Source organism: Ischnura elegans, chromosome 3, assembly GCF_921293095.1.
Source record: "Ischnura elegans chromosome 3, ioIscEleg1.1, whole genome shotgun sequence".
Classification (NCBI taxonomy): domain Eukaryota; kingdom Metazoa; phylum Arthropoda; class Insecta; order Odonata; family Coenagrionidae; genus Ischnura; species Ischnura elegans.
This window is the reverse complement of record NC_060248.1, coordinates 31,363,266-31,435,354: the sequence shown is the minus strand read 5'-3', so window position 1 is coordinate 31,435,354 and position 72,089 is coordinate 31,363,266. Positions and strand designations below refer to the sequence as shown.

Sequence of the window (72,089 nt, the reverse complement as noted above, 5' to 3'; positions counted from 1 at the left end):
TAAAATACCACAAAATATAGGAAATCGACTTTTTTTCAACACTAATGCAAAATTTCGGTAATTTCAGGAAAAATTTTGACCAAATGCTGATTATCCCATTGTAAAGTTGTAAGAATGTTTCAACAGTCTTCTCTGATATTGGGGTTATCGCTAAAAGTCTATTAAGCGTTTTTTTATCAAGATAGAAGGAGCAGAACGTCTCAATTCAACTATCTTTAAAGAGAAACCTGCCCCGCGCTTCTTGCCGGTGTGAGACCTCGCCTGATACACCATAGGTCTTGGCTTCCAGTCCCGTTGGGCTAGACTACCCCCATTAAGAGAATGCGCGTTTGAACGACGATTGTTGTTTTCTGAAAATATTTCAAAAATATTCATCGTGTGGTTTAGGGTAATGCAGTTAAGTAATTGAAAATAAAAAGTACTTAATTGTCCAGGATAAATTTGTCGCATGAGTATATGCCGCGTGATGTACCAGGACGCCGACGTTTTGTGACCCACATTGGGCTAATTTTCATTGGAATTTGAATCGTTTAATAAATTAAATGTCTCATATAATTTATTTCTAGCGGGAGAGGTTGAAGGAGTTACAACTGAAAGGGGAAGTTGGAAAAAAATTGCAGATGATTGGGTTCCTTATATTGCATATTTAAATCTAAGCTTACCATCTATATTGGACTTTTGATTATTTTTTTACTCAAATCGCTTCACGAATGCGTTGTGGTCTGATATTTCCCTCCTTAGCGATGACTGTGGTATAACAAAGTCAATAGCTAATCCTTAGGCACCGTGTTTCGCTAGAGACAACTTCGTCGTGCAACTAAAATTGAATCAAGAGTATGCGCTCTTCAAATAAGTGACCAGCAGTGGGTCATGTAATGTTGCGCTAAAAACATAATATTAGAACGTAATTTAAGACTTATGGCAAGATGGCATGGAAGTCGTGGTTACCGTACATAAAAAATATAGGCAACTTCCACCTGAAAAATGTTAAAAGCGACTAGTTTTTCTTTTCATTGCATTTCCAGACATAATTTCCTTTGAACACCAGTTTCTCCATAATTCCCAAATAAACTTGTGAGCAAATGGCATAATTCATAAAGATGCTGCAAAAGGCAAAACTGGTCTCATCGGATATTTTAAAATGGCATTTGCCGATATTTTTTAAGCGCGACAAAAAAATCCTGGTTCATCACGCTGCATACCAACCATTTCATAATTTATCATCATGAGTCGCAACAGTTTCAATCAAGAAATTCGCTATTCGTGTCCAATACGCCGTCTTGCCGTCGTAAAAGTGCCAGTCTTTAGCTTCATTGACCAATGACCAGCCTTTCACCTCATTCTAGAGACTTCTCTAGTGGTCGGTCCACGCACACTTCTCTGCTTCACGCCATTCACCCTAACACCGCCACCCACTCAGCCTCGCCCTCTCCATCCTTTCTCCACGTCTCCTGTCTCATGTACAAGGGCCCAAATGTCCCGCTTATTGAATTTCCGCGCCGAAAGGATGGTCGCCCTGAGAGCGGCGGTTACTCTGTCCCCGCACCGGGGGGAGGAAGTGGGGGTGAAATGCACGGGGGCGCGTCATACTCCCTCCACAAAGTGACTTAAGGCCGGTATATAGAAAAATCAGCAATAAATTCTCCCTAAGGGGCACTTAGCGTGATATTCTAGAACCCATGCGCCAATGGAGACGTTCACAGACAAAATAAGCGCGAAAACTGGTGAAGTTAGCGTGAAAATTAGTAAGGGGTTCGGCTGATTTTGATTTAATCTATATATATAAAAGAAAGTCGAAAATCGTGTTAGTTAGAACACTTATAACTCGAGAACGGCTGCACCGATTTCAATGAGATTTGGTTCTTTGGATTCGTCTCAGGCGGGGTTAACATATAGGCCATTAAAAAAAGGATAATTTCACAAAAAAATTCATCTCTTTCCTATGGACATGCTTTTAGGAGTTATAGTAACACAACAATTGATAAGTCGGTCAAAACTACAAATTAAATAATTTGTTTTGTTTTTACCACTTTAATAACTGAATTTAGTAACAATATAACATTTTAATTACTAAATATATTCAAAATATTAATTAAATTTAAATTACATTTTTTAAATTTAATTCGAGCTGATTATAAGCCCAGCCGTGGCCCAGCTCGAGTTGAGACTTCACTACCGTGTTTGTAAACAAATCTCCAAGCAATTGTTGACAAACGGTAATGTCCGTGTTCCTGTCGAGGAATCGAGTAGTTTTAACTCATTTCCTTGGAATGATTGCAAATTAGTTTCAGTGAGCTCATCAACAAAGAGTTCCAGAATATGATTGATCACCAAAAGAATCAAAGACGGTTGATTTAGCGAGCAAGAACAAAGATGTGGATGACTAAAACGAGGTAAATTCAAATAGTTCGTACTCTGCATGGATTCGAATCTTTTAAATGTGTAACAAACGAGGACGAAATCACCAACTATCTATCTGAATATTTTAAGTCCTTGGACGTACCTGGCTTACCAAGGCACGATTTACAGAAAAATGTAGTTTCTGTGCTCATGATCTTTCGAAGCCTAAACCAACCATAACTATCCAACGGAACGTGTTTGATCATTAAAAAAATTGGTGATGAATGTGATTCACGCAACTTTACTCAAAGGAAAATTCAAAGGTTAGGAAGTCCTCATTCCGTAGATTCCATGATCTCAACTCATATGCCCTTTTGAGCTTAAGCATATTCAATTTACAATTCGTGTTGCATTCGTGATAACGATTAAAAAATCGCATGGTCATTCTTTCAGTTTTTGTTTTGTTTGTGCTCATGTGCTAATGAAAACCCATGATTTTCTCATGGTCAATTTAGCGTGCTATGTTCACGAGTCGATAAACCATCCTCTGTATTTCTTCCTTCGCTTCAAGTGCGTAGCTAGGATAGGGGGTTTTGGGCGCAGCTAATACCACGGGTCTGTAGGGTATAGAAAACTCGCTAAGGTAAGCGGGAAGTGTGGGGGCACTTCCCCCAGACATTTTTTAAGATAAATGGTTCAAAATAGTGGGTTTTGTGGCTGTGTGAATAGTTAAATATGTTTTGTTTGTTAGTCATCCGTCCCCCTAATATTAATAACAAAATATTTCATAAAAAAATTCTCTAAGCTCTTGGGGGGGGGTTTATCCCCCAAAACCTCCCCTCGCTGCGTCACTGCTTTGCTTCGCTATATTTATTTAGCTTCATCCGCTTCATCTTGCGCCTGATAACAAAACAAAAACTGTTGTTTCTCAGAAGGTGCTTGACGCAAGACATTAAACCCGAATGTGTAGGGCTCACCGTGGTGCGTTTACGCATGCAGTACGTTTACGCAGTGCATTTTTTCCAAACAGGGATACTAAAACTGGCGCGCCTTAAGTCATTTAATGCGAATGCTGCTTCATAGGGTCTTTTCTTGCATGATTTGAGCATCAGTCAAGCGTCGGTCTGGGGTCGTGTCAACCTGCCCCCTGAATGGGCCAAGTGTATGCAACAGACTTGGACCTAAAAACATTTTTTTACAGCTAATAACGCAAATAGCCAACAACTGAATGCGTATAATTTTTATTCCATGAACTGCTTTATTAAACCACAATGCCCAAAATTTCTTAAGCTAAAACGTAAGAAAATTTGTTGAAAAAAATCCGCGTAAACGTGCTCCGATTCACACTATGAAGATTCAATAAAGAAAATGTCTTTCTGACAAGCAATTTTGGTACTCATTTACGTATTTTTATATAATTTGTATCCTTATTTTATTATAATAAATTAAACATGATTAAAAACGATACAGCCGCTCTTGATTTATAAATGGTGTAAGTAAACTGTAAGTTCATTGATTGTTAGGCGGTACGAAGTTCGCCGGGTCAGCTAGTAATAATAATAAAAATAATAATAATAATAAACGTCTTTATTGGGAAGATGGGACTAGAGAGTCCCATCTTCCATCTAACCCGTCGTAAAACATGAAATATATGCAGTTAAATACATTGTCAAGTTGCTCATGAAATTGCACGCAGAGAAATTACATAAAAATAAGGGAAAATTAGAGGGAAACAATCAAACGTGCTGCGTCGTACTAATTTTTTTGCTCTTTTCAACCGTGTTTTGTCAGTATCGCCGTGAACTCAGGGGACTAAATAGAGAGGGGGCTAATTTCATACCATAGAAGTCTGATATCTATTGCCACTTCGGTCGTATTTTAATCGGTTTTCAAAAATGTCCGCTGCGTTGTGACGAGTGCAATTCGATCCACTTTTTTTCAATATTTTTCAGTATAACGTGTTTGATTGCGAAGAATAGCATTGAAATGTAATGAATTCGATAGATCACTACATCATGCATATAAATTTCGGTTAGGACTCCTAATTATACCTTATTTCCGCGTTAAACTCGGATCAATTTGTCCGTCAGCGACACGAGTGGCGACTTTTGTAAACCCATTTAAATGTGCGGAGGGCGACAACACATTTAGAGGCCAAATTGAGGATCCTCTTTTGTAATATTCGTGGAGTGAAACATTCAAATACGAATATGTATTATATTGGAGGATTCTCAAGTCCACCTCTCAAATTGTTGTCGCTTCGCGTGCTGTGAAAACTGATTTCAAAATCACCACTCGCGGCGCTACGAGTCATGTTTTTATTAAGAAATATACGGCAGTAATATTAAACTGAGGCAATAAATTATATTAAACAAACATTTACCGCGTGCGAGATGATTATCAACTAAAAAAGACCGCTCCCGCTACAGTTAATGGTGAAAGTCGCAACGAAAGAGATACAGCTGCTTAGGCGCCGCCGAATAAAATGCGCGCGAAACAGCAACATTTAAAAAGGCTTAACCGCCATGTTCTTGGCCCTCCTTTGGTGGAGTCCCCTTGCATTCAAACGTGCAGTATCGTACTCATTTTTTTGCGCATAGCAACGGTGTTTTGTTGGTTCTCACCGTGAACCAAGGGGACTGCATAGAGGAGGCCCAATTTCATTCCACAGAGGGCTGATATCAATATTAAAGTAATTTGATTAGGAATTAAATAGTTTTTTTTTAAGGATTAGATGCTTACCCGGTGAACTGATGCAGCAAAATGCTCTCTGACATCCGGCCTGGTGAGGCTCTCGATGTCTGCCGACGTTTGGATCGAATACTTCTCTTTATCACTCAGGGATAGAACCACCAACCCTCAGAAGAGATTTGCAAAATGGGTTTCATTCTCAATCACAATCATTCGGCTGCTAGCGAGTCCACAGGACTTATTCCACGTTATTAACGGAGAAATGGGCAAGAGCTTAATCACGGGGGAAGTAATCGGAAACCAGCACTTGAGTGCGGCTACGATCGACGACGAATAGTGGAGTATAGCAATACTCGCCTGGCCGAACGATCAATCATGCTCCATTTTCTGAAGGTCCTCAGAACGCTCCATAGTTACAGATTTGAACAATGCAAAACATGCAAAATCACAACCAGCTGCCGAGTCTCCCGAAACCGTTCATTCTCGGCGGTTGACCGTGGACTGAGGGCGAATGAGTGGTCGAGCAACATCACACTCGGTCAACTCGAGGATCAACTTTTAAATTCGATTCCATAGCCAGCCGAGCTAACGTTGGAGATTTTTTTAGTCGCTTTCCAAGGCTCTAACCGTGAACATTACGGAAGAGGATCCTCAACACTGCCCCTAAATGTGTTGTTAATCACCGCGCATTTAAATGGGTTTACTAAAGTCGCCACTCGCGTCGCTGACGGACAAATTGATCTGATTTTAATGGGGAATAAGGTATAATCAGCGCTTTTAACCAAAATTTTTATACATGATGATGTGATTTATCAAATTCCATAAAGCTCAATGCCATTTCTTGCAGTCACAAACATTGTACTGCAAAATATTGGAAAAAAGTGGATCTCATTGCACTCATCACAGTGCCGCGGGCATTTTAGAAAACCATTTAAAATGCAACTGAAGTGGCAACAGAAATCATACTTCCATGGAATAGATTTTGGCCCCCTCTTTGCAGTCTCCTTAGCTCAAACTATGAGTACGATGGAGAAATATTATATCGATTAGTGGTTTTGGCAGCCACTAAAAGTGTAACCCTGTCGTAAGCTCGAAAAAATTTCACGGTACAAAATTATAGATTTTCATTGGCACATTCAATCAGTGATTCATCCCATACGTTGGTTTCGATAGGTGAAGGTAGAGATAACTCCCAGATCAAATTATTAATATTTACGCGGAAATCATAATTTATAATTATGCACCGACCAAGGTAAAGCTTGTTGAGAGTTTTCCTCTGAGTAATTTACGACCAATAGCGAACCCGAGGACAGCTTTTTAAGAATATGGTGCTGGTAAATCGGCGTTTTTTTTTAAATTCCTAAGAAAACAACCACGGTAACCGCTGTCTAAAAGAACTGACTTCAGAATGTTGCTCTGGAAAAAAAAGAATGCGACAATAAACGTTCATTAATTCAGGAAATGCAGAAAGTAATTAATCAGTTTTCTCCCAGTCCTTAACATCCAGATAGGAGTGGTCCAGTAAGGAACGGAGATGGGGAAACAGGGAGAGGAAAATTGATGGTGGAAGTGGAGTGGAGGAGAGATAGGTTAACTTCTCCACATTTCGCTCAAGCGAAAGTTTGTGGCATCCCGCGGGTGACGGCGGTAGGGAGAGGGGGAGACCGGCGCTAATGGCATATTAAAGTCGACGTGGGTACCCGTGTCCTTCGCAAATTCTTGGAGAGATAATTGAGGTGGTTTCACGTTTCCTTGCCAAAAAACGCATTCAACCCGACTCTCTCTCTCTCCCTCTCACTATCTCCAGGGTCAAATTCTTATGCCTAAAAAAAGGAGTAGAATAACTGTCTCCGATTACTGCAATGGATAAAGCACTGGCATCTTTCAGTAAAAAACTGACTTTAAATCGAGACTCACTGTCCCTCTTTGTTAGAACAGAACCATAATCGCCGGAGAGATATATATATATAGTATTCTACCGATCAAGGTAGGTTTCCATGGAGTACTAAAGAGGTGATCTGGGAGCCTCCCTTTCCTTCCAGCACTGCCTTCTTTAATTCACTGTAAGGCCTACTCTCTTTCAATCTATCTAAAAATCCTATTCTTTTCCTTCCCCTCCCTCGTTTCCCCAACATTCTACCCTTCAACACCATTTTCAACATCCCCTCACCGCTAAGCACTAACTCCATCCAAACCTTCTGTCTCCTGCGTATCTCATCTAAAAGCTTTCTCTCCTCGCCAACCATATCCAGCACTTCGTCGTTCCTTTTCCTCTCCGTCCATTTCACCCTCTCCATTCTTCTCCATACCCACATCTCGAACGCCTCCAATCTTCTCTCGTCTTCTTTCCTCAGAGTCCACGTTTCCGCACCGTAGAGAGCTACACTCCAGATCAAACTCTTCACTAACCTTTTCTTTAAACTCTTACACAACGATCCTCTAAGAAGCTCCTTCCTGTTCATGAATGCCTCCTTCGCTAATGCGATTCTCTTCCTTATGTCCTTACTACTGTATCCGTTTTCCTCTAACGTACTGCCTAAATAGTTGAATTGCTCAACCTGCTCAAGTTTTTCACCACCCACCTTTATCTTGAGTCTCACATTCCTCGCTCGTGATGCTTTACAAAACCGCATTACCTTAGTTTTCTTGTGATTAATCCTCATCCCAAACTCCTCGCAACGTTCGTATAACGCATCCACTAGGGCCTGAAGCCCCCTTGCTGACTGACTGATCAACGCCTGGTCATCCGCGAATCTCACTGATTTGAACATCATTCCTCCCACTTTTATCCCAGCTTCTAACTCATCCCACGCTTCCCTTACCATCTCTTCAGCATACACGTTAAAGAGCAGTGGCGATAGAGGACAGCCTTGCCTCACACCTCGGCCAATGTTTGCCCACCCAGATTCTCCGTCCGCTATCCTCACTTGCGCAGTCTGGGCCATATACAGATTACAAATCAGTCGTCTATACCTCCAGTCAACACCTATTCTCTTGAGAATATCCATTAACTTTACCCAGTTCACCCTATCAAACGCTTTTTCAAAATCCACGAAACACACATATACGTCCTGCTCATATTCTAGGTTCCTCTCCACGAGGGACCTCATTATTGCTATTGCATCACGAGTTGACTTCCCTTTTCTGAAACCAAACTGATCTTCGCCCAAATACTCGTTTGCCCTCGCCTCCATTCGTCTGTTCAATATCCTCAGCACTACTTTAGCCGCATGGGATATTAGGCTGATAGTCCTATAATCTCCGCATTCCACAGCTTTCTTCTTTTTCGGAAGCGGAATTAAAACCGTCTTCACGAAATCCTCCGGCCAACATCCTTCCTCATAGATCTTGCGCACTAGTTCGAAAAACCTTTTCTTACCTTCCTTCCCTAGATTCTTCAGAAGCTCACACGGGATGTTGTCCACGCCTACTGCTTTCCTAGCCTTCATATCACGGAGTGCTCTCTCTATTTCTGAATCTAATATCTCCGGCCCAAGATTATCCTCCTCCACTGCACTTTCCTCCTCTAGAGTCAATCTCTCTGGTCTGTTCGTTCCGTCATACAGGTCCTCCACGTATTCCTTCCACCTACCCTGTACCTCTTCCCGCTCGGTTAGCATCCTCCCATCTTTAGCCTTAATTTTAGACATGGCTTGTCCTCTTTTGCCGCCCGATAGCGACTTAACTTTGGCGTACAACGCGCCTATTTCTCCATCCTTCTGGAACTTTTCCATTTCCTCGCACTGTCTTTTCCACCAAGCCTCCCTTGCCCTCTTAGTTTTACGTCGCAATCGATTATTCAATTCCCTATACATTCTTTTGCCCTGTTCTGTGTCCACGTTCTTCCACTTCCTCCTCTCCTCCATTTCATTAACCATTGCCTCCGTTATCCACGGCTTCTTTATCCTTCTACTGTCAACGTAACCAATTGACTTCTCCGCCGCTTTGACTATTCCCGTTTTTATATTATCCCATCTTTCCTCTACCGTCTTGGTACTTTCAATCTCCCGTATACTAATGTCCACTAGCTCCTGCTATTCTCTCCTCATACTCCCCTTCAGGGCTTCTACGTTCCATTTCTTCGCCTTCCTAACTTTCATAAGTCTTTTGAATCTTACGTTGCATTTCATGAGCACTAGATTGTGGTCCGAATCCGCATCCGCTGCAGGGAAGCTGCGCGAGTTTTTCACACTGTTCCTAAACCTCTGTCTTACCATAATGTAGTCTATTTGATATCTCCCCGCATCCCCTGGACTTTTCCACGTGTACCTTCGCCCTTTATGATGATTGAACCACGTGTTTGTGATGAATAATTTGTTTCTCCTACAAAATTCTGCTGCTTTCTCTCCCCTGTCGTTCCGTATTCCTAGACCAAAATCTCCTATTTCGTTTCCATTCCTCCCTTCCCCGACTGAGGCGTTCCAGTCCCCCATCACTACCAGATTTTTCTTACCCGGTGTGTCTCTAATTATTTCCTCGAGCTGTTCATACACCTCGTCTACTTCTTCCTCCCTATGATTGCTAGTGGGCATGTAAACCTGGACCACCACAAGGTTGGTGGGCCGCGCCTCAATTTCTACCACCAGAATCCTATCGCTTACCTGGTCTATACCTACCACACGCTTACCCATCTTCCCGTTTAATACTAAAGCTACCCCTCGCTGGCTTTCTTCCCCTCCACTATATATAACCCTATACCCATCACTCCAATAATCCCCCCCATCCCTCCACCTCACCTCGCATAATCCTAAGATATCTATCCTCCCTTTATCCATTTCCCTTTTGATATTTTCTAACTTTCCCGCCCTCATCATAGTCCTCACATTCCACGTCCCCACATTTATAGCAGACTTCTTCTTCTCCATCTTCTTGGTCTTCTTTTCTTCTTTCTTCATTGCTGCTGCCACTGATGTTGATGATGATGAGTCTCTGCAAGGATTTCGCATGTTGGCGACCCCGAGGACCTTGCCGACCTCGTTGCCGTGCCCGACACCCGCCCTTTGCGGACGGGTCCCGGGCGATGAGATTCCGAGGCTCATTTGGTTGTACTCCATGTGTTCAGGGAAGAGATAGTTGGTAGGGTTTCCCACTTCCATTCCAACAGTGTTTTTTACGTGACACCATCACGCGGACTACCTTTCGTCTGGCTCCTACCCTTCGACCTATCTGGCATGGGTGGCCCTACCGGGAATAATTTAGAATTAATCCCGCCAGTGCAGCTCTAGGGGTCATAGGAGCGCGCAAGCCTTTCCACCGCGACAAGGTTGTAGCCCAAGGGAAAGGGCCGGAGAGATAAGCATCTTAATTATCAAGTACACATCTATCTAATTTGCGGAGAGAATTAACCAAGATATTATCCCGTTGTAATGCACAAACCACAGCGCATCGCGAATTCATTATTGCTCGTGAAAGTGCCCTCCGAGTCACAAATTAACAGACTCATATACAGGTGAGGGTAGTGAAATGCTAAACCTGGAAAATAGTCGAAAAAGAGTTTTGGGTTTAAAAAGTAAATTTTGTGAATGTATTGCTAAAATTTAACAAACGATGAGTAGTTTCTTACAATAGTTACGGCACCGTAAAATCAAAATTATGGTTTGCCTAAGGCCAGAGACAGACCTTAATTAGATGAGAGTAATTTGATTAATCAAAAATCAAAACTTTATCACAAAACAAAACTTTATCATAAAAAATGTTTATGAAAACATTCGGTCTGATATAAGTCCTTTCATTTTTATAATTTCTCTACGCTTACTCAAATAAGTAACATTTGGACTCACTCTTCGATTCCATTATAATCAATTTCTCCATCATCACCATATTATATCCACAAAAATAATATTTGTGGATAAGAAGTAAAATATTGTCTAAGGAAAATTGTTTGGGAAACAAAATACTCATTTGAATGTCTTCAAGGACCTATTAAGTAGGGTAATGGTGACCTTATAAATAAAATATCACATTTCCTTCAAAATTATGTCTCAATCGCTAAGCAGCACAAAAATTGTTTACTAGCTTAAATGAGATCTGAAAAAGTCTGGATTTTTGGATACTCGACGCTCAACAATGAAATAATATTTACAAAGTTCACCCAATGGGGGCGAAAATGTTTAGGTAAAATGCAACTGATGCAAAAACTATTTATATGCAGATTTCCACTTGAGTGGTTGCGACTTGAATGCTATTTTTCACATCACCAGTTACTATTTGAAACTGTCTAGTGATGTATCTTCCTTTGCCTCGTAATGCGGTTGTTTCAATTACCGCATAAAAATAAAATTTCCTATTTAATCGGAAAGGTCCAACTTTTCCCCTCTGATGATCACAAGTAAAGTTTAGCGGCAATGCTTAAAAAAATTAGTAGAAGAATCGCAAGTTACACGCAAATATATTATTTCCCGATTCCAAATTAAATCCAGTCATCTCATGGACGAGGTGTGGGAGCCGAAACGCATTGCTCTTTGTTATGCAAACTTTACTCGACAAGAAATGTAACGAGGAAGCTACGAAAAAGTTTTACACAAATTGGATGCTATTGGGAATGGAGGAAGCGCTGCAAAATATCTAAGAGCCTAAAGTTAGGCGAGAAATACTTCCACCAATTAAATGCATGAATATCGACATCCGGCGTGGAGTTTGAGAACTAGGCATCAATTATAGAGAACTCTGGGAACTTCAGACCAAGAAATGAAAACTCAAACCAGTTAAGTCGCAATGAACTAAGATAGACTCAATTTTAAAGAAGTTAATATTAAAGCTTCCCGGAATTTAAGGGAATCAGATTGAATACCGGCTGTGGTTCATGAATCTGAAATTTATTTCGAAAACTGTGGCGAATAAATTCATGCACAACTTTCCATTGATGCCTCTGTCTTGAGATTGAAAATATTTATAATGCAAAATATCTAATCCACACCGCTAAAATTTTGTAGATCAGTGTATTGAGGTTGCAGAAAAACAAATAAATCACTATTTTCTTCCTTTCGGATAAATGGTGATTTAAATGAATAACTATATAGTATTTTAATTAACAGCCTTTGAGTCAAAACCGTAAATAAATAGTGTATACAACTGGAGCATGAACGAAATTTATTTCTGAAAATACCTCGTCCCTTCGACTGATATGGAAATTTTTTATATAGATCCTTTATATAGGGTAAAATTATTCATATCATAGCATAACTTCTAACTAATTAGTGCTCATATTTTGGTGCGCAATAAAGAGCTCTTCCTATGCTGTTTATTTCGCGAATAAAATTTCCTCTGCTAAAATATCCTAGGAGCGTTTTAAGGTTGACATTTCCTGAAATTCAGGATATTCGAAAAAGCAATTTCCTCATTCAGACTCGATGTTTTTATGAGGGCTCATTTACGTGAATAAATAAATAAAGCTCCTATGATAAAGCCATTTTGTCGGAGGAATTGTCGCTGCTTTAAATCGGTATCGTTGTGAATATAAAAAATGGGCGATGAAGAAGCAGAGAAAAAAAATCGAACAGCATTTTAAAAAGGTCAGAAGTATTTTCCCACACTTAATATGCACATTATAATAACAAACAAAAACTAGTCACATAGATGAGTGATTCAAGGCGTTCCTTTTTCCTGAAAAGAAAGGTCTCCCTTTTTTAACCGAATACTGCAGTTTCGTGGAGAGGATGTCAAATGTCTCAGCTTCCGAGCTTTGATGCCATAAAAGTGGAAAATTGAGATAAAGAGGAAAAAAAGACTCATTGGTTATAGGATTAAGTTTGAGTCCGTAAAGGATGCATAACAGGAAATGGAAGTCCTAAAAATGTGCAAGTCGACAACAGGATAGTAAAATTGTATGTTCTTTTTCAGAATACTGAAAAGAAAATCATATCTCTCTCAAGAAAAAGGAGGATTTACCCTGCAAATTCCTCGCAGAAAGTAAACCTTCAACTCCTTACCGTCAAGATTAAAGATTTTTAAGACTTTTCTGGGAGCAGAAATGAGTTCAGCAACAAGAGGAAATGCTCCTCGAGGACGGAAATGCATTTCTTGAATTATTAGATTTCACCGGCGCAGAGCGGACTAGTAAAAATTAATTATGCCATCAGCGGAGTCAAGTGCCATCGCCGAAAAAATGCAAAATGTACTGCCCTTGTCGTCAAAACAAAGAATGGGACATCATACAACCGTTACATAATTTGAATTTACCGTCAAAAAGTTTCTAAGAAGTCCATACATCCTTCGACTTAATTTAGATACTACTCGCTCAGTGTGATTTTGTATATTTCCCATTTTTTCATGTGATGTATAATTTTTAAATCAGTAATTGGGAATAAATCCCTCACGACTAACTTTCATTACATTGATAACAGTAGAAAATGCATTAATGTAGCCTCCTTTAGTTTAAAAGGTAATATTTTCTCTCTAGTATATCAAATAAATTAGAAAAAATCTTCGTTGACTTTTATTGACGTTTAATTGATGAGTTAGACGGTGTATGGTCAAGTAGACCTTATATTAGTATTGTTATGTTCAAATATTACCTAACAAAACCAGGTTTTTACTGGGCTTGATAAGATTATTGAAAACTAATTGCAGTAAAAACATGGTTGTGAAAATCAATCTCATTACTATGAATACTTTTCACAAAAAAAATACCAGCGCATAGTAATAGGGTGGTTTTCTATTATTTTTTATTGCCTAAATCGAAAGATCCTGGAGTACGTATTTCACGCATTTAGATTTTTTAATGACGATGTCTATTTTTCGCGATTAAATGAAACGTGAAAATTTTCAAGCGCGCGAAAACGCGACGGTTAAGTATGAATGCCGGGAAATCTCTCCGTGTGACGTATTTCTCGTTCCTGCTGCCGCCCTGTGAGGTGACCTTGAGGGAGGCTTGAGCACTGATACGACGCAGGCTGCTAGCGGGTAGCTGAGTACCCTGCTAGCTGGTAGCGCTTGGCTTAAATAATGATTATTAATACATTATCAAACGAAGAAAACTTTCTGACCTTAGCCAGTTTTAATAAGTGATTATTAAGACATGTTTCCATGAGCTCTACGCCTCATGCATGCATTGGTAATCTCAGACGATGTATAACTCCTATCTTCTCGTATAGAAACTAGGTCCCTGTGACGTCACGTGGAGTGGCATCGCGTGGGAGCCAATCTGGCCGTTTTCAAATGAGGATAAAAATGGACCATTGCCATTCGTCTAAACTGGGATTTCTAAAACGAAATGATTTGTATATTATGAGTACACTAATGGAGGGTAACGAATCGCAATCAATGCCTTCCGTTTTCTTTGATGAAGGAAACTACCCTATTATGTATGTATAGGTTTGCTTAACACCTGCAGTACAGCGTTGAATCGTCATAAGCTGAAGGTTAGAATAGTTTTACTTCATGAAGAAGATAAGATATTCTATCACTTATTGAAGAATAAAATCGGTCTGAGAGATCCCATCTCGTTTTTAAACGTTGCAAGGAGTCAACGCCCTCGCCACTTTGCACTCGAAACAGTTATTATGAGGATGGAAGACTACGGAGGATAGCGGATGGGGCCGAAGAGCAATTGGGTGACGGAAAATTAGTGCTCGTTAGCAATGATAGCGGATAAACGGAGTGGAAGAGGGCAAGGAATTGAAAAGAGACCACCTTGATAGCATGAAGAACGAAGAACAAAGAATGAAGAAGAAAGAAGGGTTTGAAATGAAAATATACAACCTTGGTAACTTTTTCACAGGAAAATTTAAAAGTAAAAAATTTACCAAGGTTGTATATTTTCATTTCAACATGGATTTTCACAAAGTTGAAGCCGAATCAATTGAATTCAACGAAGGGTTCATTCGGCAAGTTGTAATAGGAGCATATTAGTGGATTATAAAAGGATATAAATTATTCGCATGGTAAATTAATAGTACAATAGGCCATTCATTTCTTTGATACTTTCCAAACAGAGATAGTTAAAAAAAATTCGGATATTCATAAAAAGAAACTTGATACTTAAAAATAGGTACTTCATAACACATGGTCGCATCAGCGAGATAACTTGACTTAAATTTAAAAAAAACCTTAACTTTTCGTGGAATTGAATGAAATGAGGTTTCCTATTATCATGAAATAATTTCATTTTGAACTACATAAATCTTGAATTTTTGGAGTGAAAAATTATAATTCGGTTTATAAAGTGAGTTCTATCGGCTGAAAGTCCAGCGCGAAAATTATACCTATCACAATCTTCTAATATATAAAATTCTCGTGACACGGTGTTTTGTTTTCAAACTCCTCCTAAATGCCTGGACCGATTCCTATGAAGTTTGGTGTTTTCGTTCAGAAGGACTGAAAATATGTTGTAAACTATTTTTCATTTTTCTTCAGGGCCCATGAGGACCTGGAATGGGCCCTGGATTATTTTCATAAGAAATACATGTAAAGTTCGTTTTTAATGGCTGCAGACCTTTCTTCATTTGCATATTTAAATGAGTGATAATGGTCACATTTAATTATGTCATACACCATTGGAAAGAAAAAAGAAATGCAAGTTCTTATTTAATTGAGTTTCGTTTTCCTCGCGATAAACGGTTAAATTTGAAAAACTATTCATAAAAATGCTGAAATTTTAGCGCTTTTGGCTTACTGTCCCCTTGACCACCATCAGTATAATTATGTAGTTTGACATCTCTTTCAATACATCTTGCGATACCAGCGAAGCTTTAAATTGTCCACCAGAGTTTTTGAATTTATTGGACTTGCCAGGCATGCCATCGCACAGTTTGCAACAAGTTTGTATCTCCAGTTAAATATGCTTCGTAATTTAAACCCACCACGGCTGTGCAATGGCACGCGATTAGTCATTTAAAAAAATAATGAAAAAATTTGTCGAACTCTTTGAATGGAAAGTTCTTTGGAGAACATGTATTACTACAACAAATCCCTATCATTCCGATAGATGTGCCAATTTCAAACGGGTTCATTTTCCAATTACATTGCCATTCGCAATGATAGTCTCAGGGCCGAACAATGCCTGCTTGCGGCTCGGATTTGGGTACACCGTGTTTTTCGCACGGACAATTATACGTGGCATATTTTCGCTAGGGTAAACCCTCCAGTTCGTTTGTGTTGGCTAAGGATGGGCTCACTAAAAACATTGTACACTCCATTGCGCTGAGGGACTGATAATGATTATTTTTTAACTGTCATAATGTGTGCTATTAGTACTCCATGGAAGCCAACCTTAATCGGTAGAATACTATAATAATAGTTTGTGCTAGAGATGCAATTTGAAATTTATTGATTAAGGTGATACAAGTGCAATGAATTTTTAAAAAATGCTTGGTGTTTTGTTATCTATAGGTCGTTATCGTTCGAAGCGCATTCTATTCCTCTTCCAGTCATATAACACATCCCCACACACTTACAATAGAACTACACTAGACATAATTATATGGCAAAACAATATTTGCCGGGTCAGCTAGTGGACTCATAAATGGAGAAATATGGTAATATCGAGGAAAAAAACTTTAAGAGGATGAGGAACGCACTAAGGTAGAAGGAGCAGCATCAGAGATGGCGTTCTGTTGACCGCGAGGTGGTCACGACTTCGCGACTCGCCACCCAGGTCCCCATCCCCCGCACCCTCCCTCAAAAACACGAGGCTACTCAAATGCTCCCCAGCTGCGTCATGTACGGACGTTCCTCTTACCCCGGTAGCGATGGCAAAATGCCCTCGGGACACAAGTGGCGGGCGGCCGCTGCTGCCGCGGCCGCATGCCTCGGACTCGCCCTGCTGATAGCCGTGCTCGTGCTCCTTCTGACGTACCCAAGACTACCCACGGCAGCTGTTCCAATTGCGGAAGTCGGGCCCCTCACGAGGACCGCGTCGATGGAAATCTCGGAAACGGAGTTTGGATCGGACAACTCGGCCACTGGAGACTTCAATGCCCGACAGGAGGTCCCAATCCCCAAAACCTCACCCCGTCTTCTGATCAAGATCGCAGCTAAACCCGAAGCTGCGGTAACCCAGCCTCCCGCCTCACCTCCGGTCACCACCTTCTCTGCCTCTTTTCTACCCCCGGAATGGCTATACGGGTCGACTACGACTCCCCCTCGGGCGACCACCAACCTAAGCCCCGCACACAAGACTCAGACCAGCCTCTACAAAATGCTGAAGACCAAGGGACCTTCCCCGATCTCCCTAGCCCTGCTCGTCACTGAGCTCCTCCTTGTTCACGACGTGCAGCGCTTGATGAGGCAGAACGACACCTCCCTGGTGAGGGCCTTGATATCTGACGAAGAGGCCCTGGCGTTGAGCTCACTGTTTCTGTCCCCTGGGAGGATCCGGGAGCTGGTTCGTGCGAGGGAGAAGGGTCCAGGGGCGGAGCTGAAGGCGAGGAAGAGGGTCGGAGGGTGGGTGGGCGACGCCAGGGAGCTGGTGTTGGACGCTCTGAGACTGGGGGGAAATCTGTGGAGGGCTTACGTGGAAGACGCGAGCTCTAATGGCGGAAGGACGGCTCTGCAGTGCATTTGGACGCTCTACTGCAGGAACCTGGAGAAGATGGGAGCGCTCAAAGGACCTTTTGGACTGGCAGGAAGGATGAACGGGTGGGTCTCATATACACACAGCTGAAAAAATTATCTTTAACCTCTGTTGATAGAGGCAACACTCAAGTCAGGCTCAACAGAAACCCAAATCGTTACAGCTATTATATACTAATTATAAAAGTCTCTATGCCCTATCTTAAATTCTTTGAATTGGGATAAAATATTTCCATGACAGAATGTAATAATCGCACTAATTCCCAATAAATCAAGTATTTAACCAGTATACAAATTTCACTGCATTTTATCATCAGGTCTTTCTCTGCACTGGTGTGAAAAATTTTGACTTACGTGGAAATCGCGAAAAGTATTTCATTCCATTATTAAAATAGAATTCCACAATTTATTAACCACAACCATTAATTTCACGAAAAAATTTTATGGTAACTAAGCTAAGGCGAGTGATCGTGGAAAAGTGGGGTATAACAGCACTGTTGCTACCTATTTGCAATTAATATATGCGATTCAAGGCATGCCACACAATACGCAGAGCACCAAAACTACAGCAATAACAAATAATAATCACTATTTTTGTACCTGATTCTGGAAAAAAAGGATCGTCATACGACGATAATTGGAGATTAGAGCAAGTTTTCATACTTAAAAGCTATTCCTCGGAAAACTCTAGTGACTTTTTCATCCAGCCCCTACATTGCAAACTTCTCATGAAACGATCATAATTTTCACTATTAAGGGTTCATAATTAATGATAAAATTCATTATTTCAGCCCTTTATATGGACCACCATGGTTTATCACCACATTTCAATAATTAAAATGTATAATTTGAAAGTCTACCGCACGTCGTACTCTTCGTGCGGCACGGTGGATCTAGAAACTATGTTTGCCGATCTTCTTCAAGCATTATCCTTCCTTCCATAAAGATATTTTGTGCCTTATTGCCTTCTTAAAATCTGTTAATAACTATGAATGATAAAAAAAAGTATCCATCTCCTCCGCATAACTCTTAAAATATAAACTCCTTGCCCACTATTTTCAGCATATAAACTGTTCATTTCATTTTCATCCAGGGAGCACGAACATTTTCCTGCATGCATACATCTTGTACTAAAGTTTTCAATAATTTACTTTTGAAAAGTCCTATCAATTGCGTCAAAAGGAATTAATTTCATTCAATCTTCAATATTCCAAAAACATGAGAGCATTGTTGTATGAGAGATCAAGCATCATTTAAAATTGACAACCGAGAGCTGGTTAGATATTTAATTTTTTAAATTCATATTTTAACGACTTTCATAATTCACACGCACCTTGATGCAACTATCATAAATTAAATAATTTTAAAGTGTTGGAAATCAGTTATAATGTAAAATATCATATATTGACGGTTAATGACCTGATTTTCCTTCTAAACAGTAATTATATTGGCAATAATGTGATCACTTTTGGAGTTAATGTTTAATTCCTCGAACATTAAATTGCCAGCCACAGGCCAAGGTATTTGTGTAACAGAATCGCCAAGCAGAATCGCCATGTGTTGTTTCATATTTAAAACTATATCATCTTCATTCCACTCTGCATGCACCCTCCAATCCAATATCGTAGCAATGCGGAAGGAACACGTAACAAGTCTGGTCGTGCCTCAGCTGTTCCATGAAAAATTGGCTAAGCACGCATTCACGCGCCGGGCAACAGCGTGATGCGAAGATAAGGGAAAAAATAACTAGACATTCACGGTTCTGTCAAGTTCACTGCCACCACACAGTCGATCCAGGCGATGAGGCCAACCACTTCAGGAAAGTATATTGGGAGCATTAAACTGGCCAAGTTGGATGGGAGACCACGGCGTTTAGAATTAGTCACTAGCCATCCGTGTTCGTTTAAAAGCAATGTTGTTTAAGTTTCATCAAACTCAGGCAGTTGTTCAAGTTGACAAAAACCAGATTTGTCTTTTTAATGATGGTGAAAGTTAAAGTAATGAAATCGATCTCGTCAGGTGCGGTTTATCGTGACAATACTTTATAAAATAAGTAATAATTACAAACAAAATAAGCAAAACAAGCAAAAACTACTAGTAGATTAAAAAAGTAATAGTAGGCAGGCTTGATAAAACGATAAAGAGGAAACTCGTGTAGTTAGTTTCCGTGAGTGTGGTTACTAAAAATACTTCAGTTTTAAAAATTGAGTAAATGCAAATCCTTCACATAGATGAGATAAATAGTACCCAGAATAGCCGGTATCAACCCGTTGTAGTCTAAAACTGAAATACAAGGTTTTTATCTTTATCCTATTTATAACATTTTTAATCTCCTCCTAATCATATTTAATATATAGCAACAATAAATGAGTGGCGATACCGCGTATTAGCCTCCTGCGATTCCTTGTTTTGTACTGTATTTCAGTAATTATTTAACTCAGACTTTTATTGGAATAGGCATATATCAGTGCGTTGCTCAAAGCAGAGCTAATTAAGTGCATTCTTTGAAATTAGACAGCTTGGAGTTACAAATGGTGGCATTCTTAACCGAAAATCGGGATATGCGGGATTTAATTCCGATCAATGGCTAATTACATCCTTTGAATGCACATAATTAAATGCTGGTGTAAACTCTGACCCAAAAAACTTAAATATTGGCTTTTTAGTCCTCACCATTTATAAAGAAAACTTTAAATATCCAAAATTATAATTAAACTAAGTATTATCGAAGGAAAAATAATCCCGACAAAGCTTGTGCCGCCAATATTGTTTTCCGAGAAAAGTAATTTCTTATGGTATGTTACTCCTAGGCCAAATTCCGACCAGGAAAATTCAAACACATCGCATTGCCTTCCTCTTTTAAGCATACAAGTCGGGGATGGAAGAAACGCAGTTTTCCTTCCCCGAGTGTAACTTGCGCTGATCGCCCGAATGGTGCTGCAACAAATAATCAATATTTGATGTCCTCACAACGTTCGATTCCACTCTCTTGATGTAAATTCCCCGCACTTCAATTGATTCCTCTCGTATTTTCAGCTTGAGACTTTTCTTGCTCCCGGGTAAGGACTAAAGTCTACCTTAAATTCCATTTCAGCATCCACGTTGAAAAGAGGAAGATAATGTGACGTATTAAAATTCCCTGATAGAATTTGGCCTAAGAATAATACAGTCACAAAAGAAACAGATGTTCTTGCTGTTATTATATATGCTGTTTAATATATAGTGGCGACTCAACAATCATTGGGATGCTTTTTCTTCATAAAAACCAGCGTACTTTGACCTTTTATTGTAGCAGAGAAAACGAAAATATATACCTCTGGAATTTAACAACGATTATGACATTATATATTTGTAAAACAAATGCGAAATTTATTTATTTATAAGGTTTATCCACAAATGAAAAAGAAGGGTCTCGAATTTAGGAACGGACACTAGCAAGGGTTGACTGAACTGCACCAAAAACGTAGTTCACACTTGCAACTTAACATTACCTTACGGTTAACTATTTTGAAAAATACAGTTCTTTACTTTACCCTTCACAATATGTTGATGCATACAATTTTTAACACTGTAATGTGTGAAACGTAGATACCAGGTACTAACTTTATGTTGGCCGATGGAGAACACTCAAATCGGTGGCATTGAAAAGTTTTCACCGGAATTTAATGTTTTGATAAAATATCAATGAATAATTTTTATATAAGAAGTAGTGACCTCTGTATCCACGTAGGTAATATAAAAGAGTCAAATTACACACCAAAAAAAAAACTCTCAGCTCTCGACTTGAAAATCTGCTGTCATTATTTTTTTCTTAGCATTATTGCGACTAGTGCAGTATAGACTTAGAAATTTGACAAATTATAGCAGAATACTTTGTCAAATGTAGATCGCGCCATAAATGATGCCCTACCAAAAGAATTAATAATATATTCTTACTTTCAGGGCATATCAAACACTGAAAAAAGTTTCTTTGGCTAGTTTATGATTATTATGCTAGTTATTGCTGCTTGAAATTTACAGCACAAGGAAATCACAAACTAGTTGAATGCTTTGTTTATGTCGCACTTAATTAATGCGGGAACCGTTCCTAATTTGGAAAAAATTCTAAATCCAACGCTATCTTTTTTGTCCGGGGCTTATTTCTTCGCCACGAACTCGTTCGCCCACCCTTTGCCTCGACTAGTTTATGCGAGCGGTGTGGAGTTAGCGTGCCACCACGTCAGGTGCCCGTGGGGTGGAAGGGCCTCGACCCACGAAATGAGGAGAATATTTAGCTTTTAAGGTATCTTCCACCCGCTGCTTAGATCTTCTTATTAATTTACTTATACTATTGCCCTTCCTTAATGTTTTAATTACTCATTTTTTAAAATATAAAATACTATAGAAAGTGCTTATCTATCTCTAGTTAACGTAAACTTATATTATGTATAAACAACGTTTTGGAAAATGAGATGCAAGTAGCACGTAATATTATTAGTTAAAGACATAAAGACAAAGAGTTTATTTTCCCGTGTGAGTGTTTCATTTTTTGTGTTTCTATCTAAGTTTTTTTGTGTGCCCACCCCAGGGCAAGAAGAAGTTCCTTTACATTATTTATAATGAGGCAAGATTAGCTGATAGGAGAACTGAGTGGAGAGCTGCGTCAAACCAATCCTAGGATTGTTGACCAGTGATGATGATGAAATTAAATATTTGAAAAAAATATTTTTGCTCTCGTGGTGAAAATACAGGGCCCTTACGTTTTTTCGATGTTACTACATTGCTATATACTACATATTACCAAACTCTACCACTTTAAAGGAATGGTAAGTGGACTAAAAGGTTTAGATGAGGGAGGGTCGTGAGGGGAAGGTGAATATTCAAGGTTTTAAAACCACCCTTCGCCCACGCCTCTAACCTAACCCCATCGCGAAAGCTGTGTGGGTAGGGAGAGAGGCGGGTGGAAGGTTGACTTTAATAAATTGCCGCGTGGCAGAGAGAGGGAGCTTGGTCTTTCCCTTAAGCGCCGCACAGAGGTCGCTTTCACAGGAGAGGCGAGAGGACCACAGGTGCATGTACCAGTGCCTGCGACAACTGGAATTCCTTCCCTACTCATCCCATTCAGCCTCCTGCCTCATTCAGCCGCGGAGACAAGGGCTTATTCGCTCGCATCTCGTTTATACCTCACTCGCATTCCACCGTCCCCCCTACACGAAATCATTCTCTTATTCCGTGGGTACAAGACACAATCATCGTTAATCCACGCGCACAAAATCCAATGTCCGAAAATCCAAGAATGTGTAGCCTCGAAACCTCAGCTTGTGTTTTCGCCCGCGCTCCGCTACATTCCGACGCATTTGACTACTCCCTTGTATGAGTAATGAGTAATGAATTAGCTGGGAAAATCACTCCAGCAAAACTTAACTCAGAACGTTATGTAACAAAGGAAATTCCCATCAATCAATCATTACTGACTCGGTCGTAATTTGGTGCAAACAAATCTTTCCCGAGATTAAACTGAATATAAATAAATATACTTTTTTTAGTCAAGAGTGGAAGCATTCGAAATGTGGTGCTACCGAAGAATGATGAAGATAAAATGGATTGACCGTGTGAGTAACGAGAAAGTGCTAAGACGAGTGGGAGAAAAGAGAAACCTCCTAAAAACCTTATACAGAAGAAGGGACAACTTAGTTGGACACATTTTGAGGCACGATGGTCTGATGAAGACAATCGTTGAAGGACAAGTGGAAGGGAAAAAGGGCAAGGGACGGCCCCGAATGAGTTGTATAGGACAGGTTATAAAGGATGTAAAAGAGAATAAATATGAAGCTATGAAAAGATTAGCGGATAGGAGAGAGAAATGGAGAGCTGCGTCAAACCAATCTCAGGATTGTTGACTAATTATGATGATGAGACTTTTTTTGTGCGACTTTATTGTGAGTTTTAGGGGTTCTCATAATCAGATGTGTGCTTTGCTTTTCGAATCGCACAAGTAAGAAAAATTGAACCAGCGGAAATTTACTTTTCGTCTGAAGACTTTCACAGCTTCTTTTATCTATGTTGCTGGTGGTTTTCGGGTATTGCTGTGTAGAAAACATTTTAACTCGACGTTTCACTCCTCCTACTGGGAGCGTTATCAAGAGAATGGAAGGAATTTATACTCGTCCCGAGCTTATTTATGTTTTTTTCGCTACTCATTGTTGTGCCGGATTTGAATTTTAGCCGATAGCCGTTGGCCATTATATTGTGCTAGGAACCCTCTCCATATACGGCTGAGGTTATACCCATCCTCCCTATTAAAGTTATTAGGTCTTTTCGCAATCTCGATGGATTCACGTATAAGACGCGGATGGTATTCTTCCGTCTTCGCTAACACCCGTGTAGCGTCAAACATTATTCTATGTCCAGGGCTGGAGTCAAGTCGTCGAGTCGAAATATATATTATAAAATATATATATTTTTTTTGTCGTCGAGTTAAAATGTTTTCTACACAGCAATACCCGAAAACCACCAGCAACATGGAAATTTACTTTGTTGCATATTCTAGTTTAGCTTGCGTCTAATTTATCATCAACGAATTGCAATTAATTATATAGTCAAATACTCAGTTTTATTATTCAAAATACCAAATTTCTCATTTTTTGTTTTTAATACCAAACCAAGAATCCGGGAGGGAGCAGCATCGAAATAAAAGAGTTGAAATGAATGCAGTAAAGGATTACAATATGAACCTAGCTTAAATCTTGAATTCTTTGTGCACAGATTACTAGAAACCAGCATTGCAAAACGTAGCACTGAAATAAGCAAATAATTTTCTATAAAAATCGTCTTTAACGTACCTTTATGAAGTTTTACTATGCGGATCCTTGAAACCATAATAACATTTCGTTTCAGTATTGGCATTGAAGTTTCCACTAGTTCATTTTTGTGAAATGTTTACGCTGACATGTTCTCCTCGCAGTTGACTTGGCCGATTATACCAGTGCGTAAGCCGATGACGTTCATGCCAACGCAATGGTAAATTATCTAGGAAGAGAAGATATGACTATTGAAGAAAAACACCACAAGCTGGAATAAATGCCTGGTTTATTGAATTTGCATCGTGCTCTTGTATGGGGTCGTGTAGCAGTAGAAGAATGTTTTGAATAGGGTGCCATACAATATAGAATACGGGACACGTTCGGTAGGAAAAATAAATACTAAGTGATAACAAATATTATAGTATTGAGAGATGGAATACATCGAGACACAAAATTATCAGTAAAAAAATTAATGAATCTCTTACTTATACCACCCGAGGATTTCACTGATGCGTCAAAGCTTGAGCAATAAATTTAACATTGAAGGGCAAATAAAGAAGTAAAATATCATAAACAAGAGGGGAATGGTGTTGTTGCTATCCACTTAAGGGCTGGAATAACTAAGTTGTTGGACTAAGTGGATATACCCGAAGACAGAAAATCCGAATGTCCATAAAATATGGAAAAATACATTTTCTATTCATTATATAAATTCATATTTCTAACTTTAATTGATATTTGTATTTCATATATTCAGAAAATTACATCTAACGGTTGGCATGAAGCGAACTCACCCAAAAGGTCACAATCAAGTCTATTACCACCTAAATGAATATCCCAAATTTCCCCTTGGATTTCTTCCGTAAAGTTTTTTCATGATAGACAAGAGGAAAGTGACTCGTCTTCGCCATGTCTTTGACGCTGTTTGTGATGCCAGGCGCCCAAAACTCGGGGATCCAATATGAGAGCGGTGTCCTCTTCCTTCCCTGGGAGAGGCGGGTGGGGGCCTTCCTTCCCTTGTAAGCCTCACCCCTTCCCACCCAACCCAACCCCCTTGCCACTGTGGAGCCTTTAGCGCAGAAATTTGATTATCCTCGCAAGTTGAACAGGAAGGGTTTGGGAGTGGGAGATGTATGGGGAGGAGGGTGGGAGGAGGGAGAGATAAAATGGAAGGATGGATAGGTTGGAGTAGAAATTAAGGGAAACCAGCGGAGAAATGGGTAGTGGAGAAGGAGAGGAAGGTGAAAAGGGTCGATTTTGAACCACTATTCACCCAGAAATCCACAAATGTACAGCTAAGGTTGAAACATTAATTCTTTGTTTCGGGCGTGACTTCATGGAAACGCCTTAGAATAATGAAATGCAAAACAATATGATTCCACATAAATTTATTTCTGTACGACCCAAGTTTTATCGCGTTACGTCATCTGGGTACACTCTTAGTAAATAGTCTTCGATAATGACGTGCCACGTTGAAAACTAGGCCGTACAGTACAAGTTTATGTGATACTACGTATTTTTTTGCATTTCATTGGAACATTAATGCCTTTTCAAGAGGCAATTGAGAAGAGAATAATATACTATAGAGCTCAGCGTTCGTGTAATAAATTTATATTACAGAAGCATAGAGGTTTTGAGCATAGGCGGATTTAGAGGAGGTCCAGGGGGCACGTGCCGTAAAAAATATACAACATTTTTAACACGGTGATCATTGCGTTCATTTTGATTTGTGTATCACGGAGCCTCAACTATTTAATTTCATATTATTAACCTTTATGTTAAAATAAATAGAATATTTCGTAAAGTAATTGTAGTGCCCTTCTTTAATGTAAACTATGAGAAGGTCCTTTGCCTTTCAGACCCTTGTGGCCCCCTCCAGAAAAAATCCTGGATTCGCCCTCGTTTTTAAGGGTAAATTAACATTTCCATGTATTCACAGAAAACTAATTTCTCCGTGAACCATTTTTCCCCTCTAATACTAAAAAGGAGCTTTCCTTAATTTCATATTTATGCCAGAAAAAAGTAAACTCTGGTTAACCCCAAAGTTTTCTAATTGTTCACATAGAAAACTCGATCATTAAAATAACTGACATAAATAGGAAATGATAGAGGGAAAGCTGCACCCAAATATTTTAAAAATAAAAATGGTTTTAAAGGGAAACTATTGTACTGTGAACACATGGAGTAGTTAATCTACGATATAAGCCTCTGCTCTAAGAATTCAGATATGTTACTCCAAGATTAAAGTTATGACTCCAGTATTGAGCTCATAAAGGATTTACCATCACAAACCCAATAATTTTGATAGATAAATGTCAAACATATTCCAATTGCAATTGGGTAATAAAACCTCAAAAGGATACCTTGAGTTTTACATAAAATTAACACCATTCTTACATTAGATGGCAATAATATATGTAAGATAAATGGTATTACTAATAATTTACGTACAATAGTTTTTAGCTTTAACAATTTTTCTTCCGTAAATAACATCATTCCCAGGTGAAAAAAGCACGTGACTCGAAAAAAAATAAATCCTCATGCACGCGAAGGAATGCGATATATATGTAGCGGTGACGTTCGGCAGAGCAAAATATTGTATTACAAAATTTTAGGGTCATTGAAAAATCAGTACAAACTAGAATAAACGCTTTTAGTACCAATTTTTATCAAAACTGAAGATAGTTGGGGCTCGTGCTCAATTTTTGTCAAGAAAATTTTTCATTACATCTAAGCATTACGTACTCACGCCGACACGATGCTTTAATGGAAAATGCGCATTCATTCATCATTACTTCTACAGTAGGTAGCATGAGGTACACTGCAACGCTTCATTTCCCTCTTTTCCGAAACCTTTACATTAGATACAAGAATCACTTCGTTCACAGTCTATCTGCCCGAGTATCTTGAGTTCTGGTGAGTGTTAAAGTCCTTCTCGGGGAATATTTCCTCGTATTTTTACCTCCATTGCGTTTCTCACGTAATTACTGTGCATTATGATGTGGCCTATCCACCAGGTCCGTCCCTGGCGTATGATCCCCCATAGTTCACATTCTCTTATTCTTTCCTTTGGCTCCTTATTTCTCACCCTAACCATCTACTATATCTTCAGCACCCGCGTTCAGTACTAGGACTCTTGTGGCTTACATTTTTTTAAATTTCTAATAGTCCTTGTTTCTGATCCGTAGAGCGCCACCGCCCACACAAATTTTTTTATCATTCTGTTTCCTTTTCTCCATTTTAATGCTGTTGCAGTAGTATGTTGGCATTTTCGTCGTGAATTTCGTTTTATTTTGGTCTTACAAAGCATGATGTTTGTTGTGCATCTTCCATCCATGTTGACGGTTTTCTTGGGGTGAGTGTATCATTTCACGTGATTCAAATTCTCTTATTTGAGAAGGTGGCGTGGCGTTAGCAACTATTTTCTCTTTCCCCGATGCATTTACGTATCTAATTTCTATTCCTACTGTTATCACGGTGGTTTAATGTGAGCTGAATTTGAAATATCTCAAATCCCGTTGAAATTTCACTCCTTTAAAACTGGAGCATTGATAATAATTGTATTAACTTTTGTTGCACTACATAAAATGGTTTGAATTATATTACTTAAAATATAACTACGATAAATATACGAGGAATATAACTACGACTACGTTTTATAAAAAAAAGGATGCAACAAGGAGACGACTGCAGGATAAATTTATTAATCTTGTTCAATTAATCCGCAATTTGTGGTAATGGCTAGCGGGTAATATCAATACTGGTAGTGGTGGAAGTAATGAGAGAGTGTTCTCTGAATGGCTCTCTCAACTCTACTCCGGCGTTGGATTGAATTACGAGCGATCCATAGAGCTCTCGTGAGTGAGGGAGTGGAGTGCGCCGCCTAGCGAGGAATAGGGGAAACACGTTTTCCGGGGCGTTAGGCTGCGACGAGGTGCCAATCATGCAATTAGCCTCGCGTCCGCTCCCCTCTCTCGGGACGTCTAATTCGCGGATGATCGTGTTTCGCCGAGATCCGCAAATGCTGCCGCGGCCATTTAGAGGCGCAGAACTTCCAACTGTCGCGAGCGGTAGCGTACGAGTGAGCAGTGACGACGATCAAGTGACAATATGCCTCCAAATGCAACGCATTATTTAAGACTATAAGTATGCTATTATTAAAGTTTACCTTCCAGTTAATTTAGGTTTACCAGGACTGTTTATTTATTTCCATACCACCGAAAACAGCTCTATACAGCCTTTTACATCGGGGTTATTAATATGTTAACATTTTAACGTTCGCAAACAACCATGCCCTGGATAGGGGTAACTTACTCAGGCGGGACTCGAACCTGCGACCTCCTGTCTGACTGGCGAGGACTTAACCCGCCGCCACCGAGGCTGGCTTTTAGATTCGGCGAATCAACCTATATATCCTTTCTCACCTAATTAAAATCCGCCCCTCCATTTTAAGTAAGATCTGTTGCCTTCCATTCTATCCAAATACCGTATCATCTTCCACCTAAAATTATTCCCTCCGACTGGGTATTTACAATGCCCTCCCCGCTAAGTATTGGCTCCATTCAAACCCGTTGTTTCCTTCCTTTCTCATATACATGCAATTGTTTAAGACTATAATAATAATCTAACCTACTATTAATAAGTAGGTAATCTATTATTGAATTTAAATTTCTGGCGATTCTAACTACATTTCCATTCTTCACATATTAAAATTCACTATTCAATTTCAAGGAAAGTCTATTGCCTAACATGCTAACCATAAACTCTATCTTATTCTACCTAAAATTCTTGTAATTTAACATCCCTCACGCAAATTATTCGCTCCATCCAAAACCTTTATGTCCTCCGTATCTCCATTCAGAGTTTCCTTTCCTCGCCCACCATCTTTGGCACTTTTTTGTTTCTTTTTCTACATACTTGCGTCACATTATCCATCCTCCTGTACACATGCGACCCCGACGTCTCTTGAAATAGATGGGCAAAAAATAAAGTATGAAAACGAATTACATACAATTATGCTAATCCTCACATTTCTTGTCGCTATGCTTTACAAAAGCGCATAACTTTGCTCTCTTACGATTACTTTTGATAACATATCCCTCACATTGTTTATTTAACTCATCCACTAGTGCATGCAGCCCCGTCGCTGATTGGCTAATCGAAGCCTAATTATCAGATAAATTCACTCATTTAAACATCACTCCCGTTAATGTAACTGCCGTAAGTAATCTAAACGACATTGCAAATAAACAAAAAGAATGCGGGATGAAACAAAAGCGTGTGGTCTACATAAATGAATGAATTTATGCTACTGCATTCTGCCTTTGGGGCTGAAACTTCATTAAGGGCAGACGGGAATGTTTACGTTTCGGTCCCGGGATTAACTGGCGTTTCCTCCTATGCCGGCACAAAATTCCCTCGGCTTTAGACTTGACCCTAAGATTCGCTTGGAAAGGTGAGGGTAGAGCACACCCTAGATTCAATCACAGTCGTGTGAAAATCAAAAATTTGGGGTTGGGAGCGCAGTTCCTTTGCCTGGGCCATCCCGCACTCGGCGGATTTGTATTCGAGGCGTCTGATAACTTCAATTGGGATTGCAAACTGCGCCTCTTCAATTAATTGCCCAATGACAGTGTCACGAAACTTGAAGAATATGAACTCTTGCTGGAAATAAACTACAGTTAGAACTATTGGCGCATTACCAAGGGATTCTAAGTGGATTTCCAAGTCTTAATTCGACAAGTCTGACTATGACTAGGGTCTATAAGTCCCGTTTTTCACTCACTTAGTGGGAATACTAAAAGGCTTTGTGATACAGGTAGGTAATAATAATTGACCAGTGTAAAATTTTACAGATAAGTTGTTAACGCTGTATGGAAACTTTTAAAAGATGTTTAAAAGATAAATTACATTTTTGAAGGACACCTAATAAGGAGTGATGATAATGGCATTGCGTTGGGATGGGAGGGAGAGGACAATTGGGCGACGAAAAATGTTTCACGAATTTCTCGGAGTGAGCCCCAAATCTTCCGTAATCCACTTTAGATCCCTTTGGGAGAAATTAATTAGGAAAGTTAGCCATCTACATCCGATATCTAAGAACTACACACTGAGCTGGAGAAGTCATCGGCAGGATACATATGAAGTTCCAAAGAAACGGAAAGGACTTCCTGATAATAGAATTATTACAAGGATTAAGGTTTCAAGGGCTCTTCAGAGCGACAAAGGATGGAAGGCAGAGTACTTCAGATGACAAAAACATTGAAAGTAGTTAGTTTCAGTGTTGCAGAGAGTGGTTAGATTGAGAATGTTATTGCGCAAGTGGGTAGATTTGTTGGTAAACGTCTTCTGCACGTTTACCTTGATTCGTTTGCAGTAAAAAGATATTTAAAAATAAATTGCTTACATTCTATATACCGGAGAATGGGGTGACTATGTGACTGGTGGGGTGACTTTGTGACAAGGGGTCTATTTTTCGTATTTTCAATCTCGCGCCGCGACCACTCGTCTCATGAAAGACATGTCCTGGGCATTTCATTTGTCAGACATGCTGCGACATGTTGCGGCAGCCGGATGGAGATTCTTAGCACGTGTAGTTCTTTTTGACGCCATTATCTAGCAATGCTATTTTTTACAGTTTCGGAGAAGGAGGAAAATTTTATGCCGTTAAAGCGTTTCTGTTGAAGACACATCTAAAACAGGTATGCACATTTGTTTATGAATATGTTGGGCAAGATATTCTAGAAAATCGATTAAATCAAGTCATGTTTGTTGAACATATGAGACAAAAACTGGAATGCATGCACTTTGTGTGGTGACTATGTGACACGTGAGCTTGCCACAAAGTCACCCTGCCATGGTTTTAGGGTCAATTTTATCACGTTCCTTTTGTCTTTGGAAGACTGAAAGGAAGATGAAGACTTATAAAACTGTAGCTTTGCCAAAGTATAAAACACTTGTAAATTAAGTAAATACAGTTTATGAACTGTCGAACTTATGAAATAATTCTTTTAGGTACGAAAAAAAGATACCATTATTTTTTGGTCAGTCGTCCCGTCGCATAGTTTTCAATTTCAAGGGGACTTCATAAAGGAGTCGTCATTTAATACCTTAGATGATTAATTTTGTGGCTACTTCAGTTGCTTTCAATCAGGTTTCATAAATGCCCGCAGCACGGTAATGAGTTCATTGCGATTCACTTCTTCCCAAAATTTTGCAGCATTGTATTCAAAATTTCGAGGGATAGCATTGAAAAGTTATGAATTTGATGTATCGCATCATTACTATTGGCTAAAAGCCTTGATTATAACTTATTTATCCATGAAATTTGGATCGATCACCCCGTCAGGGTGAGAACACATCTTAAGGCCGACTTTAGACATTTTTGTACTCTAGCTACTCACGGCGAAAAATCGACGGCCTCGACCTTCACTCAGCTAAGTTGATGACATCACACACAACTGCTGAAAGGGTCACAGCGTCCCAGCTACTCCACAGCCTCTCGTCATTAGTTTTTTTTTACGCTTTGGCAAGCGAATTCTAACCTCAACGAGTATTTATATCTGAAACAGAATAATCATAGTTGGTTCAATCTTTTCCCTAATGCGGAAAAATGACAGATTAATCGACATTAGCATTACCTGTTGAAAACCCATACAATGTTATGCGGAGGGCTATAAAGTTAGCAGATAGGTTTCTGATAAATGAGAGCATGATAATCATTGGTAATTGGTATATTAATTATTTTCGTAGAATATCCTTGTTTTAATTCTTGTTTAGTTTGCATTATAATCGAGGCCTAGGCAGCGGCATATGAAAACTCAATATGCGATTGCATCAGTACATACGAACCAAATGAATTTTCTCTTTTGTTTGACATGCGCTAATTATATTTTCGAATGCATCATTGTAGCGGAAGTTAAAATGGGAGAGAGAGAAGAGCTTCTAATTCTATTTAGCAGCTGTTGGAGTGCTAATCAATCCCTGTTTTAAATCCAAATAAATGAAGTCGCAAGCTCTATATTCACTGTTTATGGCACCAGTCTGTATACATTTTTTTCAAAAGCGCAGAGCGATTAATTCGGAAGTTGCGTCATTTGAGTGACGGAAATCGAATTATAAAGCCTGCCGCTCATTGTGCGCCATGGAAGCTGGCTGCTTTCAAACCAGTCATGTCAAAACTCTTCCCTAACCCACTTAGCGATAATCCTATCCAAGGACACGCCTCGCTGTCATGGATACACATGATTTCATGAAGCGCCTCACATATAATGGAAACACGCATCATCAATCGTAAGTCGCAAAAAGTGACATCACGCTACAATCACGGCAGAATACCAGAGTGACTGAATTCCCGATTTCACAAAACACAAAATCTAAAATAAATCTAACTTAAAGCACATGTAGTTTAAATTTTATCTCCCTCGTTTATGCAAAAGAGTCACATCATTATGATCAATACGCCACCAGAGGTAGGTTCTCATAAATTGAACACCCTTTTATCGATTGTAATTTTCAAATAAAAATGTTTCCTTTTATACTATTTCCAGTCTGGTGATGTGTTCAAACAGTTTAAGTCAAATGTGTGGACATTTGATGATTCTGAAGCCGGGAAGATGCACGTGTCAAATGTGCTTAAATATTGACAAGAGGATAAGTTTATTTTGCTGGCAAAATATCTAAAAAATAACAAAGATTCATAATTTAAAATGGCCAGGCTATGTCGGTCGTTTATAATTATTTTCCTCCCTGTCTTTCGTGGATTTAATTCATATAGTAAATAACATATGATAAAAGTTGCTATTCTACAGCTCCTATATAACAATTGGCACACTACAGCCAATTCAACACTGCTCTTACTGCGTCATTCCAGTTTATTAACTGAGGTTGATTTTCCTCGCATCCATCATGAATTTCCATTCATCCGTATCACTTACTGGTCCTTGTAAGAAATCCTTCAAATTTTCCTATTATTATGCTTCGCATGCAATGGCTGCCACTTGTGTCATGACTCAAAACAGCATTTTTTGATCGAAAATATTTCTTTCATCAACGAGGGATTAATTTTATGATTTTTTTGTTTTCGAATTTTTACGGCTTACCTTCAAAGTTATCTTTACCTTATCTTTATCTTACATTTAAGTAATCTAAGTGATAGAAGAATAATAAAAAAATTCATCTGCAGTGATTTTGTCGTTTCTTTGTCATCAAAGTATAGCTGCAACTTACCATTTTCCAGAGGACAGAGGGAGATGAGGACTCCTAGGTGGGTCCTCTCAAGGATACAACACACCGGGGCCGGTAAGTCCCCGACTTATACGCCCGCGCCCCCGGGGAGGGGTTTGGATGGGAAGGAACAAGGAAAGAGGCGCCGCCGCGATAGGAGCCCGTCGACGCCTCTGGGATAGGGATGGGGTCGGAAGGGAAGGGACGGGTAAACACATCACCGCTATATAGGAGTGGAAAGGGCCAACTAAAAAGCGAAACCCGCCATCAGCCATTTATGTGCCAACGATTTTGGTGGATTTTCCTATTAAAGAGAAAAATCCATCGATCAAATCGTTGGATTTCAAAAGGACAATATTTTTATCTCAGCAATTGGTTGCCTATTTTGTAAAATATTTGGCTACTGAACAAATAGTCCACGGGTCAAAAACAGGTGAGGCCTTTGAACCGCTTTATAAAAAACAATCTCCAAAATACGAAGTTACAAATGGAAAAAATTGATGACCATTGCCCTGAATGCGTCAAATTTCTCACTCGCTTTTACTGCTTCTACCCTCACCAAACGTTTGATGGAGTGGCTACATTTAAATCTTATAAATAATTAAAAATAAAAATATGACATCAAAATACGAGTTGCAAATATCGTTCTGTTTTGTGTACCAAGAACGATCACGGTGGCGTCAGATGAACATCTTCGGACTCGCACACGAATTTTAGAGTCCGCAGTGCCGAGTTTAATTCAGCAGTGCACCCGTTTTGAATCACCGTAGATCTCAATTCAATTAGGGGAAATAATGAACACGAGATGAATTTAAAATGGACGAAACAATTTAGAGCTCTAGGGAGAGTAACTAGAGGTACAAAGTGAAAACCACCTCGTTTTCAACGACGTAATTGATAGAGATGATAATTAAACGATAAGTTTATTCAACGAGGTCCTGTAAACTAACTGAACATAGGCAGACATTGTGGTGAGGTTCGATTGTGTCAATGGTGATAATTAGCTAAGTACATTCTTCGTAAAAAATAGGAGAAAATTAAGAGGAAATGAGGGGGAAAATAAAAGATTATCAATAAAGAATAATAAGATTACACAGCGAGGAATTTTTCATATTTAGGTGATATTAAAAATTAAATAATGTTTCTATTTCTGTGTTGTATTTTAGCTAAAACCATCTTATTTATGAAAGCAGAATTCCGAGGGGAATTTGTAATCATGACAATTTTCATAAAATTATCATAAACAATTGGTTATATCGATAGCGTTTATGATTACTGAGTACAATAAGGTGTAGAAATTGTGGTTAGGGAAATTACTTTTTTGACATCCTGACGGCTTCAGTCGGCATTATACAAAATTGTAACCGAGTATATCCGTTATTTATAAATTAAATAATTTTATTTGGTGATCATCCTAAAAAAATAAGAGAAAAAACTATGAAATAAAAAAAATGCAATTTTTCCCATTGCAATGTGGAACGGTAACAATTGACAGGTGTGAGTGGTTTAATCAAAAATTAAATGATTGATATCCGTACATTAAATCGATTAAAGAGGTATTTTATAAAATATGCCGGGTCACCAACAAACACAGAAATCAGTTTTCAGATCAGAATGGGGAGTTTTCTGAAAATTATGTGTTGTGATATTTCATCACCATGATAAAAGCACACGGAGTGATTGGAATATAAATACCATTCATACAAAATCAAAAAGATAATATGTATATGAAATAAAAAAATACTGTAGTCGTGCTTATTATCAATTTTTCAAAGTATCATCCGTAAATATCATAGCATATATTGAAAAGTAGAATCCTAAATGATAGCATCTCTTGATTCTGGTGGTATGAAATTCCTGTTTTTTTGCCGGTAAAGTGCATATATGTTCTGTTTTTACACGAAATAAAGGAAGCAACAAACTAACCTTTCACTGCTTATTGCGTCAAAACCTGCACAATTTTAGAGCAAGGATATGAAAATTTAATCTCTTATTACCTTCGGACAGAAACCTTACCTTAAAAGCTTAATTTTTAATCTAAAAGCGATATTGATGAAGAAAGATAAGTATCCAATAAATCACCATAAATATGAGGAAACCCAAGAATAAGGGAGAAATGGATATACTTTCTGAAAATCCTCAGATGATGACGCGACAATCCAATCGGCTACTTCACGAGACATAAAAAGCAGACGAATGTAAGTACCAAAAATAAAATCGACGAGAAGAACTGAAAAGCATCTTATCGAATGAGATGTATAGAATAAGTGATCAAGGATGTGAAAAAGGAGGAATACGTAAGTTTGAAAATATCAGTTAAAAGGTTAATTGAGTGGATAGCTTCATCAAGCCAATATCAGGATTTCTGAACACGTAACGAACGCAATGAGACGTTGATTTTAGTGAATACAAGTTTTTGCGATAGCATTATAATTCGCTGTTTATAAATGAGGTACATAGACATCACCTTTTCCAGTCGTACGGTATGGGTGAGGATATCTTGACACCACCAACGGAGTTAGTTAACCATTTTCTCTGGACTTAATCTCAAGCATTTTCATGTCTACCATTTAGGGTACTGAGGGCCGTTCTTTTCCAGGTCCATCCAGCACTTGCAGCATTTTAGATTTTAAATGGGGCTGTTCTAAGGCTTCACCCTTGATTTGAGCCCAGGGCACTTCTATCATCAGCCAAGCGCTTTACCCATTAGGCCTCCAGGCTTCCGTAAATAAATATTATAAAATGTAACATAATAAATCATTTTCACGCGTCAAAAATCTTGAGGCTGGTTTGACACAGTTCTCCATTCCGCTCTCTTACCTGCTAGTCTTTTTTTTATTGAATTATTTATTCTCCTACATATCCATCCTCTATATTATTTCTACTGTATAGATACCTTTTTCTCAACTTATACGCAACCAAACTCTGCAAATGAGGTGCCATAATGCACAGAATTTATCAGAAAACATGCGATGGCATATTTTACTTCCTAAATATTGCTAATGTTTCCTAAAATTGGTTTTAAAATAATAAAAAATTAAAATAAAAACGAAAACAAAAAAACGGCAAATATTCCTGACGTTAACGGCGCACAAACTTATACATTTTTTCATTTGCAACAATATCTCGCATTCTTTAAATAACTTTTATCAAAATGCGGCTGATTCCACATTCAAGTCTCGTGTTGTTGCGTAAGTATGAGTCATCATGTGCGTTTAACAGAGGTTAGTGTAATTACTTCCAATGTTGTGTTTAAAGAGGTCCTCTGACCTCAATTTGTACATAAACATTCCAATTAAATTTGTACATAAGACCCTGCCTTTTTTTTCTACATTTTAAAATTAGAAACGCGCCTATCCCTCTGTGGACCTGCATTGAAAAGAGCGGGGGAAGCCCGTTGGGAGCGGGCGCAGCACGCTCGTAACTCATTATAACCCAAAGTTGCTTTTAAGTAGCATCAGTAATGCATCCATTTTCAGCTCTATTCGGGAAACATTTAAACTACGTGTTCTTTTTTGCTGTAATGTTTAATGTCGGAACATAATTATACAATAATTATGATTGACTGGAAAAGATTTACATTTTTTTTAAATAAGAAGACTTGAAATTTAATTTCTCCCATAAGCAGCTGTGGATTAGAAAGGGTTAATAATTCGTCCCATGTTAACTCGTACGCGGCTGTCCCTTGTGCTCGTCGCGAATTGGCTGCTGATCACTTAAAGCATGATTTAGCCTAAATGACACCTTTAAAGGTATCATAATATTTTTCATGCGAATTTTTTCATTGACCTTTGAGTGATACGAGATGATATAAGTCTTAATTAGACGCCAGTCTGATTGTTCCCGGAGACGCCATCCGTTCCACCTTCAAAACTAACACTCCCTTCAATCTGCATTCCCTGGCGTCGAAGAGCGACTCCGACGGGGAAATTGCGCCGCGTTCAGCGCGACCTGAGGGCAGAGATACTCACCACACATGTGCTCACATGAGTCGCAGTGGTCACCGAGGCGCATTAAGTTTTCATCAACCTGCTTCCCTTCCTGCTTCCCTCCTCCCATTTCCCTCCGCTTCAGAGATTCGGAAAGGGACTTTGAAACCGAGGAAATTTCCAGTTTCCAGGTAAACGCAAATTGGAAACTCGTAACCAAGAGGAGAGTGATTATTTTTTTTACAAGGCTAAAGGTACGTTTGCTTGGTGATGAAATGGAAATAGATTCGTACGCACATGTGTTAAAATAGGAACTGCTAGCCAATGTAAGTGTGGCACCGAATTAACTATCCTGTGTACGAGCTAAATCGAGGTAATTAGCATTGGAGATAAATGAGAGGAACTTAATTCAATGAAATGCGAAGTCTAAATAGAATATTATTGGCATTAGACATAGGAATATCGAAATAATGTAATCGAAATGAGCTTTCTTGACCATTTTCTGGTGGCTATAACAGATAATTAAAACATATTCAGACTAAAAATTTTAAATCTTAGACCAAAACTTTGCGTGTATTTATTTCAGCATTTAAATTTTCCAAAAATTGCTCTATCATTTGTATTCATCATTTAATTATATGTAATCATAGTTTTAAAACTAGAATAAACTCGGTCGACGATATCTTCCTGGGTTGATCTGATAAATTTTGGCGAATCCCATTGCAATGAATTAACACATAATTTATTTGGGGGAGCTATCTGGAAGCAATAAAATCTTCTGCGGGGTTGAAATGAGGATATGAAAATTTTACATGTTTTATGCCGACTACTCTAAGGAATCAAATTTAAAGTCACAGCGCAAACACAGCTGAATATGATTGTTGTCATATCCCATTCACAGCGCGAAATAGGGAATATTTCTAAATACTTATATAGGAAAAATCCATGATTAATTGGAAAAAGCCATAAGTATTGCTAGTAAGGTTGACCCAATAGGTTCGAGAAACCTGAAATACTCCTCGAAAGAGATAGACATAAAATACAAGAGCAATATGATCGCACATCTCATGAAATAATCTGTTCATTGGACTTCGCTGAGTAATTATTTACTCAGGAAATTCCAATGCAACTCCGTGGATATAATAAATGGCTTTAAATTGGTATCGAGTTTTAAGCACTATGGGATTCCCAATTTTTCAAGGATTTTCATACCTTGGAAGAATTAATTTTACTTAAGTCAAATAAGTTTTAGTAAATTTTGGGAAATTATACGCCTCGGGTACAATCCTAAAACGTGAATATGCATGCCGTTTGTTAAGTTTTTAAAATAATCATATCACTTTGGGAGAGAAAAACAAAATTGTTAGCATGATAGTGGGTTTTTATTTCATCAATCAATCCTTATATTTAACAATAGTATAAAATTCCTATCAAAAATACTTAATCAATAATTTCCTATTCATTAAAAAGGTGATATGAAACTTTCATCCTCTCATTGACGTTCCTGTAAGGTTGATATGTGCTCAGAGACTTTTATATAATTATCTTGTATAAGATAAAGCATCATTCCCTTTCGATCGATCGTCTTTTGTCTTATATCGTGACGAATTTCTCGTATAATCCTTACGTTATTATTTCTAAACATTTAGGGTATATGGAGGTGACTCCCGACAATATTTGCCTGCATCTCAAACATAAACTTTTTCCATTTGAGAAAATACCGAGGTAAATTTTTAGGTAATGCTACTGTATGTACAGTGGCGAAATAAATTAACGCAAAGCTCATTGGCGTCTGAAAGCGGCCAGTTCAGGAACTACTTGTCTTCCAAAATTTTGCCTTCGTAATGCTCTCATACAGCCGACAATTTTAAAAGCCATATGCCCGTTACACCGGGGAAATAATCGTATCCGTCACATTATGACAACGCGCAAAAGATCCAGCTACGAATTCTTCCCCATATTCTCCGAAGTGTGCTTCGCCCATGACTCAGTAGAATGGAGTTCACTATCTTCGGGACAACTGTGGACGCAGCCGACATATTCGGCATGGAGACTGCCTCAGAGCATAATCTTTCCGGTGGCGTATTGGGTAATGTATCATACTATGAATCATAGGTTCCACGGATCAAGTCTCATTGTCAGTGACAGATGATTAGATGCTACACACTCTCTGCGGATATTTTTCTGATCTTAGAACTTCGAAAAACCTATCACAAGGTCCTTAGGATGTTGCATGAATATTGCATTTTAAGCGCTAATTCATTTGTCGAAATTCAACTCCTATATTGCAAAACCAATTGGGCAGTTGGCTGTGGAGTGATACGTCCTCTTGTGAATGAGATAATGGAGCAGTGAATTTTCTCCCACTGATCCCCCGCAGACTTGGCCTTCGCCTGGCGATGAAGGACGCGACTGCTGACGACGTGTTCAACTTCATCGCGAGAGAGATGCACGCGGTGGCAATGGAGAAGGCGATGAGCGGGGGCCTTGAGGGACACGCGATGGTGCTGGAGCGGGTGCTCGAGATGGGCCTCGGCATGAGGTTTCGAAACAAAAGGGACAACACCCCCATCCCCAGCGTCAGCATCGACTGCCCCCGCCTCTTCCCCAGGTGAGTTGATCGAATCGAAGTGGGTGCGTAGCGATCACCATTAGGTATTACTTAAAGTATTGGTTCAATAGCTGCTGACTCAACCTTTTGGAATTCCGACATGATGATGGGAGTAATCACTACCAGAAAATTTTCCTCAAAACTTTTATTTAATCCAAACGTTTTCCAGTGTGTCATTCTTAGAGGCTCAAATCCCTAAAAAAAAGGAGTTGTAGTCTTCAGAATGACACAGTAAGTGTAAAAACTGGTTGGGTTGTCATTACTTCGAAAAGCGTCTCAGGTATTTTGTATTTTATTTAAAACTACAAAGCATCAAGAAAGCATGGAGGCACTGGGAAATATAATTATTTTTATCAAAATGCTTTCATGAGTAGTCACGAGGAGTGTGGCCGGCATCATAATTCAATGCAAGGTATCTCTCTGATATCCTTACCACTATTTCCGTTTTCCTCCACCTGCTACTGTGCCCATGTGCCACTATGCAAGGCCTCATACTCCTTGGTTTAAATGCTCAACAAAACAACAAATCTCAGTAAATGCTGGACTGCACTACATTAATAACCGTTATGAATTCATCAAAATCAATAGGTAAACCGAAACGATGCAAATATTTACATTTTAACGCTCGCACTGCATCGCAGAACCAAATGGCGTTGCTCTTTTGAGAGGAATCCTTTCAACATCATTTCCCTTCCAATTGCAACATCAAATGGAGGAATTCTCAAAGCGCATAAATTAGATTCTCAATTGGTAAATGAAAACTCCAGCGGCGGCAACCAGATAAAATCGTTTGAACGTGGTGCTTTAAATACAAAAATAGACACTATTCATGGATCGAGAAGTTGGGCAACGAATTCAAAGGAAACAACTGATATTGTGGAGAATGACGTGTAAATAATTCAATGAATAAGCATTTGACCAGCGATTATGCATTTCAAAAACTTGATTTAAAATCCATACCGTCAAGAATACGGACGAATGCATTGGGACAAAAAGACTCCTAGCGATTTTTTCCATTTTCATCGAATATATATAAATTAGTGCTTCGGCGGAATTAATATCAATGTTTATGTGAAGTAAAAATATAGATGTGGAGAGCTTTCATGTTGGGGCCAAATTTTTTGCAAATATATGGAAAAAGGTTAAGAAAAATAATGTTTACCAATAAATGCTTGACTATTAGCACGAAAAAATTTTTCTCCAGTGGATGCAATCGTTAATGACAAGAAAAAACTCAATTATAAAAAAGTTTATTTTGCTTTTAGTGCACACATTGAAATCACTGTCATGTCTGATTATATACCTCTGTAACTCTCAAATAAAAATTTCTAAGGGTTTCTTCGAGTAACATGGTTGCGAATTTACGAAGGTAATGATTAAGCATTCATAGATAAATGAAAATTTCACATCCCATTGAACAACAACCACAAAAATAATAACATAAAAATGCATTCCATTGAAACGTATTATTTTAAATAATAATATAGCTACAGTGCCATTTCCTAAATTAACTCCTTGGTCTTATTTTTTCCAGATGTACACCTCTTGAGGCTCCTGATGTTATAATTAAGATGGTACTCGGGGATGGGTCTTGAGTTCAGTAACTTATGAAACAACATCAGCCGTGGAGCAAGAAGAATTCTTATAACCATGCTCACACTCTGCATACTTATGCCTCTCATGGTTTTTAAGAGGAATTATAAGCTGAAGAGATTCGTGGCGAGTCACGCCTAAATCCGTCCTCAGTAAATTTAAATTGAAGGCATTATCCATCTTCCAAGGAAATAATCAGATTCTAAACATATTCCCAAAATAACTGCCTATGTACACAAAAATATGATTTTAATAGTTAATGATATGAAAATTTTAAGAAAGAACTTATTGATGGACGTACTTTTAACATTACGTTGGTTTGTGAAGCGTCTAACTCATCAGTAGAGAAGTTATGTTGTCCTTGTTGTTGAAGTTGCTTGCGTCCAAGCAAACAAGTTATTCAAAGTGCGTTTATTTCTTTCTAATTGTTTCAGTGTCACTTATTATTGAAATTACATGTTTTGTTTCCATAGAAAAACTGAACAAAACCTATGTACAAGAGAAAAGATGGCTTTCACAAAAAATCATTTTTCCCGAAATGTATTATTAAAATTAAAGATGTTGTAAAATACCGCGACTATGGAGTATTTTTCACCCAATACCTTTTTTGTCGCTATTTATTGTATGATTAGCGTCTTAAAATTTGTCATACTGCATGCGGTATTAATTATGAAAGAGTTGTTGCTACAAAAAACCTGGAGAATGTTTAATCACAAATTAAATGGGGTGAAAACATAATCAAGCCACAGAATGTCTGGATGCACAAGACATTACTGGAAATAAATTATAAATTTGTTCATTGTAGAGGGCCGAATAGTTAGAATGATATATGCTAGGTATTCAAAATATACTTCTGGGTAGTAACTTTTATTGCATCGAATAAAAATCAGCTACCCAAATCAAATTGACGAAAGAGAAACAAAGACTTATTTTGGCCTTATGAATTTGCTCTGTGGATTAGCTATGAGGTGAGCTGAAACAAATTTTAAGTACATGGGGCAAATTTCGCTCACTCAGTGACTCAAACAGAAGGTTGCTATGGATAGCTTAAGGCACAGCTCGCTTAAGTCCAATCCACGGCTAGGCGTGTGGATAAATTTACGGCCAAATTTATGAATCGCTTTTAAATATGGTGTGTTATTCTAATGAAATTATCATGACAGTAACTATTATAAAAACAGTCTAGATAACATAGTTGAGCAGGGCTGAGAGGTACAAGACTTTAGCGCCAAAAATTTTAGAGCCTCATTTTTTCCAATTTTGAGCGCATAGAAACAAACACACAACCTTTTCGGAAGTCAACTTAGTTCTCCCTCAAATCATCTTTTTTGCTTGTCCAAATTATAAATTTCCTTCAAAATTCCTACAATAACCTTTCACCCTAAATCATGGTAAAACTTAAAGTCACGATAAAAGATTTATATCTTACCCGACTGCAATCAGGTAAGCCAAGGATTAAGCGGCTCTTATTCTCACGAGAAATTTAATGACACCCTAATGCCCGACTGAGCGTTATGCCTACACATTCCCACCATAAAAAGTCCTCTCAAGATGCCTCGCGACTACGCTTATAGAGATTAACCTTTTGTTTTGGCCAAAGGAATAGACAGTGGAGGACTGAGGAAGAGATGCTTCTAGAATAATGGGAGGAATAAGAAAAAGCAAAGGGGCAAAAATACGTCCGTCCCGTAAGCCATGGCGTCGTAATGAGGAAGGATTAGGGAAAGAATGAGGGAGGAAGCCAAGGGTGAGAGGATGGGGGATTAATGGAAAAGAAGTGAGGGAGATGGAGGGAGGGGGCAAATGAAGACGGATGGACACCCTTCAGTGCGAGTCTAAGCCATCCTTTGCCCCAAAATTCCTTTCGTTTGCGCGCTTCTTATTATCGCCTCCAAGTAGGTTCTGTCATTGTTGTTGTAGTACCTATGACTCCCAGCAACCAATCAAAAGTTAGGGATGTAAATATGGAAATACAGATGTAATTAGTTAAAAGGTGCTTGAATTTTTTCTTCAACATATGATGTTGAATGGGATGCGTCACATTTTTGCGACATATAATACAAGAGTAACATGCACATACGCTGTGGAAAGGTTCCTGAAAACTTACAGGTGATGGACACCGTAGGTAAAATTTTATTTTTCAATTAAGTGAACTAGTAGATAATCATTGAATATCAATGTCATAAAAAGTGATTGCATGCATCAGCGTTTGCGTAACGAAAAATGTTAGTTCTGCGTCTTTTAAATTTACTTCACCACAGGAAAAGCATAGAAGTGGTGGATATAAATAACTTTCACAGAGTAAGGAAATAGGACGGAATGGGAAGAAAAGGTGATCAAAGAAGTATAATGGATGACTAGTTTCTCTTAGAACCACGTTTTCTGTTGGAGAATCAATTACACTTTCTTTTTCTCATTACGCTAACCTTGTTCATTAACTAAAGACTCTTCTCCTAGTTACTGGTTTTTTTTTCTTTCCGAGTCGATCGTAGGGCTAGAGGCTTCTTACTCAGTTACTGCTAACTTATGTCTTGGCTCTTCACAGACGATCCTGCCTCCAGTATAATTTTCGCGGTGAATAATTGGTCTCTAATTAAGTCCATCCATTACTTCTCGTTAAGAAATTCGTCTCTACCTAATTAATTTGTAACACATTGAAGTTTTTTAATCGGCATCTCAATTTATTTACAATGACTAGGCATATAAAAATTCTTAAGTTGTTTTCCGAGGGAAAGATATATAACCCTATAGAAGACTTTATTATAAAATTAGTGTAAAAATGTCGGCATATGATCGTTTTGATTTTTCAACAGCAGGGGAATATACTATAATTTTAAACACCTAAGCAGTGAGGTATGATTTAGAAACATTCCCATTAGAATAGAGTTAATGTAATCGAGAACATTTTCTCTAACTGCTAGGTTTTTAAACTAACTGAAAATTCTGGAGCCATACCTCGATGCTCTAGAGTTTTCTTTCTATGAATCCCATCGATTAAAATTATTAGACACTTCTCAAATTAGCAGCAACACCGGCCAAGAAGAAGCGTCCACCCAATTATCAGTTCCAAGAAGAAGAACAGCCAATTATTAAAAAAAAATACTCGGCATCAATCATGCATCCTCCTCCAGAATCATTATCTCGGCATGGCAATTTGGCTATTCAACTGTAATTTTACCTTTTACCTGCCGTAGTCTTATTGCTTTGATTGATAGTTCCATCTGGGCATTTCGTTCAGAGAGTCACCAAGTCACAAATATTCCTTCCGCAACGACGGGACCCTTTGACGCATCACTAAGCAACGAGGAGGAAGCGAAAGAAGTACGAGCGTCGAGGGACGCGTCTCCTCGGAATCAAATGCGGCCGCCTCCTTTCCTCCCACCCGCAAACCCATTTGACATTGTCACACTCTGCTACTTGCACTTAAAGATCGAAAATTGAGTGTTCTCGGCCAATTACGCCCTAGTCGCACGGCGAAGTGGGCTCCTTTAGCAACCCTCTTATACTCCCCCACCTAACGTACCACTTTAGTGCGTCGCTGGCAAATGACGTCACGCCCTCTGCCCAAAAGGAAGTAGGGAAGATTATTTGCGAGAGGAAGAGAGGGGGAAAGGCACTTCGCGACGCGGGAGAGAAAGAGGTGGGGAAGAGCCAGTTACGTAACCGTGAGATTGAAAAATGTATTTACGTTCTTCTTTCGCTCCATCGGAAAATGTTTTCCATTATATTTTCCAGAACAATAAAAAATTCCATAAGACTCAAATTAATAACCTCTATTTGAATATTATATTTAAGGTTGCGATTAGCGACACTAAATAGCTTTTATAGGCAATAAGCTTTTAATAAAATTTATATGATTTTCTTGGATAAGACCTAATACATCTTATGTATTTGTAAAATGTCTTCGTCCACCATGAGGTGTACACGCAACTTACGCTTTGTAAATATGGTTTACCGCAGTACAGGGGGCCAAATAAAAGGCAGAGACACGTCATCGGATCTGAGAAGACTAGTAGCTCTTGATATAGCATATCACAAAGTGCAATTGAGCAGTCAAAACTTGCTAGAGACAAAATCGATCCAGTTGCTTAGCAAATACTGCAAAGGACTAAGCAAAGCTGCATTAATTTTTCTTCCTATAATTTACAAGTTAGTATTGTCAATCTTTACTAAACGCGGAATAAATAACCAAGAAAATAAGTACACTTTATATCCAAGCTTTACTTGGACTATGGCCGTAACACGACGAAAAAGACTAGATCCTAGCCATCCATACCTCGTATCTCACCTGGAAGACCTCTTTCCGAACCCACCATGTCCAGCACTTCGTCGCTTCTACTCCTATCCGTGCACTTGACTTTATCCATTCTTCTTAACAACAAAATCTCTAACGCCTCCAGTCCATTTTGATCCTCTTTCAAATGTGCACAAGTTTCCGCACTACGAAGCGCCACATTATATATCAGACTTCACTAGCATTTTCTTTAGACTCTTACATGACGATTCTCCCATGAGCTCCTTCCTGTTAAACAACTCCAATGCTGACGCAATTTTTTTCTTGACATCTATTCTGTTGAACTTGTTTTCCTTAAATGTGCTGCTCAAATAGTTGAATTGCGCCATATGCTCAATTTGTTCCTAATCTCATTCTATATGTCTTGAAGCTAACTCGTGGCTCGATGATATTCCACGTAGGTAGTGCATCCATCTACATCCTTACACCTCACTTTGCATAGTCCTAAGTAATCCTCCCTCTCGCCATTGCTTTTTCCATATTTTTTAGCTTACTCACCCACATTATTGTCTTAACATTCCATTTCACCATACTCATTGTTGCCTCTTTTTCTCTATCCTCTTGGTCGTATTTTCTTCTTTATTATATCGTGGTGCTCATATGTCTCCGCAAAGTTTTCGCATGTTGACGACCTCGAATACCTTGCTAACTTTGCTGTCGTAAACGATACCCGCCGTGTGCGGACGGGTCCCGTTTGTGTAGTTTCCGAGGCTGATTTGATCATACTCCATGTTTTCAGGGAAGGGATAGTTGATAGGGTTCCACACTCCGATTCCATTCCAACAATGCTTTTTACGGAACACCATCATGTGGACTACTTTTCACCAGCCTCCTGCCCTTCGAAGAATCAGCCATGGGTGGCCCTAACAGGAGTAATGGAGAGTATATCCTACCAATGCACCTCTAAGGGTCATAGAAACGCGCACGTCTTTCCATCGCGACAAGGCTGTAGCCAAACGGAAAGGATATCCCGAAAAAAATATAAAAAAATTAATTAAAAAAATATAAAGACAATACAAAAGATGACAAAGTAGTGAAAAGGTAACGAGATGAAAGCAGGAACAAGGAAAAAAGTGTAGGCGCTAGAGTAGTGAAGCTAGGGAATAGTGTACAGTTTTTTTCACCTTCCCAATAGGCCACCTGCAAAACAATGCCACAAAATTCTTGTTGCTGTCTCCCTACCACCAACGCAGCACATTCTTACGTAAAAAATGTTTTTTCGATGGGAGATTAAATTTTTGAAAGCAAATCAGAAACAAAGAAACGATAGATCATGATTAAATTCACATAAATTACTTGAAGCTAAGAATTTACTTAGAGTATATAATAAATATGCAGAAAGATATAGTGTGTTGGAGAGAAAAAATACAATTATTACAGATTTTTTAAGAAAAACAATTTGCTGATACAATGTATAATACTGATAAATGCTTAAAACTGAGAGCAATCTATTTTATTACATGGTTAAATACGTCAATGGAGAGCTTCATTTAACTATCAGTAGGTACATAGAAAAATAGAACGTCAATTCACAAACATCAAGCGTGGGAAGTCATGAGGGTCATAAGAATAATTAATAGCTTGAGAATGAATACCAGATTAAGATTTTTCTTAATTAATCCATATGATATACTGGCATTACGCGTGGTCACAGCACTTAAAAGGAAAGATTCAAAATCCCAACATAAAAAATATGATAATGAGAGGATTCAGGGGTCAAAAAGACGGTTCACTTAATTTCTCTTGAGATTAGCAAATATAAATAGAATTTGGGAAAATTTATCTGAAAAGAAAAATGGAAATAACCTGTGCAGGTGATATTTAAAGAGGAAGGGTTAAGGGGAGATGGAAAAAATGTCATGAAGATAAAAAGAAAAGTCACGGGGCTGTAAAATAAAAAAGTGTGGTATGAACTGAGTAAGATGCCATTTTTTTCAGCAATAACTACATTACGCGTAGCACAGATATTAATATCGGCAGTGATTTTCTGATTGATTATCTAATATTTAGAAAGAAAACAATGCGTTATTTGTTGGCAAGGAGGCTACTGATGTGGAATTTAAGTTACGATGGTTTGTAAGATATATTAATTATATCATCCTCCACAGGGGAATTCTAATTTAAAATCCTATACCATGTCATTGGTAAGTATGTGCCTGCTTTTGAACAAAATGAATTAACAACTTACACAAGGGCTTTGATAAATGCTTTAATCAGTCTAAAACGTGGAGTTTTTACCCTACTTATTAGGTACCTTATTTTAGGAGAAAACTTTTTATTCTCGTCTTCATTTTTACTTTTCAAGTTATCTTTATCCTTTTCAATGTATACTCGTTAATAATTGTTCCTTTTCTTTACGATATCAGGTAATAAATAAGTTAACTAAATCATTAGGTATACAATTCATACTGAAACATAGTGAAAAACGATTACTGGAATATCTATTCAAAATATTTAAGGCAATACGATAAACACTTAACCAAATCAAGAAGTCAATCATTGCAATGAGTATATCCCAAAAGTGGTCATAAAGAAATGAGCTTGATATTTTTCTGAAAATTCTTCAAAAATTTGAGGAGGGTGCATTTTTTCCCCGCAAAATGAAAACCATTTTTAGAGTCTCTAAATAAATAACTGTTTCGCCTTCAAGTTTATTTCCGCGCAAGTTTTTGTTAAAAAGATATATTTTATTGTATATCTAGTATTTTACCGCGTATTTGTATTTAACTGCGTTCTTCATGTCGTCACATTGCGCGCCCTCCAGAAAGTCTTACGCCCAAAAACATCTCAAAATTCATTTATAACGATTTTCCATGATTATCATTCCTTTTCAACACTTTATTTCATTGGAAGGTTAAATTTTTGGGCGTTTTAAAATGTTTTTTACCTACAATTTTAAAACATGACCGTTATTTTCGTTTCTCATGTCGAGTGGTTGAAATCCTCCATGTGGCCCTTATTGTTATTCATTTTCGCTTGTTTAATACCTTTCTTTGACTAAGTACAGATAATTGATGCTAGTCTGGGCGTAAAGTGATTTAGTACCTGGTATCTGATTCACAGATCCATTCTAATTATGGAAAAATATGGCTGTATAAAATTGTTAATGATATGAGAATACTAATTATTTAATACTTATGGCTCTAAAAGACTAAATATAAAGTCAATTAAGCTACGGGGGATGAGTTCAATTGCATCAGCCGAGCCCAAGGCATATTTAACCCAATTTATCAAAGGAACATTACCCTATGCGTGAAATCGCACGTATAGGCGTATCCATTGAACAGGCCAAAAGCCGCACAGAAAAAAGGAGGTAAGAAATAATGAAAGGAGACGTATGCTTTTCATGTGAAGCGAGAGCCAATGGGGGCAGTGCAATGCTATAATAAAGCTAAAAAGAAGGAAAAAGAGTCCCTTTTACTCCTCCTACCCTCATTCGCAAAGTCATTGAAACACGGCGTGTCCGATGAATTAAATTCACCCAGTTTTGAAGAGGGAATTTTGCGTGAACCTATTTGAAGTGTGTTCTACTATCTCATTCTCTCACAGATGCCAGACTGCTTTGCGAGACCGTCCGTGGGATGTAAAAAAAGAATTGAGCATCCAAAAAGTTTTCGCAGAGCGCTGACGTCCTAGGGGAAGAGCACGATACCCTATCTGACTTCTCACGTTTTTTTTTCAGCAACGTGATGACATTAACAGGTATACGAGCCAACCGGTGCCCTTGATTCAAAAAATTAATCATTTATTCAACGCACCTTCATCAAAGCAACGCTAGTGAACATCATCATCGTTCTACTCAAAGACTTGAGTCAGATTTTTAGGAGAAAAAAACGGAACTCGCATTGGTTTTCGTAATGATATGCAGCGGTAAGAGCGTACAAATATCGACTATTTTCACAAAATGGCTCCAGTAACCGATGGCCCCTGAGAAAGGAGAAGCTTTGAGTTAATCAAGCTATGACTTCAAAACGGAAACGATTTATTTTTCGCATGACAAAGACCAATCAATTAATTATTTAACCTTTTCTTCCCAATCGCACATTAAAAAGATAACTTAGCTCGCAGCCACACACGAATGAGAGAAAATTTACTTATATCAAGAGTGCAGTTCGCTATGAAAAAAAATCATTCCCCTTAGCAAGGTTTTGAATTCGGATCTCCCAATTTCCGATACCGACGCTTACCTCCTGGCACAAGTGGTAGCTTCCTTGTCCGACGGATACAACTGTAAAAATGTGAGGAAGAATATTTCGTCATCACGGTAGGTTTCAATGAATGTAACAGAGCTGAAGAGTAGATCATTATATGACAGATTACAGAAAAAGTAAGTGAAGTGTCTGACATGGTGTGTGGCGCTTTACAGTGCGGAAACGCGGGCCTTGAAGAAGGAGGTGTAAAGTCCGCAAGCCTTCAAGATTTGGAATTGCAGGGGACGGATAGGTAGAGGAAAGACGAAGCGCCAGATATTGTGGGCGAACAGAGAAAACTGGTAAATGAGATACGAAGGAGACGAAGGGTTTGGATGGAGCAATTGCCAATCCGGAAGGGGAGCTGTAAACTGAGAAAGCAAATAAGAAGTAGGACGATGATGAGGGCAAGTAGGCGAGGAAGAGGGAGGGAGAAAATGGGATCATGAATAGAACTGAAGGAAATAGGCCATTAAAATTTTGAATTTCTAACTGATATAGCCATCTTCCCGGGTATTATTTGAAAGTAAAAATGTGCCAATCATGATCGATATTAGCATTTTTGTCTCAGCCTCTCATTTATGAGTCCATTTCTCACCGGAAAAAATGACTCCAAACTGGGTCCCCACGGTCATATTAAGTATTAGGCAACCAAAAATCAACGTTAGTCTCCCATTGTTTCTGCAACACACCTTCCGATCACGTCATAAGCATCTGTATGCTTTGTATCTGTTTGCTCCGATGCATACATTCATGTGAAAAATGGAAAGAAAAGCCGCATGAGCAGTGTATTTTGATTAGTCAATTTTTGGGCAGAAATTATTTTCTAATTATAATGTTATTTTAGGTTTTACGTCCAGGCAAGATATAATTGAATCACTTTTCTATTTCATTTTGTTTTGGCGATATTTAACACGATTGCCACGGAATTTTCTGTAACTAAAACATAAATTGGACGATTTACAGCAGAAACGGCGGGAAATAATGTGTTGCGGAATCATATAAGTCCTAAAACGATGGCATCGAGGTGTACCCTACAAGGTTATATTATCGACAAAAACATAAAATATAGTAAATAGAATTACTAGAATTAAAACTGTATTCATAAAAGCTGTGGTCATTTCTGCCCGCATTTTCTATCACTGTCACTAATATATTATGTATGCTAGCGTTAAAATCTGTTCGACATTTATTTCCCTAACTTTTAGAAAAATGGAAAAATGAAGTAGAAACAGGATTTAGACTTGTATTTTACTCTTTTCCTGGAGTGGATAGTCTGTCAAACAAAAATCTGCTAGGTTGGTGAATATTTTTGAAACTCTTTGATAATAGGGAAGAATAACGCGTTAATATGTACATTATCCGAGACGATGGAACTCTATGTATACAATGATGAAACAGGTTGGTATTTAGGAGGTGGAACGGATTGAAAGATAGGGAATATTTTGGGAAAAAATCGATTCGTTGGCATAACGATTAGATTGACACATCAACATTGCATATAAAAATTTCAAAGACACGTCACTTTTTAAAGGAGAGACTGCTGAATGAAAATTTGTGATGCAGGTATCGTTAAACTGACAAAAAAAGGAACCGTGATCATCAAAAGTTATTTTTCAAAAATTTTACAAGTACTACCAGCTACAATTTCAAAAAGAACTACTAGAAGTTGCAAATTTACTGTTATTTTTTATTATAATATTCTACCGATTAAGGTAGGCTTCCATGGAATATAAAAGAAGTAATCTGGAAGCCTCCCTTTCCTTCCAGCACTGCCCTCTTCAATGCACTGTAAGGCCTACTCCCTTTCAATTTATCTAAACATGCCATTCTCTTCCTTCCATTCCCTCGTTTCCCTAACATTCTACCCTCTAACACCATTTTCAACATCCCCTCCCCGCTAAGTACCTACTTCCTCCATCCATACCTTGTCTCCTTCGTATCTCATCTAAAAGCTGCCTCTCCTCACCCACCATGTGCAGCACTTTGTCATTCCTCCTCCTCTCTGTCCACTTCACCTTCTCCATTCTTCTCAATACCTACATCTCGAATGCCTCAAATCTTCTCTCGCCCTCCTCACGTTTAGGAATTTTATTTTTAATGACACAGGAGGCTCAAAATGGTTTTTGCATTTACCTATGCATACCAGAGAGAGCATGCATATGTGGCCAAACACTGCCTAGAGATATTGCAAACGGGAAACCTCTATATCTCAGTTGATAGCTGGAATAAATAATAGAAAATATTCACATACGATGCATTAAGTAGGTTGAATATCAGTTGACAGCGGATTTTTTTGCTCATTTCTCTTAAAAATCACATTATATTGATATAAATGAAAAATCTAATGAATGATTAACTATTCTTTGGTGAGGGATAATTAGTGAACTGGCGGTGATTTTTTTATCGTTTCCTCAAAAAAAGCATTATTCATTTATTATTTATATAATTACCATTATTGTATCATATATCTCCTGAAATTTAAAACACAAAATAATTCTCATCAAAGAAAATCCAGGTATTGCATCAAAAAATTTCCCGCTAATTTCATTAGGTAATGAGTGGGAATACGTAGAGGGGTTTTGAATATGGAATGAAAACTGATGTTAAATTGAAACTTGAAGCATTTACGTGGTGGAAGGGATCACATGTGTCAACGCTTGCAGTAATTAATTAACGATAGATATGCGCCATGAGCAAATCATTGAAAAACTTTTAAACGTAAAATGAATATTTTATGAATCATTAACCGAATCATTTTCCTTTATTCCCGATTCACTAATGGAGGTGAGAGGAGCGATATTTTCTCTGTACACTTTTGAGCCACTATTTTGTACACGTGTTGCTGTTAATGATAGATAGTGATGGAGAAAAAATATTATACTTATTTGACTTTTTTGTGCTAAATAATAGTATTCTAATGGGAATGTCGACTGATGGTGCGAACAAAAGATACATTTCGATATAAATCAAATATAAATGCACAATTGACCCCACGATTGATACGAAAATGCTTTTTATCTAAACGCATCATACAATATCGCTTGAATTAAATTACGATTTGAATCTAAAGTATTAAGTAGCTCTCGGGAATAAGTGGTAACTAATGTAATCATTTAAAGAATTAATTGATAAAGGACCAAAATATAGCTTTGATAGGATATAGTGCGAGCGCTGTAGCGCCACAGATAGAGTCAATGTTATATAAATTTAAAAAACCAAGCATGCCTCGTATTTTGATTGGTCTAGGATTGAATTTATTTTGGTTGTAAATAATGTGATAATTAGCTTTAAGGTTATACCTACTTACGTGGTAGTCATCTTCAAGCCGTAATGGTTAGCCATGGGATAACAATCTCAGAGGAGATTTGTTTAGAAGTTCAGTCTTTGTTTGGACCTTAGGGTTGGGGTGAGTGGAGGTCGCGATTATGGATTTATAAGTGGAGGACTGGGTTGAGGGCCTTCGGTGGGGTTAGGGTTGGAGGCCCTAGAGTGACATGACTTAGTGCGAGGGCCGCACGCTCCGAGAAAGAGACAAAGGAGGCAGTGTTCGGCATGGCATCAGCCGAGAAGCATCTATTCTGTGATGTGAACCGTTTTTATTTGTTATCTTAGTATCTTTACGCGTTTTTCATTTCATTGAATTTACCACCCTTGGACAAGTTGGTTTGAAGACGCGTATTTAGTATCGAACAGTCTTCACTAATACTATCATTTTTTCGAACTATTTACCAGTTTGGCATAATGGCATCAATCATAGAGACTGCTTTCTAACAGATACGTGACGTTTCTCGAGAGTTACGATAAATTCAAACCTGTTGTGGGTGGTACAAATTGCAAATATTTGTGGAATGGTCATGGAGGAGTTTTTCAAGCGAATTTTTCAAAGGTTTTCAGGTTAAAAACTGAAAGAGAGATGCTACTTGTCTTTCGTCCAGACGAATATCGAACACGCCGGGGATTTTTGGGAATCATTCATCTCATGGGATTTGAAGCAGAAAGATTCCATTTGGTGAAATAAATGAAATACATAAAGAGCAACGCGATACGAAAAATGCAGCGAGCGAACAGAGATTGCAACACAGCTTTTACACGGAATATACTGGGAGTCGCTCAAAATTCCTAGGATATCTATATACTAGCTCTAATTTGATTGGAGAAGAACAGATATTTGTTACAACAACAAGGAAAACATGATTTTAAAACCCCATTATGTTGAAACGGTTGTATATCATTTGATATTAAAGTAAAACTATGATAAAAAACTATTCTCTGGTGAGGGATAAGAAGTTAAGTGATGGAGCGTTTTTTTCCGTTTTTAAAAATAAAATATTTCTCATCTTTTGATTTATACTATTGCCATACTTTTAAGAGAGATATTTTGCCCGAAGGGATAGTTATAAAAATCCGTTATTTCCACAAAAATACTGGATAATAATAATAATAACCTATAGATCAAGGAAACAGCTAAAAAAAATTCAAAATCACCATTCGCGGAGCTACAAGTCAACTGTATCCACTTTTCCCGAGCAAATTCACAGCATTAATACGTTACTCAGCGAATAAATCATATAAATCACACATTTAACGAATGCCAGACGATTGTCGGGATTGAGTAATCAAACAATTTTTTCCACTCTTGTTTTTTTGCGGTGACCTTACACCCCCTGCCTCACGCCTGCATAGGTGGCTTGCGGGGTAGTACGCAGATGTAGAAGAGACCGTGTGCAATCGCTGGTCGCGTGCTCCTTTCAAAACCTGCGCACTTCATTATTCCTCAGCTCCGCCAGGGAGTGAACCGCCTTAAGGATTTAAGACCGCTTCTTGAGCCGAGGCGCCGCTCCACTGACTTCGGATCAAAAGATACGTGGACTTCTTGCGTCGGAGGGAGTGCCGCGACTCCACTCTTCTCACAGGGAGGAGGGCAAAAGGAAGGTTGAAAGAGACCTCTCCCCCTATGAAACTCCGCTAGAATGCTCGAGGAATGTCGGGGAAACTAGAGAGCGATTATCTCGATAAAGTCCGAGCACTCACCTTTCCGCTCAGTTGAAGGGTGTGTACACGAGTGTGTGTGCGGTCCAGAGAGAGAGAGAGAGAGAGTGCTGCATAGTGTATGTGGTGCGACGGAGGAAGCCTTAGAAATCCGGCCCTGCCCCCCCCCCACCCCCCTAGAGGCCACTTCTCAAAGCGAGTCCACGCTCTCCCGAGGAGGTCCTATTCCGCCGGATAAATTCCACTCTGCCCCTGCGTATGTCACCGAAAACTGCTCTTTTGCGTGAGCCAAAGGGCCGTCTCCTAAATTCTCAAGGTCACCTGAGCCACTGGAGATGGGTCCTCGGCGAGGAAGACAAGTAGCTATGGGAGGGAGCTCCAAATACCCCCTCCCCCAACCCTCAAATTTTATTTATTCCGTTGTCCCACGCGTAACATCGCAGAATTTAGCAATAATTTAGATATAATAAGAATGATTTTATTTTTCCACCTATTTTTATTGAAAAACTTCACTTCCACCTAAGTTTTGCAAGTTTTCTTCATCATCAGGCGCGTTGTTATTAGAAGAGAAATCGAATACATTTATCTTCACTGCCCTGAAAATGGTACTACCTGACCATATATTATAAATGGCTCCATCGTTTGCTTGGCAACGTTTTTTAGTGATGTAACATGAGCCAGAGAGTGATATTATTCGCACCAACTAATTATTCTGGTTGTGAATACACGGAAGGATTTCGTGGTTGTGCATCATATTCATAACCCTGAAGCTGTGCATAAAGTGACGATTACGGTAATATTCTCGTAGATAGTTGACATAAAGCGCCACTATTTACGGCGGCCGGCGGGAATCAATGGGGTTACGGGAGTGGAGAATAGTGAGTGGGGAATCCTGCAGTAATATAAACTATATGGAGACAACTTACTTTGGCGGGACACGATCCCCCACATATCCCTCTGATTCAATTTCTTACGAACTCAAGAGTTCATTGACATACTCACTACCGTTTGACCGGTCTTTTTCTGGAGTGATCGTATTTTCATGCTCATTCTATCACTCATTAATAATTAATGATAATATTTTCAAATACGAAAACACATTTTCATATATTTGTGGTATTGCAAATTTCCATTTATTTGAGAGTAATTTCGATGCTATTTTTTGCCACACTTATGCCTGAATCTTTTGAATTTTCTTACTCTAAAATCAGGAAAATTTTCTGTGGGTATTTCCAGGCGAAAACACTTCCTCTGGGAAAAAAAGTATTTCCTCTGTGGCAAACTTTTTATATTTGAAGGAAAGGTAAACGTTGCCATAGGTCTACTTAGCATGCCTTGGAACCTAAAAGATAATGGCGCAAGTTTTAAAGAGGAAGTACGTCAGAATACGAGCCAAAATATTACAGGATGTGGAAAAGTGATGTGCCCGTCTACGAGTAAAAATTCTATATTTTCGGTACCCAAGAGGTAGGCAATATGGTCATATATTTTCCTGCTCTTTGCACACATACTTATATTGTTTTGTCTGCCCTCCTTCCCTGCCCGCAACCCTCTTCCCCCTAACAAATTTATGGCTAAGTACTTATTGTGCCTCTGAAAGAAGGCTGGCAGGGCTTGATGATGAGGTTTTGACCCTTAGGGATTGTGGATTCCCAATAAACCCTCTCTCCTCAGCCCTCGAAGTACATCTCAAAATCCTTGTCTCCATACAATAGGTCTTCAAGCATCGACTCCGCAGAGTTTCCCTAAAATTCCGAGAGTCCGATTCCACCCGGGGAGCAGCAAAACTTTGAGTTCATAAGTTCTGCTGCTTGGGAAACTATGGAACGACAGAGGTGAATTTCCAATTCAACGATTCGAATACATTTTCAAAACGCATTAGCTTCTTATTTTCTATTATAGCGATGAACAGTGGTCCGGATCCAGAAAAAGACGGATAAAATTCATTTACTTTCATTCTCGTATCTCGGCGAGAACAGGCAGGCATTAAATTTTAAAGCCCGGTACTTAAGTAAATACTTATTTTGGTTTAAGGAAACTTTTATCATGGCCAAATTGCTTGAAATCGGCGCTGTTTATTACTAATACGCGCTTTATTCGGATTTTAAATATCGATGGCTAAGTTATAGCAACACGTATCTCAAAATTTGGACGGTCTGAGTTAATATTGCTAATACTGTTAATAAAAAATAAAATTCCAACAAAAAGCAACTCTTTGTTTGCAAATGTATGCTTCTTTTGCAGTTGTATCTATTTTTTATTTTAATTTCAATAAAAGTTTTTTAAAATAAAAGAAATAAATAGTTTTTTTTTTTGCTCTCCAGAAAAGTTGCTATTTTTGAGATACGTGTTGTTAGAACTTAGCCATCGATATATTATTTAAAAATTATTATGGTATTATTTCAAGGCAAAACGATAAACTAACTGAAGATTGTAATAAAAAGAAAATTACCTATATTGTTAGAAAAACTAGGTTTCCATACTTTAGTTACTGCGGTGATTACCGAAGAATTTAGTGCAGAGGAATCGTTTTTGAAAGAAATTTCATACAACTGTTGAATTATAGAATTTTTTCACCCCAATTAATAAAGAGATAATTGAAGTAGCATAAAAGTGTGGAATTTCAAAGGTATAAACAAAGAATAGTGATGCAGTTTTATATGGAACTAAGAAAATACTCGAATGAAAATGACTTAGGTCACCCTCTGCCATGGACATGAACTTTGTCATGGGTCCACAGTGAGATAGAGGTAAACACGATATTGGAGAGATTGAGGCTTTCAGGGTTTTGCACATGAGCGACGGCTGTTGGGGGTCCATTTTTATTCCTCAAAACCGTTTTTGTTCAAAATAATTTGATTGGAAGCAGACCTTTCGAGCTTTTGATGAAAGAAGCTTGACCAGCGCGAGCAAACTACGCCCAGGTTTGAGCCTAATCAATAAGGCTGGATGGGAAAAACAAACCAGGGGGAGATTTGTGGCACTTTCGCAGGAATCAACTTTGTCTCGGACTAGAACTTTGTCGCATTGAAAATGCTTGAACGTTTCAATATAAACAAACGCTACACTGAAGAGGGAAGATACCAATTACTCCCGGCAGGCCCAACCATGCGAGATAGGACGAAGAGTGAGGCCCAGACAAATGGCATTGCTCCTGATGGTGCTAGGCCGAAAATGCTGTTGGAATGGAAGCAGGCAAACCCTAACAACTTTATCTTCCCTACAAAACGTAGGGTACAATAAAATGAGCCACGGAACGTCGCCGAAAGATGAAGGTGGGGATATAACTAACCATGCTAGAATTGCAAATGTTAGGTAATTGGGGATGGGCGAGGAGACATCCGGAGGCACGTTTTCATATTCATATTCTGTTTTACGAGAAAAGTAACTTATTATTTGCAAACTAGGTTCCTAAAAAAAATCGTTGTTATTGCGAAACATGTTTTTCTTAAGAAACGGATATCAAACCCAAATCTGTTTACCTCCTTTGTTACAGCGAAATATAACTTAGATGAAGACGAAAATCGAGAGCAAAAAAATATCTTATAGTTGGCGAATTGGTTCATTTATACTACATCAATGCTTTAATTCTGAAATATCTCGCATAAGTTTAGAGCCCACGCAACCATAACTATTAGGGAATACTCATTAAGAAATATTCATTAACCCGAAGTAATACTGAATCCGCCATTTCAATCCCGAAAAAAAACCTGAATCCTAGGTAACACAAAATTAAATATATGAAAAATATGAAGGAGAAGTTCGTTTTTGCGTTTTTGGTCGATCAAAAATCCAAGAAATTGTCATGAACGGTCATTAATAATGTTAAATTGGTTTGGCATAACTCATAACTACATTACCCCCTAAAAACATGGACTACAACCAAATGGAACTCGGAAGCTCATCGAACGGGATCCGTACGTACGGGTGTCGTTCACGGCAGAGAGGTCCTCAAGGCCGTTAACACACAGAACCTTTGAAGAGAACCATCGGCACATCGGCCATCCAAGAAAAAAGAAAATACCAATAAGAAGACGAAGAAAAGAAGGCAGCAATGAGTGCAGGGACATGAAGCGTTAGGACATTGATGTGGGAAAGAAATCAATTTAAAGCGCAAGACTCCGTCCGTTGGAAGAGACGTTAAGCTGTGGTCCCCTTTGCGCCTTTCGTTAAGGGTAGGCTAATGCCGGCGCCGGATTTTTCTCCACCCTTCCTTACCTACCCTTAACCTCATGGCGCAAATGACCTCAGCTGTCGGTCGCCTCCTCCAAATACCATTCCCAATTTCAGTATTTGTTGTTGAGAATAGCGCAAATTCGAGCAAGGTTTCTTGATGGTGGAGGGGGTTAAAGGTGTGGCACGTCGGAAGTCCTGGAGTCGGAAACAAGTCAACAATAGCCGTGTCTCCCTCTGTTCCCACTGTCGGCGACACGCTGCGATCGGACACTTGTCTCCTCCAAGTGTCCCCTTCTTTCTCTCCTTAGAGCGCATCCTCATTCAGCTCGCACAATCAACCTCTCAACTCACAGCACATTCACCTCAATCTACTTCCGTCGTCCTTTCCAAATTTATTCTCCTTAGTGGTCACCTTTCACTCTCATAAATTCGATTTCAAATCCCATTATCGGCTTTTGTTCCTACCAGAATACATACAGAATCATACAGAAAGGCCTCTCGAGCGATTGGAAAGCATAGATTTGTGACGCATGTGTTATTTAGCCGTGTATCTATCTCTAATACGTGATGTGAAGTTAACAATATAAATAAACGCATTCACATGTCGCAACTAGGAAAAAGTTTCTGCACTAAGGTGAGTACAGATCCTGAATTAAGAATTTCCGTAGAAGCTGTAATGACTTATAAGAGAAAAATTTATTAGTATTGAAAAAAATATATTAACCAATATGAATTAAATGGCAGTAAAAGCATTCAGTTGATATTACACTTCTTAAGCACATACTTATCTTTAAAATGACCTTAAATAAATAGGTATACGGTACTATGGAGCGTATACCTATACAAGCGATTCCACTTAAGTGTTTGTGGCGTTTAAGGACAAGGAAAAATAAAATTAGCATAAACCGCACAAATTTTTTTATCGCAAAACTATTTCAGTGTATTCAGGGTTAGGTTACACACACATATAGAAGTTTTGATGGAAATAGGAGACCGTAAGTGTTGTTGAATTGAGACGTAATGACCCAGAGATAAATGATTATTGTGCGTTCAATAATTTATTTTTTTTAAAGAAATAACGAGAAATATCTGTTTGGTAACAAATGTAATCAATTATTTATTAAACGATCAGATCAACTTTTTGACTCGTAGAGTATCAGGTATAATAGTGAAAAGTGAAATCTCAACTGTTTCACTTAACAGTCATAGATAGGGCTTTGAACCGTTGTTCTTTTCCTCACTGAAAAGAGCAGACTTTTCTCCTTGAAATCTTATAAACTCCGTTTAAACATCCATAAAAATACGATTTTATTTTCCGTTTCCTCTAAAAACCAACATTTTTCGAAGCTCATAGTTGAAATGGAAAAGTTTGATTTCATTATTGGATGATAATGTCGAACGCCAATTCGGGTGCTATTGGGTGCTGCTCAATAAATATGGTTCATTTAAGAAGAAGTTTTCACCCTGGCTAGAATCTCCCTTCCTAGCCATCAGTACGCTCAATCCTATAAGTTTTTGCTTCGAAAAATGTAGTCATAATAAATCTAAGGATATATGCGTGGCTTATAGCAACAATTCCAAGTTGAAAATACCTGAATTTGAAGGATTTTCACCTGTTGTTTATCAATTAAAATTTACAGGAATACCAGCTCACTCGCGTACTACTCGAACAGTGAGTTATAATTTTTAAATATTTTAAAAGAATTATTGAAGCAAGGGTACAATGATGATACCATCAACAAGCGTAGAAATTAGTGGGGATGAAAGGATGAATATTCGGAATTTCAATCTCTTTTGCACCCGACAAAGAGGAATAAAATGCTAATCCTTATATGTCACCAGCTTTAATCCCCTCTTTCATCTCCTTTTTGATGCTACCTGCGTGGAAGTGTAATACGCATTAAGTTGGAATTTGACGTGCTCCGTTCAATCTGAGATCTTGTTATCCCACTTTTTGATTAAAACCACCCTGTTCAAGAGCATACCGGCTGTGTGCGTTCATTTTGTAGGGGTGACCCGCGGACGTAAATAATGAATGAAACAAATCGTTAGACGGTCTTTTCTTCAAGGTTAATAGTAAACGTAATCTTTTTCACATGCATTATATTCCTATAGGAAAATTTTTACTTATTCATCAAATCAGGTGAACTTGTTTAAAGTAAATTTCGTTGTTTCGGGCGTGACTGCATGGAATCGACGTAGCATAAATTTAAGTAAAAAAAACTTTTGTAATTCACTTGAATTTATTAAAGTGCTACCTAGATTTTCAACATGGCCCGTCATCATCCGGTACCATTTTATTCTGGTAGATGTATTAGTCATCGTCTTCCATTCAAATTTATGCTCTAAATTACGACGTACCACGTCAAAATCTAGGTTGTAATTTAATAAAAAATGAGGATTTAGGAAGTTATTTTAGCTTCATTTTGTTAAAAGTTGTTGGTAACATGACAAAATCCAGTTTGCTAAATGAGAGAAAATGATAGCAGTGGAATCTCAGTCGAAATAGAAACGTAGATTCAAAGAAGCCAAAATACAAAGTTCTAATTCAGAACAAACTCACTGATTTGGCAAAAAACTTATTTATTAAGTGAATGGTAAACGAAGTCTTTCATCTTTAGAGGAAGTACAAATGATTGCCTGCAGATCTACCTTCCTTCCTTTGCTCTCGGAGACGGGGCAAGGGCATTGGCATGCCATGATACTTGATAATAATTATTATTAAAGTATTCTGCCGATTAAGGTAGGTTTCCACTTACTATACATGTGAAGATTTCTGGGATCCTCCCTCCCCATCGACCACTTCCCTCGTCATTACACAATAAGTTCTTTCATTCTATCTAAAAATCCTATTCTCTAATATGTGAAAGGTGCCTTCTACCTTTAATGTGCTGATGTCGTCATTTCAGTCTTGGGTTTTTTGACTTCTCAAAGGAAACTCCTCGTTGTGGGAAAGAATTGCTCAAAGGGCTGTAAACAGAATTATACGCGTGAGACCAATAAGAGAAATGGAGGAATAGCCAAGAAAAGGTGACTCGCGTGGCAGAATCGCGTGACGTCATTGACTTACATGCTTAAGGATTTAGAAATTTCGCTGCAAAGAACTAGAGAAGTAGGCAACGGATCAAAAACGAAAAAAAAATGTGTCTCATTATTTTTTTAAACACTAAAAAATCTAGAGAGTGGTTAGGGCTAAATCCGGCTGATATCTAAGATTTAAGAATATTAGTGATTCAAATATTACTGGAAACATTTTACATACATTAATTGTAATACTGAAACTAAAAGTGCTCAAGAAAAATTGTCATCAACTTTTAATTTGTTCATCTTTGAGACAATAGGTCTCTGAACACCTATGTAGGTAAAGACGTTTCTGAAAAGTAGGTGTAATTATTAAGCTAAAAGTTATAACAATATGGCTGTAAAGTCATCTATTTTTTTATTATGAGCATTTAAAATACGTCTTACAAGCCATCAAGAAAAAACGTAATTCGCACCGCCGCCATCTTGAATGACGTCAGCTCATGCAATAGTGTTGTTCTTAGCCACATTGACCGTGCGCATTAATGAAGTTTACAGTGGAGATATTGTGGTTATTACCAGGGGCGGATCCAGGACTTCTTTCTGGGAGGGGCACAAGCAAGGCCGTATCCAGGATTTTGTTCAGGGGGGGGCACAAGGATACCTTGTTATACAAAACGAACGAAATGATAATGAGACCGTGTTAAAAATCTAGCATATTTTAAAGGGTCTGGGGGGGCACGTGCCCCCGTGCCCCCCCCCCCTGGATCCGCCTATGGTTATTACGCCGTATTTTTCGTGTCGTAGTTATTCCTCGATATGTCGCAGCGTATAGCTTCAAGTACTGCATTGTGCCTAAGTGCAGAAATACGACTAGAAATGCTCCAAATAAATATTTTCATACGGTCACCCAAGACGTAGAACGAAGATTGGTTCGGATGAGAAAGTGCCGACGAATGTGAATGAATGAAAAAAATGAATTCTAATATTAACGCATTGTTTATAAGATTTGACACAATCCTATACCTACTCGTCTTCACCAGTGAAAAGGTTTTTCACTTGCTGGCTTTATCCACTTCGAGGGGATCTCTGTCCGACACTTTTTGAAAAATTTGTATTCCTCAAGGAGACTAATGCAACCATAGAGAGCAACATTTGAGAAGTTTTTACTTTAAAAAATAAAATATATATTTTTAAAACATACCTTTCTCGTATACTATTTGTAACTATCCTTACGAGCAAAAACAGGTTAAATATTTTTTAAGATCTCTTAGTTTCCATAAGGTGAGGTGGGGTAAGTGCGACTCCCCTTCAGGTAAATCGTATTTCCGTTCTCGAAGCAGGTGGCGGTCGTGCAACATATTCCACACATTGTTATAAAACCAGAGCCAACGACTTTGTAATACTTATCCCTTAATTTATCGTTCCACATGCTTAGGATATATACCCGTCCGTTCATCTCGTAGTCTTAGTTGGTTGTGAGGAGAGGCTATACCGCAGTTCCCTCTGAATCAACGAATCGTAGGTGTTAGGTAAGAACTATATATCTTGTTTTCTCTTCTTCATGGATTGGTTTTCCTTGTTTTACTTTAAATTTAGGAACTCGTGTCATTATATTTAGTTTAGATGGGGGGTCGCACTTTCCCCGTCGTAACCATTCATTCCTACCTTCCGGGGCAAGTGCGACCCTGTTGCCTGGGGTAAGTGCAACCCCCTGCCGCACTTACCCCAGGATACGAGGTTGAAATATGGATTGAATTTTTAGCTTCTGTCTAACAGTTCTTGCGTTAAACTTTTAGTTTCTGTCTGGCAGTTCTTGCGTTAAACTTTCGTAAATAAATGTTGCAAAACACCGAAGTTCTCTCATTAACTCTTATTTTGAAGGTTTATCTGATAAAGATAGCTTACTTCAGTTTGTTGATTGATTATGATAGGGCATTGGATATCATGTCTTCTGACGAGGAGGATGTAGACGACATGGTATTAATGCCTGAAACAAGATAGCATGAGTCGAAAAAGCTTAACAAATTCGGTGACTAACATTCAAAGTGGAGATTGGATTCTGGCTAGATTCAGCAGCAAAAAGTCAGTTGCTCACTATGTAGGGAAAATTCTGGAGATTAATGAATAAGGTGATGCCGTGGTTTGCTTTTTGAGGACATTTTTTGGAACTGAAATAAGTTTCACCTTTCCATGGAATGAGGATTCCAGCAAAATACCTAGGGAAAGTGTAGTAAAAATATTACCGAAGCCCCCTGTCGGCCGTCGACCGGCCGGCTTACAAATGTTTTTTTTTTCAAAAAGTATTTCAAATACTGTTTTAGATTTCAAACTCCCAAGTCACAGGTATTGTGCACTTCAATTTTGCCCACCCCTACTTACATAATACTTGAACTGCTCTCAGAACTAGCTATGCAATCATTGCAAGAAAGGCTGTTAACTTCCACCTCACCGTCCTCAAAAACTCGTGCCTCCACATAATAGGTTGTAGTGATGGGCAAAGTCGACCATTTTGGTGATTCTATCATTTTGACTCGAGTCACATAAATGATTCGATCAATTGATTCAATCATTATGATCGAAAAGACTCAAATGAATCAAGATCGAAAAGACTCAAAGGAGTCATGATTGAAAAGACTCAAAGGAATCAAGATCGAAAAGACTCAAAGGAATCAAGATCGAAAAGACTCAATCAATGGATGTAATAAATCACTTTGAATAATCGAATAAATACTGCCTCATCTGCGAAGAGCATTGGTAACGCTGATTGCTATCCATATTATCATTTCATATACTATTTTGATTGTGAATTCCTAGATGAGTAAATTAGATTGCAAAAATGAAGGAAGTAGTGTCATGAAAATATTTGAGAAGGCAAAACTGCCACAGTTTCTTAACACTAATAGAAGAATTTCTAACTATATATCTCAAAATATAACACAAAATACTCCACACCCATGAATCTGATCAACAGGATAATTTTATGAACGGCACAATAAAATGTTAACAAACGTTCTCCTACAAGAGTCATCTTAATATTTTACTTTTACGTGTATTGGTGTTATTAATACTAATAACTGTTGGAAAACATATAAGAAAAAGATTACACAGGTAAGTTCTTTATAGCATAGTATTTAATTTTCTCACAACTATTTCTGCCGTGTCGAAAAGAGATCAAGCATCGATCGTTCCAAATTTTGAAATAAACTGGAAACCGGGATGATTGATATGAAACCGGAAGTCGGAGTGATTGATGATTGATGATCGACTTGTTTAACGAAATGAATCATGAGTCATTTGATTAACCTAGTGATTCAATCTTTTTGATCGAATCGTTCATGATCGACCCATCACTAATAGGTTGTGCTCGGGGCACACACGAGCTCGAACGATATATTCGTTTTGATTGTGCGTAATTTGCACGCAACCAATGGCAGTCTAAAAAGTTGTTTAGACTGCCAATGGCGTCGTCAGCGTAATCTTCTCGTCCGACCCTAATAAATATAATTTCATTGTTAAATTTCATAAACACATTTAATATGTATTTTACAAGAGCCGGTGATATTATATTTCCATAGCTATGCATCTTCACTCCCCGGCTTTCAGCATGCATGTCGCAATTTCTGTTGCTTATGTAAGTAAACATTGCTGCCGTTGTAATTTTCGGCAAGTTTCCGGTGTCAGCCTTGGTGAAACCAGGTTCTGTGGCGTTTGCTTTTTACGATAAAATCTCCGAAAGATATATAAGAAATAAAACCTCACTTAAAGTCGTTAAATAAACCGAGAAATTTGGTGACAATGCGCAACGCCACTGAATTTCCCACACGATTGCATGAGATGACGTCACTTTCCGGCTGGCCAATGGAATTACGTTTTGAAGTGGGTGTGTTTTTGGAACTTTTTCGGTCATTTCTTTTGTAAATTCTTAAGAAAATATGTGAAATAAGTGCGTTAAAGTGGCCTTTATGACAATTTTACTATATTTTACGATTTTTAGTTAGTATTTGAAGGGATATTAAAATTTTGTCCAGAGACCTATTGACATTGGGAATGTACTAGTGAACGAGTAAGAAAATGTACCCCGAGAAAAAGCTCAAACTTGATTTCTACAACAGGTTGTGAGGTTTGTGGAGGAATGGATTTTACTGCGACGACAAAGCGAAATGATCTTTCGTATTCTTTTTCCCCTCTGCCTTCCTTCCTGGCATTCCCTCGCTTAAATATAAAGGCTTCAGCCCCGTGCCGCACCCCTTACTGCCCTCCACTTCACTCCTTCAGCGGCCACTTCCGCGCTCCACGTGAACTAACGAGGAGGGAGCCACCAGGAAGGATGGAACAGGCGCCCTCAAGGAGTGAAGACGGAACGCACCCACGCGCACGCTAAACGAAAGAGAAGAGATGCTTGCTGCCTACCTCCGCGTATATGTACCTACGCCACCATCCACGCTGAATTGGCGAAATAAGGGCCCATCCCTTTCATCCAAACTCTCTGCAGGTATTCTCGCCTCCCGCGCACGAATCTCATCCTTATACTCAAAGGAGGATTCTTCTTTTCCTTTCTTCACGAGAATCTTTGAATTCATAACAATGGATATTTTCATCTCTCTTCTTCTCCGTGGCGCTATTCCATGGAGGGATTGAATATTGGTATCGTGGCTTAATAAATGGCTTCTCACATGAAGGACACGAGGTAACTCATAACAGTAAAGAAACCTTTCTCCTTTAAGATCTCCTCTTGCCCACTGTTATAACAGTTGCACGTGGAGCTAGAGATGTGTTATATTTGATTTAGTCAGGTTGAATCTGACGCACAGTTACTGCTCAGGGCTCTTCTGCAGATTTTATGCTAAATTTTACGTAGATAAACTATTCAAACAATGGACTCTTTCAACAATTTTTTTCAATATTGACAATTGTGGTGGAGTTTAATGAGTAAGAATTTTTCTTTTTTCGATCCATCGACGACTTCTTCAGCTATTTACGACGAAACATCTTAAAAGCGTTCTAACCCTTCTCGAAAATATGTTGATAACATAAAGAGGATATGCAAATCACCGCTTTTCAGATGCTCTCCTTTTTCTCCTGGTGAGCTGTTGTTTACTCCTTTGTGAGCGATTCTTTCCCTTAATGGAAAATTTTCCCGCAACAATAAAATTAAACAGAACTTTAATGATGTTAACCAATCTTGAAAACGAGCGGCAACTTTTGCGTTTTCTTGTTTTAAACTTACGTGAGAGGGATTGGATGAGGAAGCCTTTTTTCAGCATAACTTCTTTCCCTTCCATACATCAAATTATTTTAATCCATTTACATTTTAGTCTGACTGGAGGATCTCATTATCTTTATTTTCACACCATCTGCGGTAGACTTCTGAAAGATAATCAGGAAAGTTAAACAATAAACCCTTTACTGCCTATTTCTTAGCATTACATATTATTCCCGAAAATGTCCTACCAGCGCTATTAAACATCGTGAACACTCAGTATTCGAATAAATTTTGCTTTAAAGCTATCATAACAAATATTTGCTGTATACATTGGTTAGATCACTTCACATATGGCGACAAGATTTTGGGGCAAAGGCATACATCTTCAAGCTTAATAAAACACAGAAGAAAGCAGCGGGATACCATTTGGATTATTGATGTTAATTAGAAGGTTGTAAAGATTTTATGGGGATAAATAAATAATGAAATATCATCAAAATTCTTAATTTAGAAACTAAACATTTCATTAATTAAGGAATGTAAGAGAGTCATATTTAATTTACAGAATAAAGCATTGCTTGTCTACTCAAATGACCAGAATTTTGAAAAACATAAATATATTTTCCATTTATCTTCAAAGTCTTACAGCAGGTGGCAATCCAGTTGATAAGAAATCAATATTGTTAACTCATAAGATAAGTTTCTACCTCAAAATGAACACAGGTTTGCGGCGAAAGTTTACCATTCATTATTTTAAGTTTTTTAAAACTGTTATGATGAAAATTTGCAATTTTCCATTAAGAGACCCTCTAATGGACCCTAAGCCATCACTCGCGTACAGTTATAATTCGGGTTTCTCCCAGAAATCAATGAGTATGATATAACATTCAAAATTTTAATTGCTCATATCATGTGCATATTTCTTTTCCTCAAAAGTTCGCGAAACAGATGTTTCCTTGTAAGTGCGCAAACAGACAGTGAGAGACAGAGAGACCTTCCTCCTTGCGCTTGACTTAGCTTCAAAACAAAGCTTTTGTTACCTCCACTCCTTGTGCCATGGATACTACCGTGGTACATAGATACTGCGAGAAAGGCAGAGCAGAAGCGATAAGAGGGGACATGAAGATGTTACGGATGTCGCAGGTGAAGGTAATTTAAATATTAGGTAACCTAATTGAAACGCTAGTTTACTTCAAAGCACAATTATAAATGAAAACTTGCATCTCTCATATCTTCTACCGCATTTCTCTTTAAAGTTAAAAAAAAAAAGCTATTACATTTAATTAAGATAATATTTTAATGAAAAAATGTTGAAGACGGCAGAAAAAAATAAGCATAAATAAAACACTTCTTCGGAACTGAAATTTCTCTCGTAAGTGAGTGAAGTGCGGACTATTACAGCAGATGAGAAATCATGGTTGGAAGATTAGAAATGTGGAGATGAGGAAAAATGACGGAGATCTAATGGATCGACTGATTGAGCGATGAGGAAGCCCTAACAAGAGCTGGTGAGAAGAAGAGATTTTTAGCCTTGGGAAAACCTTAGGAAGAAGACGGGCTATCATAATCTCCCATATATCGAGAGATAATGGTCTGATTAAAGACAATCGTCGAGAGACGAGTTAATTGCAAGAAAAGGAAAGGAAGTTCTAGGATAGATGAACAAGTAATGAAGGCTGTGAAAGAGAGAGAAAACGTACATATGGAAAGGTGGCCTGATAAGAAAACTGAATTAATAATTGATTAAAACCATTTTTTGGAATTTTATTCAATAATGAACAGAAAAAATGCTCTGTCTGTGAAGAATTTCAAAGAGTAAACATGAGCGGGTGCCGCCACAAAGCGTGTAGTTTTGTGGAGACTTGATTTAAAAATGATAAACTATTCCTATAGACTTACATAATACACGCTGGGTTTTGGAGAAGGCTACAACGCCCAAAAGTAACTGGGAAATTTGCTCACTTTGATTTCATCTTCATAACAAATACATAGTTAAAATATCGCGTGAACAATATACCATGAGCCGATACATCAACTCGATCGCAGATCAAAATCTAATTCGTTGTTTTTTCAAATAATTACTGATGTTCTCTTAATAAAACATCAGAGAAATATAATCAAATAAGTGCTCGTTTCAGTCAAATAAATTTATCGCTGTTATATATTTATATAACTGCATCTTCACATTGGATATTTTTCATTTGAAATACCTAACCAAAATACAAGCAATAAATTTTTCCTAGCAACTAAAATTTTCGTAAATACTAAGAGATTCAATTATCAGTAGAATATCCTCCTAAACCTCCATTCTGTCACCTTTCATACCAAGAGCCCTAGGAAGCAGTAGGCCTTCATTTAAAAAAAAACGGCCAAAATTCGTCCCTCGGCTTAAAAAGCAATATATTTTATTGATGCAATCAGTGGAAGAATGCAGTAAAGAAAACATGATTGAAAAATGGGTAGTTCATCCTTTACCATTCTGGCTGAGGAATGAAAGAAGCTGTGGAAATTGCCACTCTAATACGGAGAAGAAGAGTCTAAAATAAGATCAAAAGCTGCACATGGGGAGTAGCTCAACTAGCTTCATGTAGAAGACGTTAAGTAAGTATATATATAATGAGTGTTGCTGGAACTTAGCCATCGATATAATGGGAGGAGTCTAGCCAAAACACCCCGAATGGATGAAAATTAATTTTAAAATCGATTGTCGTAATTTGAATAAGTTTTATGAATTATGCGTGAGGGAATGGCCGTGGCATGCACTGATACTTCGCCATAAAGTTAGGAATTATTTGTATAAATATATGATATACCATGGAGAGAATATAAGGGAAGGAGCTGATAGTGTCTAATGCGAATTTAGGTCCAAATACATCACTGGAAATTGCCAAAACTTTCCCTGAATGAAGAAATAACAGACTCCAGGAACTATCACACGCAGAGGTGATTATAAATGATGATTGATGAAAAAGCTGCGTTGCGATGGCGACGCGGGAGGACGGAGAGGATGAAACGGAAGAAATCACTGCCGGCAACCAATCGGAAGCCGCACGAGGCGGGGGGGGGGAAGGGGAGGAGGGGAGGAGGGGCCGAAGTTGGGGAAAATGCGGCGTCGGCGGGAAGCGAAAATTTTTGCCAGGGAGAGACAGAGACAGAGAGAGAGATGTTAAGGCCAACAAAAAATCAGGCGGAAGGGAAGCTGCGAGGAGAGAGGGGAATTTCGGAGAGAAATTCCCTCTATACACCTCTCTCTATCTCTACCATGATGTAAAGGGTGCCCCTGGCAACTCAATTACGACGCGAGTGAGCGTAGGGCACCCACCAACTACCTTACTCCCACCCTCCCTCTACTACCGCCATCACACAATTTTGGGACGGGGGTGGGAAGTGCCGAGGGTGGTTGATTTTTGGCTGGGGGATGACTCGGTGAATGGAGATGAAAGGTAGTAGCGTTAGATGCGACATTGAAAGTGTAGAGAGTGCGAAATAACTTGAATACACGCACTGGATTTTCCACTCGGGTACAGATGATCCCTGAGCATCCGCTAAATCTGACGCGCAGCAGTTGCATTACTACGCCGCGTGTTGGCAATCGCAACGCCTCCAACCCGCCGCTATGGATCTAAAATCGTACTTCGTGGGTATCTAAGCAACCTTAGAAAATTTTAGTGATGAGAAAGGAATGCAGTCTTACATTCAAGGGGAAAATACGAGGGACTTTTTTTTTCAAACTCCGATCGCTCAGTAAAAACACCACACAAGCCACAGGAGGGTACTGCACGGATGGGGCAACTGCGCCTCATCCACAACACACGCTCAAGTCATTTATGACCGTAAGTTGTTAGTTTAAGGTCAGCAGCAATCTCATTAACTACACTGCTCCGATTTTTTCTCCCGCCAAGTGTGCTATGCGGAGCGACAGCCAGAAATCTCGCTGAATGGCTTCAGCATTTACATGTCTTGAGCTTTATACCGATATTGTTTTTAATTTACTGTGGCTAGAGTGTGAAACATTACGTCCATTCCAATTCAAAAGAAAAGAAGATGCATACTGACTTCTGGAGGTGTTCTGATCCATAACAACGCCCATCATCTCAGTGCTGATGCAGCCTAACCATCCCTCAAGCAATTTCAACGGGACATTTTCGACAACCCGGTGTGCAATGCAAGCCTAGTGGCTAGTGACTTCCATCATTACGCTGAAATGAAGATGTGGCTAGGACGGGAGCGTTTTCAAACGGACGATGAGCTTCATGACAACGGCAAAATTTATTGGAAGTCATTGGCGGCAACATCCTACGAAGAAGCAATAATGAAGCTTGTCTACAGTCACGGCCAATTCCTCAATCGCCAGCGCCATTAGTTCGGAAGGGCACCACATGTGTGCTCAACATTTAGCAGTGAAACAATCTGTAATCAATCTCTTCGTCTTCTGTTCATGACCCATCGGAGGTTGAAAACAAACTGCCCTCGTATAAGTGAAAAAATTAGTGTGTGCAGTGGAACGCTATTGCTCAGATGCCGAAACC

General features: G+C 38.5%; 1 protein-coding gene across 1 annotated transcript; it reads left to right on the top strand.

Moving 5' to 3' along the window:
- The first annotated feature begins 17,448 nt into the window (after positions 1 to 17,448).
- On the top strand, positions 17,449 to 42,137 carry LOC124154997. The gene is made up of 3 exons (XM_046528744.1): positions 17,449 to 17,607; positions 39,858 to 40,088; positions 41,623 to 42,137. The coding sequence occupies exons 1-3, from the start codon at positions 17,561 to 17,563 to the stop codon at positions 41,681 to 41,683; spliced, it is 339 nt and encodes a 112-aa protein (XP_046384700.1). The 5' UTR covers positions 17,449 to 17,560; the 3' UTR covers positions 41,684 to 42,137.
- Positions 42,138 to 72,089: the final 29,952 nt, after the last annotated feature.

Bases quoted from the DNA above. Each gene is read 5' to 3' on its own strand.
- LOC124154997 (XM_046528744.1), top strand. From the start codon at position 17,561: ATGGGAGCGCTCAAAGGACCTTTTGGACTGGCAGGAAGGATGAACGG. The intron at 17,608-39,857 runs GTGGGTCTCATA...GATCCCCCGCAG, and splicing joins CTGGCAGGAAGGATGAACGG to ACTTGGCCTTCGCCTGGCGA. The intron at 40,089-41,622 runs GTGAGTTGATCG...TATTTTTTCCAG, and splicing joins TGCCCCCGCCTCTTCCCCAG to ATGTACACCTCTTGAGGCTC.